This window comes from Quercus lobata, chromosome 1 (assembly GCF_001633185.2).
Source record: "Quercus lobata isolate SW786 chromosome 1, ValleyOak3.0 Primary Assembly, whole genome shotgun sequence".
NCBI lineage: Eukaryota > Viridiplantae > Streptophyta > Magnoliopsida > Fagales > Fagaceae > Quercus > Quercus lobata.
The window spans coordinates 46,146,052-46,218,140 of record NC_044904.1 but is presented as its reverse complement, the minus strand read 5'-3'; the positions used below and the strand labels follow the sequence as shown (position 1 = coordinate 46,218,140).

The 72,089-nt window shown below is 34.6% G+C and overlaps 3 protein-coding genes across 4 annotated transcripts; 2 read left to right on the top strand and 1 right to left on the bottom strand.

Annotated features, from left to right (window-relative positions):
• Positions 1-5,757: 5,757 nt before the first annotated feature.
• On the top strand, positions 5,758-6,679 carry LOC115957984. The gene is made up of 2 exons (XM_031076378.1): positions 5,758-5,861; positions 6,158-6,679. The coding sequence occupies exons 1-2, from the start codon at positions 5,758-5,760 to the stop codon at positions 6,669-6,671; spliced, it is 618 nt and encodes a 205-aa protein (XP_030932238.1). The 3' UTR covers positions 6,672-6,679.
• A 12,243-nt stretch (positions 6,680-18,922) lies between these two features.
• Positions 18,923-27,198, top strand: LOC115991055 (leucoanthocyanidin reductase-like). The gene is made up of 5 exons (XM_031114807.1): positions 18,923-19,366; positions 19,691-19,831; positions 19,971-20,208; positions 26,209-26,412; positions 26,638-27,198. Exons 1-5 carry the CDS (start codon positions 19,166-19,168, stop codon positions 26,883-26,885), a joined length of 1,032 nt encoding a protein of 343 aa, XP_030970667.1. The 5' UTR covers positions 18,923-19,165; the 3' UTR covers positions 26,886-27,198.
• A 2,707-nt stretch (positions 27,199-29,905) lies between these two features.
• LOC115991039 lies at positions 29,906-57,460 on the bottom strand. Of its 2 annotated transcripts, none has more exons than XM_031114795.1 (14): positions 57,017-57,460; positions 55,593-55,683; positions 55,349-55,436; positions 54,982-55,051; positions 54,355-54,424; positions 51,823-51,892; positions 36,805-36,850; positions 36,466-36,715; positions 36,159-36,364; positions 35,938-36,012; positions 35,022-35,082; positions 34,769-34,849; positions 30,769-30,848; positions 29,906-30,398 (listed from the first exon to the last, which is right to left on the bottom strand). In XM_031114795.1, the coding sequence occupies exons 1-14, from the start codon at positions 57,157-57,159 to the stop codon at positions 30,320-30,322; spliced, it is 1,410 nt and encodes a 469-aa protein (XP_030970655.1). In that variant the 5' UTR covers positions 57,160-57,460; the 3' UTR covers positions 29,906-30,319. The 2 variants fall into 2 exon arrangements, with proteins under 2 accessions (XP_030970655.1, XP_030970662.1); XM_031114802.1 differs by lacking the exon at positions 57,017-57,460 and adding an exon at positions 56,111-56,198.
• Between the last annotated feature and the right edge of the window lie 14,629 nt (positions 57,461-72,089).

Genomic DNA, 72,089 nt, shown 5'->3' with positions numbered 1-72,089 from the left:
AACTATATAAAGCTTGAATTGGTAGATTTTCAAGGGGAGGGGGGGTGAATTTTAAGGAAAACACACAAGATTCATTAGAAAATAATGAATCAAAAAGGGCGTTTTTCGCAAAACACCCTCAAGTCAACATTTTTCTAATTGAGACCTTTTCTAGTCTTGATCTTCGAGTTTCAAAGGTTTACTAACTGATTTTGGTTTGCTTGGATAGCCTCGTCAAAACAACAGACTCAGGATGAAGGATTAATGATTGAAGTATTGACAAATCCCAGTATCAAAGAAATCCAAGCTCTGCAGGTAGAGTCCAAAGGCACTTGGATGACTCCAATCCTTTCATACATTCAGGAAGGGAAGTTACCAAAAGATCCTAATGAAGCTAGAAGAACCAAGGTCCGTTTAGCAAGATTCGCCATTCTCAATGGGCAATTATACAAAACAAGGGTATGCACTACCATACCTCAAGTGCTTACCCCTAAGAAGTGAACTATGCACTTAGAGAAATCCACAAAGGAATATGTGGAAACCACTCAGGTCCAAGGTTGTTGGTAAATAAGGTCGTTAAAGCCGGATATTTCTGGCCAACAATGCAAAAAGATGCATACTCGCTGGTCCAGAAATGAGACAAATGCCAATGCTTTGGAAATATTTAGAGAATTCCTACAGAGAATATGACGAGCATTGCCTCGTCATGGCCATTCACAACATCGAGAATAGATATCGTCGGACCACTCCCACAAGGTAAAAAAAAAAAAAAAAAAAAAAAAAAAAAAAAAAAAAAAAAAAAAAAAATTCTTACTTGTTGCAATTGATTACTTTACCAAGTTGGTCGAGGAAAACCCCTTGCCAGGATCACGGAGGCAAAAATCCAAGGCTTCGTCTGGAAAAACATCATTTGTAAGTTCAGAATTCCGAGGATCATCATCATCTTAGATAATGGACGGCAATTCGATAACTCCAAATTTAAAGATTCTGCCACGAGTTGGGAATCAAGAACTACTTCTCCTCCCCTAGATACCCCCAAGCCAATGGACAAACAAAGGTAACAAATCAAACCTTACTAAAGATCATCAAAGTCTGACTTGAGGGGGAAAAGGGGGCATGGCCAGAAGAACTCCCTTGTGTGTTGTGGGCATACCGAATGATAGCAAGAACTCTTACAAGAGAAACCCCATTCAAACTAGCCTTTGGCATAGAAGCAGCCATCCCAATGGAAGTTAGTCTGTCCAGCCTCGAAAGAGAACCTTTCGACGAGAAGACCAATAACGAGAGTCATTGGTTAGACCTTGACTGTCTGGACAAGGTCAGAAAAGATGCCCTATGAAGAATGATGAAGTACAAGCAGAAGATGACGAAGTATCATGACTAAAGGGTCAAGCCTAGAAGGTTCAATCTTAGAGACTTAGTACTGCACAGAGTAACGAAAGCCATATAAGACCCAACACAAGGAAAACTAAACCCAATTTGGCAAGGCTCGTACAAGAATGTCGAGTACTCTAGAAGAGGAGCTTATTACCTCGAACCACTTAATGGTAAATAGTTACCTCACCCATGGAATGTAGAACACCTCAAGAGGCATTATTGTTTGTTAAGGAATGTTTTCAATTTTCCTATACCAAACTATATTGTAAGTAGGAAAGAATAAAGGGATAAGCTCTCTCAAAAGAATAAATGTATTTTCTTGGAAGATCCACAAAAACGTTGTGTTAACTTCACCAAGGACAAGTTTCTAAACAAGAGATTCATCGAAATCCAAATGAGTAAAATCATGTAGATGATAAAAATCCTTAATAAAGGACAAAAGTTGTCACATAACGTTAAATTCAAATGAGTACAATCACAACGACGACCAAATTCTCAAAGCGAGAGTAAGTCATTTGATTAAATTCATAAGGTTAAAAACTGACGAGTACAGTCATAATGACTATCAAATTCTCAAAGTGAGAGTAAGTCATGTGGTCAAATTCAAAAGGTTAAAAACCAACGAATACAGTCATAATGATGATCAAATTCTCAAAGCGAGAGTAAGTCATATGATTAAGTTCACAAGGTTAAAAACCGACGAGTATAGTCATAATGATGATCAAATTCACAAAGCAAGAATAAGTCAAATGATTAAAATTCACAAGGTTAAAAACCAATGGATAAATCATAATGACGGTCAAATTCTCATCACGAGAGTAAAGTCATGTGATTAGATCCACAAGGTTCAAATCAACGAGTAAGATCATATTGACGATGAAAAATCCTCCAAGCAAGAATATGTCATATGATCAAATTCACAAGATTAAAACCAACGAGTAAAATCATGTTGACGACCTAATCCTCAAAGCAAGGGTGAGACACATGATTAAACTCACAAGATTCTCAAAGTCATAAAAAGTAGACAATATCAACAAATCGTCCTAATTATCAGGATTAGCAAGAAGCATGTGAAGATCAAATGCTCCAAATCATTTAAAAAAGAAAGATTGTCTTAAACAAACTCATCTAAACACAGACAAGAACTAGACCAAAAACAAGGGCAAACCAAAATAAACAAAATAAAAATAAAGCTTAAACAATAGGATCAATGGCGGGATCAGCAAGAGGATCAATTGGTGCATCCACAGGGCCTTCTCCTTCATTTCCTCCTTCTGCTCCATCTTGCTCGTTGGCCCTAGCTCTTTCATCAGCCTTCATGTCAATGGCCTTGAAATCTAGGTCAAAGTAGTCAACGGTTGCAGAGTGGTGCTTCATCAAAAGGGATGATACCAAAGGTCTTCGACGCTTGGAAGTTTGCCACAGCCTTTTCACGCTCATCACCAATCTTCAGCACTGCTGACTGGATTTCCTCGTCTTTCTAAATTTTGAGAATTTTTTCTGTCCTTAGCTGTTCAGAAACTTCCTTCATCTTGGCTTTAGCTTCATTCGCCTAGTCCATCACTTCAATTAGGTCCTTCCTCAGTCTATAACTCTCGACCTCAGCTACTTCAACCCTTAAATTAGCCATCACGACCTTCTCCTCCTTCGCGAGATAGTCAATGGTCAGAGGCAATGATTCCCCAAGAACCTGAAGAAAGCAAATATATGTAATTACAAACAAATACATATGTACAAGAAGAAACTATTTAAGAAAAACTCATGTGCACAAGCTTATGGACATGTTGACTAACAAGCTTATGAGAAGGAACAGAGGATAAAGCTTTAAGCTTGTCATCAGAGATGACATTTTGAGCCTGTCCAAGGGCTATAGCAGGATCCATCCAAATGCCCTCACCCTTTTTCTCCTTTCCTTTTTGAGTACGAGGAGGAAAAGGCGACTCTTCAATTAACACCACTGGAGAGGACTATAAAGGGGTATGAACAGGGCTAGATATAACAATTCCTCCACTTACCCCGACCTTTTGCTTCTTCGGAGGAGGTGAGGAAATCTTCGACAAAGGATGATTCTTCTTCTCCTTGGCACGAGCATACCTATCTTGGCTAAAGCAAGTGGCCATGTCTGCAAAACAGAATAGGTAAGTCATAAAGGAATGATGAAGGAAAGACAATGACGAGGTAAAGCTTTGAAGGCCAAAACTTACTCCTCTTAGCCCTAAGAAGAAACTGCCGGACGAAGGCTGAAGGTTTAGGTCCAAGTAATGGTCGTATAAAGATCGTGGATCCACAAGCTCATCAAAATCCTCATTGCTAAAAGAGAAGTCCAAAGCAGCTTGAACTCATTCCTCATATCATCTCTTCAAGCTTGGACGGGCTTTCACTGTAAAAATAAGAGCATTAGGATGAGCAAAATACACATACTTAAAAGATGAAAAGAATCAAAGGAAGGGAAAAATGCACCAAGTGTGGGAACCTTCCATGTACACGGCAATTTGGGCACCTCACCCCAAACTTCATTAGAAGCAGTTTCCCATTCCTTTCCATAGATGAATAAGTACCTAGACTTCCAGTCACGAAAAGAAGAAAGGAAACCACAAACGACCCTAGACTTCCTATCCCAAGGATGAAATTCAAAATACCCATGATGGGTCGAGGGTTTTAAGCAATAAAGATATAGAAAGTCGTTCAAATTGACCATACTCCCCTCGTAGACGGACATCCAAATCGACATAACACTCATGATCTGCAAGGCATTTAGGATGAGCTGACTGGGAGCAATTTTAAAGTAATTAAGTAGCTCGTGAATAAAAGGATGGATGGGAAAACGAAGACCACAAAGAAAATCGACCTCATAAAAACACACATGGTCGTGGGCAAAGGCACAAGCCTTTTCGCCTGGACAAGGGAGGACGTATCTTCATCTCAGTAGGAAATTGGAAATGTTTTCTAAAACTCTTCATGTGTTTCCCCTCCAAGACACACTCCTCAATTAGAGCCTAAAAGGGTTTTAACGAAAACAATGTAAATGGTTTAAACATCACTGTGTCTACCTCCATATCCACAGGGTTGTCGCTAAATGACAACCATGTATCAAGCTCGCTCGACCTCACCTCGGTACCCACAACCCCCTCCTCGGCCATCTCACTTAACAAGTGATGTTGAATTAGAGAATGTCGAATCAAGGGGTAAAGCTTAAGAAAGACACGCCTAAAGGCACACTCTCGAGACACAAATAAACATGGGGCGGCGACCACCAGAAAACTCGAGGAAGACACCAAGCCTAGCGAAGAAAAAAGAAACAAAAGGGGACCCTAACCTAACAGCAGTATGATCAACCATGAATCAAGAATATGTAGGAAGAGAACTCACCAGAGAAACGCAGGAGAGAAGAATGAACTCAGAAGCTTGAAGAAGGTGAAGAAAAATAAAGGGAAAATTAAACAATTTCTTAAGGAAAAACATGAAATTAGCTCGGGAAAACCAAGACTCGGCCTCCGCACGTCCAACCTATCAAAGAACGACACATGGCCACAACCAGATGTACAAAATAAGGCGCATTTAATGCGACATGAATGGCTTCAAAAGAGGCACAGGTGTAAATCGTCAATATTCCTACAATCATCCAAAAGGTCAACGAAGGAATAAAGGGGCAACTGACAAGTGCTAAATTATAGGCTCGTCCATGCAACGGATGAGTATTACATCTACAGGTTCGTCTAGACAAATGACGAGCATACAATCCATAGGGCCGTCCATGAGAGGATGACCACAGCATCAATGGCGCAATCATTAATTGTTTCGTAACCGACGAGCTCCAAGAGAGCCATGAAGAGGCTGCCAGCAGTTACGCTCATAATGAGGCTCCTAACAGCTATGCTAAGGCTATAAATAAGCCATCAAGCACCAAGAGAAAGGTATACAAATTCAAACATTCAAAATTACATTCTGAGTCTCTAAGAGATATTGAGAACTCTACTGACTTAATCATTAGAGAACTATTAGCTAACGCCACTTCGATGTCTTTCTCTCTCATCTTTGAAGGGAATGTTACCTCATCATAAGCTCCAAAGAGGTTATCAATTGACAACTATTTTTGGCTTCATCAGATATCATAATTCTAATGCTTAAGAGTCATGAATGTCCGATTCTTTCCGAAACCAGAAATAAAGGGAATCCATATCCTAATCTTACCTTCTTTTACACACCAAAAAATTAAAAATAAGAGTTCCCACATCTTATACATTGTGAATCGAAGCTACATTCACATAGCCTTATCTTTTCATTACATTTCAAATTGTCAATAAAGCATACTTTGCTTTGTCCAAATTTAATTAGTTGGAATAGACAGTGATATAAAGTCTTTTATTCATCAAAAAAATAATAATACGATTGTATCAGGATATGAATTGTATCCAACAAGTGGTCATAGTCATACATCATAAACTCGTTGCCATAATCACTGCTCAGACAGTCTCTGGTAACTCTTCGCTGTTATCATTCGTGAGGTAGATGGCCATCAATGTTTCCATTTATACAATCAAAATTAAAAGCATTTCGAGTAGTCAAAAGGTTGCAGTGAGAGATTCACTCTCAGTCTCCGAGGAATCATGGTTGGTCTCTCTAAAATCCCCTGTTGTAAGAAACCGGGACATCAGAGATTGGATGAGAGTGACTTGGAATCTTTGCAGCGGATTTTCATTACTCTTTGGGCTATCTGGAATCATAGAAACCGGGTGATTCATGAGGGAGTTACTCCTGATCCAATGAATGTCATTATAACCACTCAAAATCTGTTTTGCAGGTACCATGAGATCTATCAAAAGCATTACTGTACTGAGCATAGGATATCTAGGCAGAAAATTATGGAGCAAGGGTTTCAAGGGCAATGGAGCATCATCCTCAAGATTTCTGGTGTCAAGCATAGAAGAAAGAAAAGAGCTGCATTTGCTTATGAGGCTAGGAACAGGCAGGGTACAGTGGTGTTCTACGGATGCAGCAGCAGTGCCGCTAACTCAGTCTCAGTTGCTTTGCTTGAAGGTCTTAGAGAAGCAGCTGTAACAGCTTTTAGGCTTCAATACAACCAGATTTTGGTTTTGAGCAATTGTAATTTTTTGGTTCAGTTGTTTAACACAGGCCAAGTACCGGATTGGGAAGGAAAAACCTTGTTTGCTGATCTGCAGTCCTTAAAGCAAAGGGGTATTTGTCTTTCCTTCCGTTGGATCCCTGCTTTTGTGCTTGTTAATGTATATAATATGGCTGTTATGGCCTCCAGTGCTCCCATGCACTTTCAATGGCCGCAGCACCTAACGTTGTAGTGCTCTGTTTCCTGGTTGTTTATCAAAAAAAAAAAAAAACAGTAATTAATTTAGATGTAATTGAACGGCATTTCGAGTGAGACAGTATAATTGAAACGGGATATGGCAACTTTTTTTTGTGGGTTTTTAAACCAATTAAGCCCAAATCCAGTGACATTAATGGATGATAAATAATAATAAAATAAATAAATAAAAAGGCATTAGGTTTCCCAGCTAGATCACAAATTGGTTGGGTCAGATAGTTTCCTGTACATGTTAGAAACTTATGTGATCAAAAACAACTTAAGAATGGTAAGAGATTTCTAATATCATTGTTTAATTGTTATGAAAATACGTATTGGTTAAAATGTATTATAAAAATACTTTAAATAACAAAAACTATTGTTCAAACAAATATACCAAACACTCCCTTACTATTCCTACAATCCTTACTTGATCTTTTATAGCTTCAAGCTTCTAGTCAACTTAGTATTTTTGGTACCTTTTTTTAACTTAAAAAAAAAAAAAAAAAAACTTTAACATACTTCCAAATATTTTTATATTTATTTTATAGACACGAGACACTATAGAAGATATTATTACCATTAATTATTACGTAATCCTTATTTATCATTTTTCTTTTGTTAGGATCTTTTGTGAGTTGAAAAACTCCATGACAAGTTTTGGATATATTATTTGAAGTACAATTTTTACATTGTATCCCTATACTGTTGCGAGTTTAAATTTTTAAGGGATTGGTGAGGTCGAGTGCAGAAAATTGAAATTGGAATCTACCGAATGCCAGTCCTACAAAACTCAATGTGTCAGGCGAAAAGAGAGACGAAATCAAAAGTTTGAAATTTTTTAGTTGGATAGCTACTTCGCCACTCACTCGCAGGACCAGCCCTTTCCACTAGACATAGGCAATGATCTAAGACCTTCCAGTGGAAAAAGGTCCTCCACCTATAAAATTTTTAATTCAGCTCCAAATATTAGCTGATAAACAAAATAAAAAAATTCATGACTCTTTGTTGGTTTGACTAACAGTTGGTTTCCCGTCACTACTTGCATATGAATTCTAGAGTATACAACTCATAATCTTCCACACAAGAAATTGAAAAATCACTCTTTCTCTCGCTCTGAACAGCCAACAAAATATTTAAGATCCAAGGGGCAAAAAAAAAAAAAAAAAATCTCAAACCTCAGTTTTCTTGTGCTCATTACTAGAAACTTTGTCTTCCTCTATTTAAAAAATAAAAAAGTAATTTTGTTAAGCTTCTGTCGGTAGTGAAAGTTCAAATATGTGTGTAAACACCTTTGAACGTTTAGACCCCCAAATTACAATTTAACCAATTCAAGCATTATGTCAAATAATTAGTGTGCGGAAACTTAACATAAGCTATAATATGGAATTGGAAAAACTATCTAAGCCAAATTAAAATCACAACCCACACCAGATAATAAAAAGGCAAAGATAAGAAGGGAAGGAAGATGAAAACACAAGGACAACACACGATGTGTTATCGAAGAGGAAACCGAAGCTCTCGGCGTAAAACCTCTCCGCCGCCCTCCAAGCGGTCAATAATCCACTAGAAAATATAGTTGGGATCCATGAACAGTAATAGACCCTCCAAGCCTAATCTACCCGATGTACCTAAACCCTCCAAGCTTCTTACTCCAACGAGGTTGCGCCGAACCTTTTTCTTTTCTAGCTTACCGGATTCCGCTATAATCCATAGCATCCGCCATCCTTGGCATCTTCCAATGCTTCCCAAAACTCCAAAAACACTCAACACTCTAAATGGGTGTGGGTAGTGTTTGGATAGAAATCTCCTCTCAATAGATATGACAATGAGAGATGGAATGAAAAGAGACTACAAAGATTTCTCTCTAAGAATAAGTAGTTCTCTCTAATTGGGTGGGTGTTTTAAAGAAACCTCTCTTAGGATTTTTCTTTCTGAATGGCCACACATATTTTGTGGGAATGAGGGGTATTTATACTGGTGTGAGAATGAAATGTAAAGAGTCAGTTTTTCCAAAACAGGGCTGGCTAGCGACTTGACCTCGCGACTTGACTAAGTCGCGAGTTCAAGTCGCGAGTTAGCTGAATGGCCAGTCTGGATTTTTGTCCTGTAGTGCTCCAGGTGGCATGACTGTTCAGCTTCCCTGCATGCTCTGCGCGTGTGCAACTTTTGGCGGCTTGCCAGCCGCAAGCCTCCCGCGAGTCCTAGCCGCGAGTCTCTGCTTCACTACACTGTCTTGAGCATTTCTTCATACTCTCTCACACACTACCCTTACATGATTCCCACCTAAATACAGGGTTTCTAAGTGCTGTATTACAAGCAAAGTTGTCATGGAATAAAGCCAACACATGGTTGATTAAATTCAACCTTACAATCTTCCCATTTGGCTATTCCGTGACAAAACACTCTAAAACAGACTCTAGACTTAAACGTGAGTTTGGGAACAATGGCAAAACTCACTCACACCTAAATCTAGAAGCTGTGAAGCACTTGAATTATATGAACATAAGACTCCTGAAACACAACAATACACCATGATCATTGTAAGCAGAAAATCATAAAATGCATATGAAACAGGCAATATGTGATCAAGCAAAGATGGAGTTAAGAAACAAACCATGGCTTGATCAACCAAGTAATCACTACAAGGTAGTGACCACAATGCTCATTCACACTTGGAATGAATACAAGGACATACAAGCTAACAAGCACAAGGCAAGATACTTGTATGCTCAACACTCAACCAATGCATAATACACAAAGTATATGCATCTTGGAACAATCCTATAAGGGCACAAGAGTGACAGTACTTAAAAGAGAATGCAATACATTTATATAGAAGTACTGATTTAAACAAAGCATAAAAGGCTGCATAAAACATGGTACAAACCATAAAGCCTACAAACTATGCATAAAACATAATCCTAAAAGCTTACAAAAGCAACATGGGTACAAGACACATCATATTGAATAAAAACTTAAACAATATAAATTAAAAGTGCTTAAAATTTCTCTCCCCTTCAGAACGATGAGAAGCTGTGATGCACTTGGAACATACATACTTGTAACCTGAAACACTTGCACAAAACACATTAGACCCTCAAGGTAAAGCAATTAATACAATGATAAGTATAATGTAACAAGTAAATTGCGATCAAGTAAACAAGATGTGAAACATGTGAGCAACTTGATCATACACCAAAACAGTCATATAGAAATGACTACAATGATCACATAGGAAAGCAAATAATCATCTGAACATGCATTCAATGAAGCATAATAGCATAGGGATATATGCATGTCCAAAGCACAAACATGATGCAATGAGAACAACAAAGCATAACTCAAAACACCATAAAACCAACAAGAAAACAAACAGAACAAAGTTTTCTAGTTAACACAATGTCTTCTCCCCCTTGGTATATGCATCTCTACAATGGAAAATCTCTCCCCCTACAAATGTGCATGAGAAATAGAATTTCTCCCTCTAAGGATGTGCACAAGAGTCATATAAAAATGACAAACCACTCCGGTATACTCTCTAGAGTATACTCTCCCCTTTTTTGTCAGGAATAGACAAAGGGTCAAGGAGAAACGAGGGCAAGAGATGAAGGAACAAACAATGATAATGATGCATGAGGGGTGCAAGAAGAATGAGAAAATGAAGCTCAAACCTAAGACAAAGTAACATGCTATAAAGTATAAGGTAAACATGACATGCTAGGATGAAGAAATAAGGTAAAGACCAATGCATGACAAGGGTAACAAAAGTGTGTGCAAGAGGTGGCTAAGTGCAATGCATGACCAATGCATGAAAAATATACATGTGGGGTAAAGTGTGCAAAATACACAACCAACGAACCAAACATGTTCCTAATGTGGAAACATGAGAAACCCCAAATTTTGATACTCATCAGAGTCCAAACAAACGAGAAAATGTCTAAGAGACATTTTATCAAACACCTAGCATGCACACTATGAACAAAAATGTGAAACAATGCATGAACATCATGAAATCCACCCTTAATATATGTTCTATCTGCCACAAGGGGCCAACATCCAATGCAAATCAGCAAAAGAAACCAAACCCATGAAGAAATTTGACAAAAATTAAGTTTTCCCAACCCCTATGATAAAAATCCCAACCAAGAACAAAAAAACTCTCCAAAACATAATCTAAGGATCAAAATTAATGAAAAGAGTTTATAAACACTTTAGAAATGTTAATGGAATGAAAAATCATTCAAATTGGTTGGGTGTTGATGTAAAAACATTGAAAGAGGGGTTTTAGAGAGGATGGTAGAGGTTTAAAACAAGTTTCCCACAAAAAGCCCTTTAGAAAGCTGTTTCTGGGCGTTTCACGACTAGACGAGTCGCAAGGTTCAGTCGCGAAAATTTTCGCGAGTCGCGAGTGAGTCACGAGCAAGCAGCGAGTAAGTCGCCAAAAGCTTCTAGATGAACTCGCGACTGGGGTTTCGCGACTGCCGAGTCGCCAGCTAAGCCGCAAAAAACTCTAACACCTGTTTTTCAATACAAAACATTGTTAAACATTGAAAAACAAAGTAAACACTAAACATGAACACAAAGAGTGATAAAAATCACTTCCAAAAACATATAAAATGATCAAAAATCTTTTTGGATTGAACCATATATGATTGATCACACACACATCACATTTAGACAAGTACAATCTAACAAATGAATAAGACATTTATTGAACATTAGGCATGTGTGTTGTGTGTGTGTATCAAATGTGAAATAGTCCTTAGTCTAGAGTGAAGTTTCAATGATCAATTCAATTAAGTCATACACAACTAGTACTAAGTCAAGTGGTCTATCTCAATTATAGAAATGAACATATATGACCTCCCACAAGAAAATAATTACATAAGATTGAAGCTTTTCATTTGGCTTCTTACAATTCATATCATTTGATCATTTTGAATCAATACAACTCATTTTGAGCAATACATCTCATTTTTAAGATTGATGCCAGAAATTTGTGATATTTCAATTTGATGAACAAGCCTTTGGCTTTTTGGGCATCATACATTTTCATATAAGTCGCTTTCCCTTTTTCCTAGTCGAATACTAGTATGTGCGACGACTTTTGCAGCTCATTATCTCTTTTCATTTTGAGATTTACATTTATTGAGCTCTTTAAGTAATAAAAATAAAAGAGTTGGAAGAGATATAAGCACAAGTCTACGCATGTATCAAAACCAACATGACTATTGACTAATCATTCATGACAAGCTTGAAGATCGATTTACAACAATCACACAAAGATGTCAAGATTTTTCCCACAAAGATATAAGTGCAAAAATAACAAGCTAAGCTCGTAAATGCACAAAGCCATTTGTACAAAGGTACAACGCCAAACTCACATGTAATATGTGCTCAAACATATACGATCAAACTTTTTGAATTTTTCACTTTTTATGTGGTTTTGGATTTTATACTCACACAAAACTGAAATATAAAAGAAAGATCAAAAACAAAACAATGCATACAAAAAAAAAATGCAAGATGCACAAAATGCATGAAGATATGACATTTAATGCATGAAGGGTCCTACAAAGATCGAAAGAATTAGATCAATGACCAAAAAGAGCACAAGCTCAACCATAGGAACCCTTCCTCATCCAAACGGAATGATTGTTTGGAATGAGTGTCTCAAGAGAAGCGAGACGAGGGTTGGAAGAATGAGAACCGGAGATGCACATAGTCAAGGAGTTAAGAGCATTAAACATTTTCTTTAATAACATGTTATTTTCACTCAAAACCAGTTTACTCTTTTTAGCACAACTTCCAAAAAGCTCAAGTTTCTTTTTTCTTTTGATTCTCTTAAGAGCTTGAAACTTAGAGCAATGAGGTCTTAGATGACCAAAGGCACCACAATGGTGACAAACAATGTATTTAGGTCCATTAGGCTTTTTGGGAAGGAATCTAACAACTAATGTTTGTTCTCTTTTTAACTTGGGGCATTAGGGTCTTATGTGATCGATCACACCGCAATGGTGGCAAGTAGGAACAAACTTAGATCCACTCAATTCCCTAGACTGGGACCTAAACAGAGGCTTAGGCTTAAGAGCCTTTCCCTCCACTTTTTGATTTCTTTTGTGTGGAGGAATGTACACCGATTTGTCCTTTGAGGTAGAACACACAATAAGCACAAAATCTGGTACCACAACATGATTGCAACATATATTTTCTTCCATTTTAGCAACAGGTTCAGCAATCAAACACTTGGCATGCATCTTAAGAGATTCATTTTCAGATTTAAGATCATCAACAAGTTTGTTAGACAAAACAAGTTTAGCATCCAAGTCTTTATTTAAACATTCAAACTCTTTCAGCTTTTCAAGAGAAATTTCAGCAAGATTCTTATATTTCTCAACCAATTTGTTGGATTCATTGAGTTTAGCAATCAAATCATCCTTTTCACAAACTAACTTGCTCAAATTCTTTTGAAACTTCTTAGCTCCTTTCTTCAAGAGTTTGTTAACAACACCTATAGATTCAAGTAACATGTCATCACAATTATGAGGATTAACACTCATAGAGGCATTTTCACAAACACATGGCATGTTACAATCAACAATATCCATAGAAGCATACAAAGCATTATCCATGGCAAAACACACAAGGGGTCAAGGATCACACTTAGGTATTTAAACCACAACAAGTGTACCCGCTCTGATACCAATTAAAAGTTCAAATATGTGTGTAAACACCTTTAAACGTTTAGACCCCCAAATTACAACTTAACCAATTCAAGCATTATGTCAAACAACTAGTGTGCGGAAACTTAACATAAGCTATAATATGGAATTGGAAAAACTATCTAAGCCAAATTAAAATCACAACCGACACCAGATAATAAAAAGGCAAAGATAAGAAGGGAAGGAAGATGCAAACACAAGGACAACACACGATGTGTTATCGAAGAGGAAACCGAAGCCCTCGACGGAAAACCTCTCCGCCGCCCTCTAAGCGGTCAATAATCCATTAGAAAATGTAGTTGGGATACATGAACAACAATAGACCCTCCAAGCCTAATCTACCCGATGTACCTAAGCCCTCCAAGCTTCTTGTTCCATCGAGGTTGCGCCGAACCTTTTTCTTTTCTAACTTACCGGATTCTGCTATAATCCATAGCATCCGCCATCCTTGGCATCTTCCAATACTTCCCAAAACTCCAAAAACACTCAACACTCTAAATGGGTGTGGGTAGTGTTTGGATAGAAATCTCCTCTCAATAGATATGACAATAAGAGAGGGAATGAGAAGAGACTACAAAGATTTCTCTCTAAGAATAAGTAGCTCTCTCTAATTGGGTGGGTGTTTTAAAGAAACCTCTCTTAGGGTTTTTCTTTCTGAATGGACACACATATTTTGTTGGAATGAGGGGTATTTATACTGGTGTGAGAATGAAATACAAAGAGTCAGTTTTTCCAAAACAGGGCTGGCTGGCGACTTGACCTCGCGACTTGACTAAGTCGCGAGTTCAAGTCGCGAGCTAATTGAATGGCCAGTCTGGATTTTTGTCCTGTAGTGCTCCAGGTGGTATGACTGTTCAGCTTCCCTGCATGCTCTGCGCGTGTGCAACTTTTGGCGGCTTGCCAGCCGCGAGCCTCCCGCGAGTCCTAGCCGCGAGTCTCTGCTTCACTGCACTGTTTTGAGCATTTCTTCACACTCTCTCACACACTACCCTTACATGATTTTCACCTAAGTACAGGATTTCTAAGTGCTGTATTACAAGCAAAGTTGTCACGGAATAAAGCCAACACATGGTTGATTAAATTCAACCTTACAGGTAGCTTCATCTATGTATCCTGTCTTTTTTCTTTATACCAATAGAAAAGGTCAGAAACAGATTACAAAAGAACTGGGTGAACCCAGCTGTGGCGGCCAGGGGTTTTTTGATACCAATAGATGGGTGAACCCAGCTATCCTTATACGCAGCACATTAATGTCTGCTGCGCATTTCGTACCTTCTTTTTTTTTAATTAATAAAATATAATTTTGATTTTTTGGGGGGAAATTTGTTGCTCTATATATATTTGGCTTTTAAATCAAGCCACATGCGCGAATACGTGATTGGAGATTGTTTAGAGTATAATTCTTTTATTGGCTGTGGGAGCCAGGGTGAACTCAAGGAATAGTAAGCCTAGACCCAAAGAGGCCCATATCAATGCTAGTAAAAGGGGTCGGGGCCCAAACCAAGTAATCTGAGGAAGGTAAAAATTTGACGTTTGAGCTAAAGAGAAGGGAAAGCCTGGAAGCTTAGGCAGATGACTGAAGACAGTCAGGCCATGCCTAGGATACTATTTGGCAGAAGGAACAGTGATTTTCCCAAATGAAAGTAGGAGGAAGTTTCCTAACAAAGCCACTGTCTCATCTGCATTAAATGCATCACACCAACCAGTCATGCTACATTTATGACTATATTACCCTTCTGAATAGTGTCTCAACAACCTGTTACCCATTTAACTCAACCTCAAAAGAAGGGAAAGGGGAAGGGGAAGATGTGACAAATATCTCACCAAGAGAATCATCCACCCTATAAATGGACGACTAAGATAGGAATAATGAATAAACACCGAAAAGATCCCACATGTTAAGGGGACCTGAAAATAAAATAATAATAAATAAAATAATAAACCTAAGAAATAGAGATTATTATAAACACTTGAGCATTAGTATTGCTATCATATCAATTTAATAGTATTCCTCAGCCTGCCTGAGGAGAGTTAATAAACAATAAAACATTGTTGATATCTTTTATCTTAATCTTTAAGTCTTTCCTTTTTTTAGTCTCTTTCCATTACCTAACTGTTAGCTTTAAAGTTCATCTCTACAAATTAATTGTTCATCTATATTTTATTTAATTTGTTTTAATTATTCTAATCGATTAATATAAATATTAAGAAAAATATATTATTTCAATTAATATTTGAATAAAAAAATGCCTCATTTTATTTGTCACCTTAGGCCTAAAAATTTATGGGGTTAGCCCAACTCATTTGCTTCTTTCTCGATTGTATGAAACTGACAGAACTTGACAGAATTTTGCTATGAACTTCTTTGTTGTTCTAGCCTCTAGGCTTGTTATATATTTCTCACTTCCCATGAAATTCAGACTTAATTCCCACACTGAAGAGCAAGAGAGATCCCTACCTTCTTATTCTCTCTACCTTCTCCCTCTCCAATTGTCAATTACTATGAAAAGAGATTAAGTCCACCATATACAAAGTAACCATCAGAGTTCTTGAGTGTTTGTTGGTGCTGAGAATAATTAGAAAACAATCTCAAATCTCCAAGAGGCCTTTGAGTGATCAAGAAGACTTGATCATATGATTAGCAGCTCAACTTGTGGATTCGGTGATAATCAAAGAGAAAGGATTTGAGGAATTGGTTGCAAGCAGGAGTTGGAGACTCAAGTACATAGTCATTACTTATCTTGGAGGGTCTTGCAAAATGATATGTACTGCAACTATTTTAAATTAGTGGACCATTTGTTGCTATAAGCCCCCAAGAGGTTTTGAAGTCCGATTCTCGGATTTTTTTCTATATAAACACATCGGTGTTCATGTAGGTGCTTGGTCGTTGATTGAGATTGTGCTTTTGTTTATTTATCCATATGTCAATTGATTGATTAAATTAACAATTGAGCTTAATTCTTGTCTTCCTATATGTAATGTTGACGTTAAATTAAAATAAGGTACTATCCATTAGATAGGCAGTGTGAGATGCCTAACACCTCCCCTACCCGTAACTGAAATTCCGAGTCCAAGAATCTTTGGTTCGAGATTTTGGTTTATCTTATTTTAGGTAAAATGAATTAGGCAAATAGGAGACTAATCACACCTAGAACAAAAGCCAATGGTTGGTGGCAACTCACACACACACACACACACCTCACCCTAGAAACACATATGCACATAAACACGTCGCCAAAGAACCCAATGTGGAAATGCTTATGGGAACAAGCAACTTGAAAAAAAAGAGTCCCAAGTTGATCAATTATGTTAATGATGCAAAAGTCCAATTTAATTTATGATGGGCACAACCATATCACAAAAAATCTACATGTTATGGAACATAAATTTGATATAGCAATATGATTATGATGGGGAAAATCTTAACAAAAAAAACCCCAAGTGGTTTAAACCTTACCACCAACTTGAAGAATCTATTATAGTAGAATGGAATTTTACAATACAAAATATCCCAAATCCTAGTATTGCTACCTATAGTAGAACTTACTTGTGTGAACATACGCAATTCCAACACAGTTGGACTCTTCTACCTTATGGATCTTTTTTTACATGAGATCATCCTTGTTAAACTAGTTTGATCTTTTTGTTAGGTTACGATTTATAGGATTTACAATTAGTGAGAGGGGCGTTCCATGCCACTACTACAAAAGATGATTCTCGCTAGAGAGGTACATGGTGCAGTTTAGTGCAGCTTTGGGCCATATTTATCACTGCATTGCTAGGCACGGTTTGCCCAAAACCCTCATCACACCTCACCTTAAATTGATTAGTCACTATGCAGTTTTATGTTGTTTAGTCAATGTCAGGTTGGGCGTTTTATTCTTATTTTGGGTTGGTTTGAGCCAAACCGGATATCTTTTTTTTTTCTCTTTGTTTTAAGCTGATTAAGAGTAGCCCAACAAGTTTTTAGTTGTGAAAATGTCTACAGTTGTGAAAATTTTAGTAATTTTTAATATAAATTTTAGTTATATATTTAATATAAATTAAATAAATAAAATATAATAAATATATAGTATGAGGAGCAGTTCGGTTCGGTTTTTAAAAAACAGAATCGCATTTGCCCTAATTCTCGCCTAAGTAGAGTCAACCTTTTGTTTCTAAAACTACATAGTATGACATATGTGGGGATAAAAGAACTGAGTAGAACTATTGGGCCGTGGGTCATGCCTGAGGATGCCAAGGAACCCGAGGATAATCAGACAATAGGATAAGCATGTGGGTTAATGGGCCAAGGACGAGGACAAATAGCGACGAAAAGGTGGTGCCTCCCGAGGATCCGAACCTCCTCAGTATGCGTTGTGGAGGGGTGGAGTCTAGCCGCCTAGAGAATACTATGCAAGAGGTAACCATGTTTTTAAGGATAAGGTTTAGAGAAAGGAGTCAATAGTAAACTAAGAAATATCTGAAAAGAAGGCTGCTACCACCACATTAAATATTCTACACCTAATCCCCTGGCCGCATTTATGTGGAAATGGCGCCAGAATAGGGATATTTAGTCTTACAACTACATTCAAAGCTTCTAGGAGGGTTCTGATTAGACAAGCATACAAGAGATCATCTACATGATTAACAAGTGGAAGGTTAGGATAAAGGTAGAGGGGAAGACTATATAAGGGGAGGGCCTCCATGAAAGAGGGGGCATCTGGTTTGCAGAAAAGAAAGAAAGAACTCTTTGTACTTAGAAAAAGTTGGAATAAAGATAAGAACTTATCTTCCTCGGATTTGACCGAGGAGTGTTTTTCTTTTCAAATTATACTTCTTAATCATTCTAACACTAAACCAATCTACTGTGGCCCACACTTGATTCATTAAGTCTTCATCTATAAACTCCACTCTCTAACAAATTTATTGTTATGGGCTTGTTGGGCCATCACTCACTTCTTTTGGGCTGAGAGTCAATTTAGGCCTTCCAACATAAATTTCTCGATTAAATCAACCATTTTTTTTTATATAAAAAACTTATAACTTTTTTAAGAAGAAGATAAATTCATTATATCATGAGAAATAACGGACTCAATCAACGATGAATTTTTCTCTATTTAAGTTACATAATTATCCACCATTTTAAATATATGATAGACTCCTCTAAGAAATATTGGTATGCGTGTAGCTGAGGTGCTCTACCAACTAATTTAGAACCTCCTGTTCTTGTTATACATATATTTAATTATGTTGATACTTTGTTGGAATTAATGATCCCTAATCAACAATAGAATATATATATATATAATTTTTTTTTTTTTTTTAAGAAAGGATTTGTATTATCCCTAACGAATCAACCGAATTAAAGAGATGAACTCGCACGAGGCTCTTAGCTATCAGTCAAAGGCATCAAAAATTGGTTTTAGCTAAACTTCAACTAGTGGATTTTTACCACAGCACAAACAAGAAGGCTATGGTGAATATTGTCCTGTTTTTGTGGAAGAGTAGCTGAAAACATAGTACCCTTAGCATCCCGATAATATTTATTATCAGCTTTCTCTCATATGTTTTTATCTAAGGTGCTCAGCCCCACTAAACTTCCGATTATATATAGGTAGACTTGAATACATGCACTTCATTGTACATAGCAGCCGTGCCAACCTTGGCTCTCCCAAACCTGTGTCTCTGTAGAAACCTCGGCCTTTGTAAAACAAAACTAAGGATCAAAACTAGAACTTGGCCTTTGTGTAAAAGAAACCAAAGGACAAACTCATCACTGCCAAGCATGACTGTCACACCTTCTGTTTCCTCAGCCAAGGGCCGTGTCCTTATAGTCGGAGCAACAGGTTTAATCGGTCAGTTTGTCACGGAATCCAGCCTAGACGCCGGCCGATCCACCTATGTTCTTGTACGGCCTAGTGCCTGCGGCCCTTCTAAGGCCAAAATCATCAAGGCTTTTCAAGACAAAGGCGCCATCATCTTACATGTAAGCTCTCTGTTTCTTATGTAATATACATAAAACCGTGCAGCTAAGAGTTTTGTAACGGTTGAATTAATTCCCCCCCAAGTACAAAAACCTTGCCCCATTTGTTGTCACCTGTAAGAACAAAACCCGAAGTATAGTGCCCAGAATTTTGTTAACCCTTAACAGAGTCGTCAATGTTGACCACATGAAACACACACACACACACACACACACATATATATATATATATATATATATATTAGTTGGTTTTTATTTATTATTTATTATTATTGTTAGTATTGTATTGGTTGAACGTACTAATTGGTATTTTTGTCATGTTCTCAGGGACAGGTTAATGATAAGGAATTCATGGAGAAAATAATGAGAGAGCATGAGATTGATATAGTAATATCAGCTGTGGGAGGTGAAAACATACTAGACCAGCTCACCTTAATCGAAGCCATTAAAACTATTGGTACCATAAAGGTAAAGCTACCAAAACCTGCAGAAAAAGAATTTAAAACAGTACTGTTTGTATTTGATATAATTATAATGCTACATAGAAATATATATTGTCATATTTGTTTGTGTTCCTAATTGGGAATATATTCTAAATATGTGGCAGAGATTCCTACCATCCGAGTTTGGGCATGACGTGGACAGGGCTGACCCGGTGGAACCGGGTCTCAGCATGTATGAAGCAAAGCGCAGGGTTCGGCGTTTGGTTGAGGAGTCCGGTGTACCTTATACTTACATTTGTTGTAATTCCATTGCTTCTTGGCCATACCACGACAACACACACCCTTCCGAGGTTCTCCCGCCGTTGGATCAGTTCCAAATCTACGGTGATGGTAGTGTCAAAGGTACGAGAGAAATTCATCTAACCTTGTCTGTCACGTATGTTTTTTTCTTTCACTGGCGACGTAATTGTCCAAAACTCTTAAAAACACCAAACTAATTTTGCGGGTGCCACACAACTGGTAGTTAAAAGAGAATCGCTCTATTGTTAAAAATTTATTGGTCAAGCAGCTTTTAGAGAGCTTGAATAACGTTTTTTTTTAAGAAAAAGAGAGCTTGAATAACGTGCGTGTGGTCTCTAACCCATATACATTAGATAATTAAAATTAAATTTTAATTTAATAATAAATAAATAAAAACCCAGAAGTCTTCTCATGAATGTTGACAAAGAGATTAATCCAAAATTTCATTGATTGTAGGAGATTTGAAAATCATTAACCCCTAGAAATTAAGAGGTAGGGACAAGGGGTATTTATAGTATGCTTTTCATATATAGAAAATTAAAACGCACAAGCATATGAATTTCACGCCAAAGCCCTCATAGTTGAATTGACACCTTCTCATGTACAAAGTATTTGGGGGTCTAATAAGGAAATGATTCGAGTTGTGAGATTAGCAGTATATTATAGTTATCTCTCCATAAAAATAAATAAATAAAAAGCATGTGAATTTCACACTTTTACTAACTTATGAGAGCAATGCTTATGAATCAAATGCAATAGATTTTTTTTTTTTTTAATTTCACGTATATATCTTTACAATAATATTGTTATTCTTTAAATTAAAAGTTTAACTTTTTTACATTATCTTCATCCTTTTTAAAAAGCAGCTTTTGGAGAGCTTGAATAATGTGTGTGGTCTCTAACCCATAGATTAGATACTTAAAATTAAATTAAATTAAGAGATTTTAACCAAAAAATTAAATCCAAACAAACAACCTAAAAAGTCTTCCTATGAGTGTTGACTAAGAGATTTTAACCCAAAAGCTTCATCGATTATAGGAGATTTGAAAAGAACTAATCCCTTGAAATTAAGAAGTGAAACTATCTTATAGTATTTTTTTTTTATAGAAAATTAAAACAGACGTCTCATAAGCACGTGAATTTCACACTTTCACTAGCTTATGAGAGATATACTCATGAAATGGTTGTAAGTGATGCATATTTTCACATAATTTTTTCTTTCTGAATCCGCTTGGGTTGCTATTTCAAGCGATAATATTTTTATTCTTTAAATTAAAAGTTTAACTTTGTTATATTATCTTCATCCTTTTTAAAATTTTAATAAAAATATTTTATCATTTTAAAAGAGTCAGTGGAAAAGTGAACAATGAAAGTAGAATAAATTCCAAAGATTCCCTAAATAAAAAATGCATGCCACAGAGCCATTTGTCCATCTTTCACTAACACGATCGAAGGAATTAAAACTTAAATAATGGACCGCTTAAAAATTGAACGGTGTACAATGGCTATTGCCTATTGGATTGACAAGTTTAATTCAATGTAGTCGTTGTTAATCTCAGAAAGTTGATGTACCATCGAGTTGTTTGCACTATTCAGTTTTCAATATTTATCTATAAAACCCCGTCGGTTCGGTAAGTGGTCTATGACTCTATGCCACACCTACACTTATGAGATGATATATTATGTATCCGCTGTATGTAATGGGTCTCCTATCACATGTGAACCTTATGAGTGCGTATGACCCACTTCTTAACCCCTTCATATTATTTTGTTTGATTTTTAGTTTTTTATTTTTTTTCTAATTAGTTTATCAATTCTTTATGTATTTTTTATTCTTAATTTTTTATAGATAAAATTATATTTTTATTATCTTTCAGTAAATAAGATTTTTTATTCTCGTTTATGCAAAAACTGATCTAAACGCACATTTATAAAGTGAACACCACATCTAAACGTGCAAGATTGAGTTAAACGCGCATCAATGTTTAATGGGTGAGAATTTGTGGGTTGAAGAATCTTTTTTATCATTTGGACAAATGGGAGAAAAGTTGAATATTTAAAAGTTTTGTCTTTCTTTAACACAAGCTGAGACGAAGAATCTTTTTTTTTTCTTTTTTATCGTCATATTTGAAAGTTTGAAAGTTTTCTTGTTCTTGAACACAAGTTGAGATACCAAATGAGTAATGTTATAGGTACTCATATTTCTATAATATTTGTCCTAACAATTTATTTGGCAAGTTTTTATTAGTTCTTAACGAGATTCATCATTGACATCACTTTTTTATCTACCATTAACAACTTGTTATATAAATAATTATATATAATTTTTCGTGAATTTTTTATATTTATAAAAAATAAATTGTATAGGTAATTTCTAGTTAGAATAAAATTTAAATCTGAAGGGGGTCCGGGACCATCTGTTGAAAAAGACTTTTGGAGTTGCAATTGAGTTGAAAGAAAGAAGGAAAGAAATAGCATAAGGCCATAGATCTTATAGTTGCGTTTCTTTTCTCTTACACACTTATATTGTTCTGTCACCAATCAATATAATTTTAGGATTTTCATCTCTATTTTTCCAAATTTTGAATACATTTCAATCTTAATGATTTTATAATCTCTCTCACTTTTAGTTTTTGTTATATATAAATAGTTTATCCAATTTTATTGTATAGCAACAAACTTTGCAATTTCTGTGTTAATAAAAATTCAATTATGTTGATGGGACATGACTCGGATCCAATACTCTAGTACACTGAATATGATAAGATGATATGAGCTATCACATGTCCAATACTTATCATGTCTCAATGCACTTTAACATTAGACCCAACCATTTTTTTTCTTTGACCCAATCCTTGCTTTGTGTTGATGGAGGAAACCGGAAACTTTGAGACATCTTTGCCAGACTTCCCTCTTTCATTATATTTAAGTCTATTTGCACGACAATACTGTTCTTGTATTTGTTTCATTTTATTTCTTAAGTGTTTTAATTGTTGAGATATTTTTATTGGTTTTGTGGAAACAAACGAAAAAGAAAATACTGCATTATGTTTTCTTCAAATTCATAATTCAACATTTGGTTCATTTGAACCTGTCTAAAATTTTCAGCGGGTGAACTCTATGGTGTAGTAGATTTATTCTTTGAGCTATTTTGATTAAACACAAATTTTAAGAAAATGATATTAAATAATATATATTTACTTTATCATATATTAAATTGATGTGATAATATATATATTAGAAGAGTGATAAAAAAGATATAGTAGAAAATGATTGAAATTTATATTTTGATTTTTATATGTAAACAAATGAACTTTTGGAATTGACAACATGAGTTAATCAATATCGACATATGAAAATCAAAATTATGTTATTTCAGTCTTCCAAATTTACTTCCTTTAACTGACGGGAATTAAATAAAATATGATGAATAAATTTGTGTCCCACTTCCACCATGTTTAGAAATCATGAATTTTTCATTTTTCTAAATAAAATAAATAAGAATCCTAATTAATAAAAAATTTGAATAAAATGAAAGGGATATAAAGGAACGAAAAATTCCTTTTCTAATTTAAAAATTTTATAAAGAAAGAGAAGAAATTAAATTAACATATATTATTTTACCATTATATCAATTATGTTTACTTAAGTTTTATTTTTAAAAAAAAAAAAAACTATAACTAAGTAGAAGAAGAAATAATTTGTAGAATGCATATGAGAAATGAATGGTAATGGAGTAGATAAGTAAATAGTAGGAGTAAAATGAGATTCAAACCATAAATATGAAATATTATAAAATAAAATAAAAAGTGATAAAGTTTAGTTACAAAATCGGTAGTAGTTTTAGGTTACAACCTTACTCAATATCTTTTTATTGGATTTGAAATTTGACAAATCCACGATTTGATTACGCCTTCTTATATCTTCCATACATACAAAATTTCTAAAATTTTTAAGATTAATAGCTATATCATCAATAAATTGTTTAAATTACAAGTTTTTGTAATTCAAAATTATGCATAAAATGTAATCTTATAAATCATATAGTAAATAATATCCGATTAATACAAAATTTGACATGTGTATTAAGAGTATAAAGAACATACAATTCAATGGTTAGATTTTAAAAATATGTAATAATATTTATTTTATTGAATAAAATTGTAACTTTATACTACAATTAATTTTATAGTTAAACTTTATCCAAAAATATATATATATATATATATATATATCATCAACGTTACGTTGTTACTTGAACCACTTTTCTTTTCTTTTTTGAGAGAGTTTCAATCTATGGCGTCTGCTCCTAATAATAGCTCTTTATTATCAGACCAAGACACCAATCAGTTTTTGGTATAGGCAAAAATTGAACCCCAAATCTCTTATACAATCATAAAAAATTTTACTAGTTGAACTAACTAGATCCCACGTTACTTGAACCCTTGACAAAACAAAAAAGAAAGAATTTCCTTGCCTATCTATAATAGTGACCTGGCTTAGCATAGCTGGCATTCGCTCTATCAACAAGTCCATTAATGAGGAACCAATTTTGGGTCCCATTTTCAACTTGTCAATATACTCCTCTTTTCACCAACAGGTTTGTAATCCAATTAGCACCTACTTTTCAATCCCCCTGGGGCCCAAAAAACTAAGCAAAATGTTCTCACCTTTTTGTTTTCTCTGTTGATTTTTTTTTCCTATTTAATTTCCTTATTAATTTTTCTTGTATCAGATATCATGATAGCAAGAGTTTTGTAGTTCATCCAATTAGCACTTTTTTGCGTTTTTACAAAGATACATAAAATTTATTAAAAAAAAAAAAAAAAAAAAAAAAAACAAGACACATTTTTAAAAAAATCATAATAAATCGCTTGAATTCACTTTCTTTCAAGGATGTCAATACCGTACCGGAGGCCGTACCGGTTTGGCTACCGGTACGATATATTTTGGATACCGGTCAATACCGATGTACCGTTTCGGGTTTACCGCTATTTTTTATATTTATAAATATATATATATATATATATATATGTATGTATGTATGTGTTTGTATATATATATATATATATATTATAATAAATATAAAAGTTTACCATAAAACATTTCCTCAATTCAAAACTAATTATTCATGGTTTTAAACTTTAGTATCAATTAAAAGGGAAAAAAATAAAAAAAAATAAAATAGAAAGCTTAAAAGTTACCATTGCATACTAAAAAACAAATAATACTAATAAGTTAATGCAAATAAGTTACCATTCTTTCCTAACAAAAATTCAAAAATTACAAAACTTAAAAAAAAAAAAAAAAAAAAAAATTTGTACCCGCCGGTACGCCCGATACCGGCCGGTATTGCCCGGTACGAGGCCGGTACGGCCGGTATTTTTACCGGTACGAAACATAGGGGTTAACCGTACCGGATCACCGGCCGGTACGGTATATTCCGGCCATACCGGCCGGTACGGTACGGTATCAACAACACTGCTTTCTTCACCTACATCATAGGGATTCAGAATTACAAATGAACCATGTTTATGGTCAACCAACTACCTATACGCATTAATTTTGAAATATATTTTTTCTCTATAATAATCTTCTGACTGAAATGGAGATGACATGGTGAATATTTTGGTAGGTGTTATGTCATAAGCTGATAAATATTGTAACAAAATTAAATGATAGCAACTTTTGTGGGAGATTTCATATCAGTATAAAAGTCGTTGGCTTATACAACTATCTCTCTCTCTCCTTCCTTTATAAAGTATAATAGGGTATGTCACTGACTTACAAATTTTTTGACTATTCTTGTAAGAACTTGTGCCGATTCTTAACCTATTACCTAATCATTTTTTATTCTTTAATCAAATAGGAGTAATAGACAACATAGAGAGGATAGCAAGTTGGCCCTCTTGAAAAACTCTTCTACAGTGAGTTTTGTAATTCAATTGACATCTTCTGGTATTTTCAACAAAAACGTCTAGGGTTTAAGTTCTATTCTCCTATGGTAACTATCTAATTTTAAAAAATAAATGGTGCAAATTTTATTTCTTTATTTGGTAGTGTTATCATTCATTAATTCATGTTGGATGTTGTATTATGCAGCTTACTTTGTTGCTGGCACTGATATTGGAAAATTTACAATGAAAACTGTGGATGACATTCGAACTGTCAACAAAAGTGTGCATTTTCGACCAACTTCCAATCTGTGTAACATCAATGAGCTTGCATCTTTATGGGAGAAAAAGATTGGAAGAACCCTCCCTCGAGTGATCATCACTGAAAATGACCTACTAGCTGCCGCTGCAGGTCCAATTCATCTAATAATTTCATTTTTTATACATGGTCTCAATTATTTGTTTATAACCAATGCAACCTTGCTATTTATAACGTTTTCATTAGGTTCAATTATTTTATAGTTCCATTTTTTTAAATAATTTTTTTTTTTCCTAATCACACAGGGTTATCAATCATTTCAATATTTTATAACCAACACCAACTTTGTCTAATACTTTCATTATTTTATTTATGCAGAGAATTGCATACCTCAAAGTATCGTTGCATCATTTACTCATGATATATTCATAAAGGGTTGTCAAATTAATTTCACAATCGATGGCCCTCAAGATATTGAAGTGAGCACTCTTTACCCAGATGAAACTTTCCAAACCTTGGATGATTGCTTCAATGACTTTCTTGCCAAATTAGGTGACAAACCTGTGAACACTAATAAAATTACTACCACAAATCCCGTAGTTGAATCTATGGCAATCACCGCATGATACGCTTTATCATATCAAAAGGGCACAGTATTATTCCCTTTTTTTTTTTTTTTTTTTTTTGTGAAGAAACTGTTCAATAAATTGGGAGTCCATTTGTTGTTCTATGATTTATCTAGATTTCCTAGTGATTTCTGGAAGGAACATTTGTAATCTTACTTGTTTTGGCGGGAAAAAAAGGTCTTGATATGGGGTGGGGGAGTGGATTAAATTTTAGAGACATGTAACTATGTAAGTCTCATCTATATGATTGTTTATAAGTGTATCTGCCTCAAGTGATGTAAGTGATTATTTCTTTAACTTATGCCTCCAAATTTCAATTTAATTATCCTACTCTACGTAAGATGACCTTATAAAAAGAATTATCATGCTCTGACACTCTGTACACATCTTCCCCCTACCCCTTTTCCCCCCATAGAAAGTAGATGAAAGTATTTTTATATAGTTCGAGAATACAAATTAACATGAGTTATTATTCTTAATTAGAAAGTAGATGAAAGTATTTTTATCAAACTAAATGGGCTATTATTCTTATGGTCCTTATGAACCCAAAATGATCTGTAATTTTTTTTTTTAACAAATTAGGAAAAAAAAAAAAAAAAAAAAAAAAACTTTAACATACTTCTAATCTCATTTTTCATATTTCTTTCAATACAAAAATAATAATAATAACGAAAAAACTCAAAGATTAAAATGTCAAATAACAAATATTATTAAGTTTATAGTTTGCGAATTAATTCTAATAGCCTAATAGAAATCAAATGAGCATAGGAATAACTTGACATCTGAATCCAATCCAACTGGCAATTAGCCATTGACCAACCCAAGCATACCCTGGCTAAGAAGCAATGTGGCCCTTAGAGAGTAATAGTCCTAGTGAGACCTACATAGGAGCATTCAAACCTCAAACCACACTGCCAAAAACACAAACACCATTCAAGGAGCCATTAGAATTCAAATTTCAAAACCATAATGAAAATTCAAATTTCAAAACCATAATGAAAATCAAGGAGAAAATCATTCCCACGAATCGACGAGGAAAAGTTATGAGCAACATACTCCTGAATTCACACTAATTTCGTGGAATATTTTTTATACATCCTTTGACTTAGGCATTCGAGAGTTTTCTGTCAGCAAGATTTTTGACGTTCTTCTTCTTTTCATAGGTGTTTGTGTATTCAAGTCACCCTTGCAATCACTTGCAGCATCAACATGTACACAAATTATACAATGAAACATGAACTAAAGTCAAATCATCTATAAAAATAACTATGAATTTGAATTTTGATTTATTGCTATAAGCTTATTTGCTGAAAAATGGAAAAAGATTGTTGTATTTTAAAAATTGAGGCTTTAAAAAGTTGCACATGAGTAAATATATAAGATAAAAAGCTATAAAGACTATATATATATATATATATATATAAATAAATAAAGGCCTAACCCTAAACCCACAATAAATATATAGACCTTTAAGAATAAATTTAACAAGTTAGGTGAAAGAAAAAATGTATATAATTAAAAAGAAAATATATAATGGCCTCACAAAAATTTACCAAATGTGAGTATAGTAGATACGACACTACGGTTACGTTTGGTATTAACTGAAAAGTGCATCTTTTTTTACTATTTATCTTATTTTTTATTAATTTTTAACTTATTTTTGCTATTATTCATGATCCCATTACATTTTTTTGTACTATTCATGCATCCTACTATACTCTTTCAGTTAATTTTTAACTTTATCTACAGTACTTTTAGTAAAAGTTTTCAATTTCAACTAAATAAGTTGTTCTCAAACGGACTCTAAAAATAGTTATATTTGAAAATTACATGTCACGTGACTTTAATAATGTCATCAGTATTTTGATCTCTTAATATATAAAAAATCTAATATAACTATAGTATTCAAACATAAAATAAAAAGTAGTCAATAAAAAAGTCAAATTCTATATTTTATTTTATTTTATTGAAATGGTTAGAAACCTCTACTCTATTACCTGAAACCCTCCCCTTTCCCTCAACCCCTAGGTACTAAATACCTAAGGAGGTGCCATCAAACCAATTGGGTCATTGGCTTCTAAATTTTATAATAGTGGTTGGTGAACATGTCAAATATGGTCCAAGTTCTACCATGACCAACTCATGTCAAGATCAAGTACGAGTCAAAAACTAGTGGCAATAAAACAAGTACCTCCCATCAAAAAATAAATAAAACAAGTAGCTATGCCTATTACAAACACCTTTTTCTTTTGCTTGCAACGGTTGAGGCTGTTAAATTAATGAGTTTAAGTCCCATTTGTCAGGTCCAGTTTCTAGTTTTTTACTAATTTTATAAAATGTATATTCTGGATTTTTTTTTTTTTTTTTCTTACACTTAATATCTCCTGGCACACAATACTTAGTCATTGCGGTTGTTTCAGTTAGGTCGTTTACCTTGGAAGAAACAGAACGCCAAAAATAAACTACCGACACTGTTTGACAATCTTGTCAGTTGAAGATATTCTCTGTGGTGGACTAAAGTTGACAAGCTCTAGCCCAAAATTGTGTTATTTATTTATTCCCTTTTAATATGAACAAACCTATGATATAGTATGATTAGTATCCATTTCAGTTTTATGGATCTTGTTTTTCCGTCCAAAAAAAAGAAAGCAAAGAAAATAGCGTAGTTTTGTAACAAAATAATATTGTCAAGACTTCCACAACAGCAGTGCATTCATATATTGTGCACTACAAACCTCTGTGTGTGTGTGTGTGAGGCTGTTAAATTAATGAGTTTAAGTCCCATTTGTCAGGTCCAGTTTCTAGTTTTTTACTAATTTTATAAAATGTATATTCTGGATTTTTTTTTTTTTTTTTCTTACACTTAATATCTCCTGGCACACAATACTTAGTCATTGCGGTTGTTTCAGTTAGGTCGTTTACCTTGGAAGAAACAGAACGCCAAAAATAAACTACCGACACTGTTTGACAATCTTGTCAGTTGAAGATATTCTCTGTGGTGGACTAAAGTTGACAAGCTCTAGCCCAAAATTGTGTTATTTATTTATTCCCTTTTAATATGAACAAACCTATGATATAGTATGATTAGTATCCATTTCAGTTTTATGGATCTTGTTTTTCCGTCCAAAAAAAAGAAAGCAAAGAAAATAGCGTAGTTTTGTAACAAAATAATATTGTCAAGACTTCCACAACAGCAGTGCATTCATATATTGTGCACTACAAACCTCTGTGTGTGTGTGTGTGTGTGTGTGTGTGTGTGTGTATATATATATAGTTCTTGACATTATATATTACACTCGCAAGAAATGACAAAAATAATCACATTTGCCAGCTTCTCAGTGCTTGCTTAATTAAAAATCACAAGCAACAAAATTTAAGGGTTTTGGAGGAAGCCCTACTCCTGGCCTTGTTTTTGTCTGAGTTGAAACTTGAAACTACACATCATACACAGGCAATCGCTTTTGTATTGAGACACGGCAGATAGGGCACTTTTTACACTTCTCACAGCAAGTACTGAAATGCAACAAGGAGGGAAAACAAAAATGAAAACAAAAATCATGCTTATTTACTAAGTTCTGAAAGTTGTACATAATAATTTCATTAACTACGAGAGATTAAAGTATATTGAAGATTCTCTACTGTCTACATAACTCTTGGTTTTGTCCCTTCTTCCTTTTGAAAGAATATGCCCGCAAAAGGAGAGGGATTAACATATGCAGCATAAATAATTCAATTAGATTCGTTGTCTGAATAATGTACGTGGATAAAAATGGCCATTGAAACCTAGCTTAACTGGCTCTTCCTCTCACTAGTGTGCATGTGCAGGTTACCGATAAATTATATAAAAATGGATCTTGGCAGTGTAAGGGTGGGCTGAATTTACCTGCAAAGGATGTGATGCCTGCATGGGAGAAGGACTACATCAATCTGTTCTTCAAAGCATACTCTACATAGGATCTTTTCCTGGTAAAATCATCAAATTACTATGTAAGCATGGGTAGTAGATCCAAACATGTTAGAAAGAGAGTACTAGGAAAAGATTTGACAAAAACATGAAAGAGCAAAAGCTTGCGGTTGAATATTTAAATCCATGTTATCGCAATATAGAATAACATCGAACTCCATGAATATCAATTTGATTGCATCGGTAACATGAGTACATCTGTTATAGTGACAGAGACTCATTTCCTTTTATTTTCTGGGGTCACTATGCCCGCAGTTGATGTCCTTGGATATCCACAAAAACCAAGAGGAAACTGTTATAACACTACGTAATCAATGCCTTTAGGAAATGAAATTGAATGAGAGATATGAGCTCCATTTGTAAGAAAATGCAAGTTTAAATATTTTTTTACTAATAGTTGATTCATCAGATCATTGCAATATTGAAAACCATTTCATTTCCTTTTTTGTTATGTTATTATTGTCTAATATAACTAAATGGAAATAACTGATACAGGACATTTCCTATAAGAATAAATGTCAAAAGAGCTACTTATTAGCATTGAACTCTTTCAGGTTCTGGAGATGCTTATTTTATAGCTTGGTTTTACTTCTTCATCCAATCATTATTTCCATTTGCTTATAAGAGATCTCCTCTGACTGCAACTTCAGTGCTGTGTTCTCAACACACAACAATGGTGTTTCCCGCAGTCCTGTCTTTTGAATTTCTTGGGATTTGACTTTTCAAGGCCCTAGAGACTGAGTTGAAACTCCAACAAGAGCAAACCAGTCATTGAGAGGGAGTTAGATAAAGAAAGAATGATTTTTTTTTTTTTTCCAAAAAGGTGATTGGATAGATGTGTGAGGCCCATCTGTGCCAGGCCCCTCCTACTGAGATCTGTCATAATCCCACATAGCTCATGAGACAGCAGACCAGTTGCTTGCATATGGGCCAGCATGTGAGGCAGGTCCATACTGAATCTGGATCCCACCAGCTTGATTTCATTTTCTCACTAAGGCTGTTCAAGGTCATTGCACCACCGACCATGCTGACCCAACCAAACTGTATTGGCCACATTTGACAGTCTTCAGTGGCGTCAGCAGTGGGTTTTGTTTTTTACAAAACCGACCTCTGCAACATGGTTGACAGCGGGGGATTTGCAAAGCCAACAAAACCGCACCACCCATGGCCTGAATATATTATTCCCCTTTGCTCCCCTCCCCCACCCTTCCAATCTACACAGATCAGCCACCCAAGCCTAACACCGCTGCATGTCACCGCAAGTCTGCCACCCAAACTCCCACCACCACAAATCCAGAAATTCACAAAGAAGCCCAAATTGAGAAACCCACACCTAAAACTCATGTAAATTTTTTTTTTTTTTTAATTATTATTTTATTTCCACCAATGTCAACCACTCAACACATTAGAGGAAAACCACCGCCGCCAACTTCAGCTTTCCATTCTCTACAATGCTGCGGCAGTTCTTATTTTGTAGAGACCAGTCTAATTGGTGCAGTGAAAAAATGCCTCCAAAAACCTATAGACTGCACCAATGAAAACCCTTAATTCTCACTCTTACGCCTAGGTTAAAAATAGCCTTGCTAGGTTCTTATTACAATTCTTTGTTTAAACTTAATATTCCAGTACACGATGAGGCACCTACATTTGATGGACATTGATACCCATGGATCTTCAACAATTGGTTATATGAGATGGATCAATTCTTCGAACAAATATGTTCATCAGATGATAGGAAAATAAAGGTTTGCCAAGATGAGACTATAGGTAAAGCCAAAGAAGACTGGTAGAGTATCGAGAACCTCAACGTTAGACGGAGTTAAGTTTAACATAAATGATTTGGTTTAAATGAAATAAAAACTCAAAGAGAAATATCTACCCAAAGAATCAGGGTTACTTTTTATATCGAAGAAACAGTTTGAGACAGGGGAACAGACAATATGACTGTTAGGTGTAGTTTCTTGTTCTGTATCCTAGTCAATCCAAGACCTGTCTGAAGGATTAAGTCAATGGATCATTCCCCTCAAAGGATGACTGATAGAAATGAAATTGCAGCTTCCCACATGGTAGACAATCACATTGGTAACAAGATTTTAGTAATGAAGAAACATCAAGAACCACCAAAAGCTACTGCTGAAAGAAAAGTACAAGTGCCAACAGATGTTGCTACAGCGCTAAACCAATGAGAACACACTGAAAAGTCTAGTGATGAGCTGGAATACTGTAAACATGTGTAGTAGACTTAATACAGTCTGTTGGAGAGGCAGGTATATTGCTTATCACTGAGAAGGAAGATTTCCCACTTCTTGATCATGAGAGAATTTACAAAAGAGGAAAGAATTAGAGGGAGCACATCATGTGAAAAATGAGTTTGACGCATCTGCTACTAATGAAACCACTTCAGGGTGCATAAAGTGGAACACTTGATACGATGGTGCTTTCTTTGGATCAAAACAAGGCTACAAGGCCATATTGTTCGCAAAACTATACCTCACTGATTTTATCATTAACTAATGATACAGTAGTGCATAAGGATTCTTTATTCTTAGTGTTGCCAAAACTGCTTCAAAAGTAGCTCATATCATCAAAGACTACAAAATTTGAGTCTTAAGTTTTCTTCAGCCAAAAGAGAATGGTATCAGGAGTGTGAAGAAAATTTTATTTTAATTTAGTTGCATTTAGTTTTAGAATTCAATTTTTTTACTATTGGTGTTGGTCCACTGAATTATATTTCAGATTTTATTAGCTATCTAGGAATTAGTATTTTATTTAATTTCTTATGTCAAGTACATGTTGATCAAAGCCATGCACAGTTAAAAACATACGCCTCATAGAGCCTAAATGCAAGGCACAAAATGTAAGCATGCTTCTTATTGAAGTAAAATGCACATTGTCCAAATATAATGTATAACAACCTCTAATAAAATTTTCATAACCTGTAAGGACAAGATAATAAACTCAAAATTGTATTATATTTTTCCTATGAGCTCAAATAGATAGCACAACAATCAAACAAAGTTTATGGGTTCAAGTTTTATATAAGTTATTTTAATTTTTAAAATTTTTATATAGTAAATTTCAAAATAATTATCAATGCACAATATGATAATAATCTCGTTATATAAGGTTTAAACATGACATTTTATAAACAACTGTCATAGCCATGTTCAAAATGAAATATATGGTCCAATCTAAATATTTCCAAAGGCAAAGACGAAAAGCACAAGAACCATATATTATCTTGTTAGCGTAATTTGATATGTAAACAAAAATTTGTTGATATATTGCAGCACCTTAAGAATAGAGTTTTTATAATAAATCATGATCCACTTCATTTCCTTCAAGTTGAGTGGTTGATATTAATGATTCATATATTTTTTAGAAAACAAGCTTACTTCAACAAAGCAAAGCACTTAGACCTTGGGGCTTTTTGAGCTTTGGGCACAATTTCATCAACATTGGTCGAGATTATTTTTGTAATGCATTTATTGGGATTTGGCCTAGTAGTCATATACTCCAATGGAGAAAATTTTTTTTGGTAGATGAATAAATTTATGTTAGAATTTTTTCAATGGCTTCATGTTGATTCTAGGCAACCTAGGTGTTGATTTCTAGGTCTTCTGTCGTGTTTTGCTGGTTTGAAGCAACACTAGGTGCCAATTCCTAAGTTTATACATTTTTCTGTTTGTTTTCCCACAAATTACTTCAGAGAATTTTGGAAATGCTTATATTTTGGAAGGGTTTAAAATCTAAACCTTAAATACAATTGACTAGAAAAATGTGAGTATGGTAATTCTTGATAATTAATTCAACAGCTTGAAAAGGAGTGGATGTTATTGTAGTAGTTGTAGATGATTTTCAAAAAGCAGTACTCAGAAAAATTTACACGGAGATATTCAGTCAAGATTCAAAATATTACATTTTGAAGCCTTTCATACTCCTGCTGGCTGAACTTTGTAATCTCTGTTTGCTCACTAAGTGCAGCTTGTAATCTCCAGATCTGAGACGAAAAGAATTGAAAATATAATATGGAAAAGGTCAATTGGAATAAAACATATTTAAAATTCACTGCAATTTTAACCAGACCAAGTAACAGATATGCTGTTATGTGGACAAAATGATGCAAAAAAGAGGTACAATTGAATAATAGGGACAAAAAATAATGCGTTTACCTCCTCAACAAGATCTGATTTAGGCATTTTCTTCACAATATCAGGTGCAAAAGTGTTATACCTGAATGATATGGATTAAGCAGAGATCAAGAACAATAATTATTATTTTTATTAATGAACTACTCCATCAGACTACAAAGATACCATGCAATAGATTTAGAAAAAAAAAGACAATGAGATGTAACAAGAGTTACTAGAAAGCATTACAAAAATACACAAATCCCACAAAAAAAATACATGCCCTGACAGGGTATCGTTTAGTTTGTTGCAAAAATCAATACTTTAATACAAATATATAATCTTTCACGAATGACCAAGCACACAAAATACAAGGGGTTGTGCAGATCCATGGGCGTCATGTGGACAGGATAGTTTTTACTAGAAAAGAACACCACCACAATTTTTCACATAAACAGACACTTGACTAGCTAGTGACAAACATTGATATAATAAAGTGATCATCTGCTCTTGTGGTTGTGTCCATTAATCAATGGAAACAATGGGAAATGAAAATTTTTTTACATTCTTCACAAATTCCAAGATGGAAGAACCACAATGTCTGCCATTTTAGAAAACTTTGTAGCAATTCTTTTAGTGACAGAAGGTAGAGATTTTGTTCCTGAAGAATGAAGATCAAAATTTTAATACAATACCGGCATAGTCAATCGTATTGTTTATTGGAAAGTGGCTAGTCTAAAAGCCGTATTATGCATGGCATTTATGTTAAGAAATAATATCCACCATGTGCAAGCATTATCTACAATGAAATATTAACACAACCAACTTAAATCCTTAGAACCTCAACATAGAAAAACCGAGGCTCTCTAAGTTGCTCTGACAAGTTAGCAGCCAAGCACAAAAAGAAGATTGCATAAATAAAGATAAGGTACTGATCTTTAGAATAAAAAATACTCACCCAGAATCCCCAGCACTATAAAGTCTAGCCTGTTCCTCTCGACTTCCTTCATCAATTGACCACCAACCTAGCAACCTATTAACAGGAATGAACCATAAGTAACAAAATTGCTTGACAGGAGCAGCTTTTACATTTTGTTTGTGCTTCGTATTTGTTAAGCTTAAAAGAATACAATAAAGGCCTTTCAAATATTAAAAATAATAATAACGTTAAACCATTACCTTGATCCACGATGCAAAAACCCAAAAAAATCAAAAGCTTTTGATGCTAGAGCAATATATGTCCCAGAGCCAACTTCACTATGCAGTAGAAGAACAATTTTCTCCACCAATCTATATGCAGCAAATAAGACCCCAGCTCCTTGCAACAAAAAAAGAGGAGCAAAAAGGACTGGAAATGACATATGCCTAGCACCAGATGGTGTTCCCTGGGGAAAAAAATAAAAGAAAAAAAGGTAGTATAAATTAATGAATACAACTCAAAGAACTTCCAAATATATTCACAATTCAAAGTTTTCAACATTCATACCTCTAAGCGCATAAAAAGTAGGATCTGGAAACCAATAAAAGGAACTTTCATTACATGTCCACCAATGTCCTGCAGGTTGCACATCCCCCTTTGGTGCTGGTCTTCATCTGAAGAAACCACTAAGCCTCTATTCCAGTCAACATATCTAAAAGTCATTGAAGATGAACAAGATTCTCTAATCTGAGACTGCCTATGAATAGCTGGATTATACCACTTTGTGCAAACAAGAAAGGCAAAGCACTCTGCTATACTGCAAATGGATGAACAAGAATTATCTCAAGAGGCGGAGACCAAATATACCATCATCAAACATTACTGCCAAAAAAAAAAAAATCATACCCAAAGTTTATAAATAAGTCCCACCAGCCTAGAGCAGCTACGTCACCTGAATGTAGTTGTAAAGAAAGTTAGAAACAATATTTTGTTATGTGAAGACTAAGAATATGAATCTAAATTTTACATGCAAACACAACACAGCCACTGTGCATACCACGCGTTGATTGCATGTTTAGTGCTGTTAGAATTATGGTTAAGTGATTAAATTCACCATTTCCTAACAGCTTAAGCTTTAGAATTGGTAATTATACATGGTATCAAAGTAAGAGATCCTAAGTTCGATCCCTAAGTTTACTCTACTTCCCATTTAAAATGTTAAAAATCTCACATGTCAGGCCACAATTATTAAGAAGAGTCTAGGCCCACACATGAGGGGGGTGTTAGAATTATAGTTAAGTGATTAAATTCACAATTTCCTAACTGCTTAAACTTTTGGGAGAATTGGTAATTATACAAGAGCCACGTGTTTCAAAGTGTCATCATTGATATTCTAATAATTATTAGATCTCCAAATTGGAAACTACTAACATAGACCATGGGAGCTGGAATTCAACATCCATGCCCTAAGATTTTTTGGAATATGAGCAGAAACAGCATGAGACTAGGTTAGCCTGTTAGGAACATAAAATAAATCTTATTCCCATTGATAAATGATAAAGCTATTTAAAGTTCATATTGGTTTTTTGCCTATTCCTCTTTCAACTTTTCATTAATTGAAAGGATATACTTCACTTTCATAGCGATGCATCAAAATGCTGCAGTTTTGCATAATACAAGTCAAAATTAATATATCTGTTGACATGTTGGAGGCTTCAAGGCCGTCCTACAAGAGAACAAGGGGGCCGTTCTGGTGGATTCTCTTGTCCATGTGCAAACCACACTACTTCCACTAAGGACATACCTCCAGCACCAACTTCAGCTCCTACTCATGAGAGGGCACTTAACACCGAGGAGTTGGCACAACTGCGTCAGTTTATGGCTCGATTGGAAACACCTACTAATACATCCTCATCCTCTGCCCATTCAGGTAATTTAACTACAGCCCTTAATGCCTGATGATCCTTGGGTAATTGATTCGGGAACTACAAATCATATGACTGGTAAATCCTCATCTTTTTCCTCCTATAACCTTTGTTCCAACAAGGACAAAATTAGCCAATGGTTATTTATCACCTATCTCTGGTAAAGGTTCAATTTTTGTGACTCCATCTATGGCTTTATCTTCTGTGCTTCATGTTCCTAACTTGGCTGCAAATTTATTATCGATTGCTCGTATAACCCTTAAGTTAAATTGCCGAGCCATTTTTTACTCATCCTACTGTTTTTTCCAGGACCTAACCACGAGGCATTTGATTGGCAATGGTTGCCTTAAGGATGGTCTCTACTATCTGGACACAATCCAAAGCACAAGGATGGCTCAAAAAGGCTTATCATACAGTGCAATCAGATGACTCAGTAGCTCAGATTTGGTTATGGTATCAAAGGCTAGGACATCCCTCTTTTACATTGTTACAAAAAAATTTCCTTCTTTATTTCAGCATAATAATGGTTCCAAATTTCAATGTGAGACATGTGAACTAGCCAAACACCATCGAGTGTCTTTTCCTCTTAGTAGTAATAAAAGTTCTGCACCTTTTTCACTTATTCATACTGGTGTTTAGGGGCCCTCTAGGGTTGTTTCTCTAAATGGGTGTCGTTGGTTTATTTCCTTTATTGATAATTTTTCACAAACTACTTGGGTATATTTGTTAAAAGACAAAAGTGATGTGTTTACAGTCTTTCAAATGTTTCACAAAATGGTTCAAATGCAATTCAACACCTCAATAAAAACGAGTTGTTCAGACAATGGGGTTGAATATATGTTTGGTACTCTTCAAAAATATTTTCATGCACATGGTATTATTCACAAACCACTTGTGCTTATACCCCTCAACAAAATGGGGTTGCTGAACAAAAAAATCGACATCTCTTAGAAGTCACACGGGATCTTCTCCTTACTGCCAATGTTCAAAGTCCTACTGGGGAGCTGCCTTGCTCACTGCAACTTATCCATCAATAGAATGCCATCTCGCAACCTTGACTTCAAGAGGGCACTTGAGGTACTTTTTTCATATGTACCATCCTCTAATTTTATCATCCCTCCTCATGTCTTTGGGTGTATCTGCTTTGTCCATCTTCATGGTCAATCTAGGAGTAAATTAAACCCTCATGCCCTCAAATGTGTCTTTATAGGTCACTCTCCTACTCAAAAGGGATATAAATGTGGTGTGGACACAAGGTACAAGCCTCCAATTATACACATGTATGGGAGGAAGAGCAAAAAGAAGACAGCACAACCTGTGGCCTTATGGATGGAGCCTGCTAGTAATTGAGTTTGAAGATTAAGCAAGCTCGAGCATTTAATAATTAGGGTTTTTTTTAATGCATCTTGTTGTTTGCTATTTAAGCACTTTTTTCTTATTATTGTAAGACAGCTTTGAGAATTATAATAACGTTTGTTTCTTTTACACTGGTGTCGACTCCAATTTTGCTTAGTGCTGACTCCTAAGGTTTATCCTTTGTTTTGTTGTTGTTTAATTGTTCCATTGAAATAGTGTGGTTGTCCTGCGTCAATTTTGGTATCGAAGCAAACTTTCGGTCCATACAACACAACCGTAGGCAAACTCTTGAAGAAGCACAATCATCAGAGAACAAAGCAGCCAAAAATGACATTAACTTTCAAGTTCTTACCTAATGAGATCTTGAACAAGCCCAAGCCAATCCCAATCTGTATATACCCTCTTTATCCACGAGTTTTTATCCAAGAAGCCAGCGACCCTTCCAAGCCTGTGACCATCATTCGTGCCCGCCTTTGATCACAGAACCTAGAAACCACATAACAAAAAAAAAAAAAAGTGACCCACGCAAGGCCCATCAGCCCACCAACCGCCGAGACCCATCATCAACCTCGACCCACCACTACTGAGAATGTCGAACCACTGCCGCTGCCAAGACCCGAGGCAAGCAACCACTGGTCTTCCATGTTTCGTGCCGCCATTGTCTTCCCCACCTTCACGCTACCACCAGCCATCGACTCCCCAGTGCCAATCAAAGACCTTCATCGCAAAGAGTTTTCATTTTGAGTTTCGTTGGTTATTTTGAGTTCCTGTTGTTTCGTTTAAGTCTCCTTAATATTTGAGTAGTGTATCATATTATTTGGCATTAAAAAAAAAAAAAATCAAACCAAGCAGTAGAAGAGCCCAGGCCCATGACAGACTAGCCCAAGACCAAGAACAAGTTATTCAAGTGGGCTTCCGTTACAGGGATCAGGTTTTCTTTCTTTGTTTCTTTGGTAGACTCAATTTTTCATTTTTAAATACATCTCTAGTTTCTTAAAGTGCATACCCCAGCTTAGTTACTTCACTTTTGCTTTGATAGCTAGTTGCTGTGTAGGCCATTTGTTTCTTTCAATACCCATAAAAAAATAAAAAATAAAAAGTTATTTGTTTCCTTTGATTAGCCAAAGACAAAAAAATAAAATAAATAAAAAAATCCTTTGAAGTATTTGATTCTCTTTATTAACTGTTGAGCTTTTTATTTTGTGGAAGTTGCAATTCATTTGGGCTATCTCTCAATATTGTGAACACTATCATTACTTGACGACAATTTATTCCTTCGATTCATTGATCTAGCCTCTACATGCACTCTTGCTTGACCTTGATTTTACATTGAGAATTGATTACTCGAACTTTTTGGGAATCTCAACTGCATTCATAATTATAGGGGTGCATGCATCTACGTAGTGGTCGCATCATGTCAAACCTTGAACATCAATCCACTTCTAAGCCTAAGTCTTCCTTAGAGCAAACCATTGAGAGCCTAGCAAAAACTGTCCATGCTTTACTGGAGAGGGTAGAGCGAGTTGAAGCATCTCAAAAAGAGACTAATAACCATGAAGGAAATAACATGCTTAGACAAAATCAACACGATCACTTCAATAGGGCTCCAAACTTCGAACATGATCACTATAATCACAATGGCCCTAGGGATTATGATGATAGAATGTCCAAGGAAAAGATAGAAGCACCCTCCTTTAATGGTTGCCTAGACCCATAGGTTTTCACTAATTGGTTACGTCAGATGGAGAAATTCTTTGACTATTACCATTGGGCTGAGGATAAGAAAGTGAGGTATGCCAGGATGAAGTTAATTGGAAGAGCCAACCTTTTCTGGGAGGACCTTGAGGATACCCTTAGGCGACCATGTGAACCCCCCCATTACTAATTGGATTGAGATGAAGGATGCACTCTTGAGGAATTATCTTCCTCCAACTTATAAGAGCTCCCTCCTTGAGGAATGGGATCGCTTGAAGCAAGCCACTACTCCTGTGGCTAAATATATAGAGAAATTCAAGGAATTCAAAAGACAAATTTGAATAGTCAAGGAAGAGGTTGTCACGCTCAATAGGTTCAAGAAAGGTTTAAATGCTAACCTACTAGGCGAGATTATCACCCGAGGAACCACTACCTTAGACCAGGCATATGACCTTGCTAGGAATTGTGAATTAGCATCCAAATCTATCTTTTGGCGACGTTCTGAGCTCCGGAATACCCCTACCAACCCTCAACCTTTTGGTAGCAAACCCCATCCAAAGATCAACCCTAATAGCACCCCACCAAGAAAAGATGATAAGGGAAAGGGCATGGCCAACGAGCCTTCAAGATTAGGTTCTCGCCTCCAATGTTTCAAATGCAATGGGGTTGGACATATTGCAACTAAATGTCCCTCTAGAACCCTTGTCATTCAAGAAGATGATGAAAAGGTCAAAGATGTTGAGGAGCTTGTGTATGACCCAAATGTCGAAGAAATCCAAGATGTTGAAGCAGAATGGGAAGATGATCCTAGCTACCTCACATGCGTTAGAGCCATATCTCCCCCAGTTGATGATTTCAAGGACATCTTTGGTGTCCCCAGAGTGAATGTGGTAAGGTGTGCATTGGCACAACAAAGAGACACTGATGATTGGCGAAGAAGTGCTATCTTCCAAACTTACACCAAGTGTGGGGAAAAAACTTGCAAAGTTATTATAGATAGTAGGAGTTATATTAAGGCGGTGTCCTCTAACGTTGTTTCCCGCCTAGGCTTGAAATTGATCACACATCCTAACCCATATAAAGTGTCTTGGGTAGACACCTCCTCCATAGTCATAAAAAAAAGATGTGTCGTCGTCACCCTTCATGGGCGATCCAACTCTTGCTCATTTGTGTTTGAAGGTAAGAAAATTGTGCTCAATCCTTTGAAACCCAAGCCAATCGACATGAGCAAGAAGAAAGAAATACGAAAGGCGAAAGGTTTGAACATCATAAGCACAAAGGCATTTGAAATGGTGGCGGCTCAAGAATCAGTTGTGTTTGCCTTAGTTGCCAAGGAACTCAATGGGGAGGCCCGTGAAGCCAACCTGAAGAAGTGAAGTCAGTGCTCCAAGAATTTAGAAATGTTTTCCCTAAGGAACTCCCCAATCATTTACCACCCATGCATAACATACAACACACTACAGATTTTGTGCCTGGAGCAACCCTCCCAAACTTGCCTCACTATAGGATGAACCCTACTGCACATGTCGAATTGCAAAGGCAAGTAGAAGAACTACTTCAAAAGGGATTTGTTCATGAAAGTATGAGTCCATGTGCAGTCCCTACACTCTTGACTCCAAAGAAAGATGGAACTTGGAGGATGTGTTGATAGTCGTGCCATCAACAAGATCACTGTGAAATATCGTTTCCCTATCCCTCGATTGGATGATATGTTGGATATGATGGCTGGAGCAACAATCTTCTCAAAGATAGACTTGAAAAGTGGATATCATCAAATTAGGGTTCGTCCTGGCGAGGAATGGAAAACTGCTTTCAAGACGAAAGACGGTTGATATGAGTGGATGGTTATGCCTTTTGGATTGTCCAATGCTCCTAGTACCTTTATGAGCGTGATGACACAAGTGCTCAAGCCTTTTATGGGCAAATTCTTGGTTGTGTACTTTGATAACATCCTCATTTATAGCAAATCTAGGGAGCAACACTTAGACCACCCAACCTTAAAAGGACTACTTGCAGGTCATTTTGGCCGAGACAAAACAATTGGGTAAGTGGAACGTCAATTCTATTGGCCTGGTCTTAAGAGGGGCATTGCCTAAATAATTGGTCAGTGTTGTACATGTCAACTAGCCAAACATCGCAAGCAAAACACTAGCTTGTATACACCTCTACCTGTGCCAAATCGCCCGTAGCAGGATGTGAGTATAGACTTTGTGTTAGGATTATCCCGCACCTTTAGGAAGCATGATTCTATTCTAGTAGTTGTTGATTGCTTCTCTAAGATGGCTCATTTTCTACCATGTTCTAAGACCTCTGATGCTTCTAAGATTGCAAAGCTCTACTTTGATGAGATTGTCAAACTTTATGATCTTCCCAAAACCATAGTGTCTTATAGGGATGTTCGCTTCATAAGTTATTTTTGAAAGACTTTGTGGCATTTAGTAGGCGCCAAATTGAAATTTTCCACTGCATTTCATCCTCAAACTGATAGTCAAACTGAGGTGATTAATTGCAGTCTAGGCAACCTCCTTCGGTGTCTAGTGGATGAAGCCAATCAAAATTGGGATTCAATTCTTCCTACGGCACAACTTACATACAATAACTCTGTCAATAGGTCTATAGGCACTAGTCCTTTTGAGGTTGTGCATGGTTATGCACCTAGGAAGCCCCTAGATCTTTTGCCCATGTCCCCACATGTTAGAGTTTTTGAGTATGCTGAGGGCATTTGGATATATTCATGATTTGCATAATGAGATTCGCAAAAAAATTCAAGTAAGTAATTCTCAATATAAAATTCATGTTAACACTCGTCGACGTCATGCAGAGTTTAAGGTAGGAGATTATGTCATGATTTAGATTCGACCTAAGCGACTATGTTGCACAGACACGGACATGGGGATACGGCAATTTTTGAAAAATAAGGACAAGACATGGCGGTTAAATAATTAATTATATTTTATATGTAGCCATATTTTTTAATATTTTTAGACATAAAATACGTTTATGTCTAGAATTTAAATTATGTAAGAATTACAAATAAGTAAACTAACACCCAAAGTAGTACAATAATATACACAATATTTAACTTTAATAAATAAATAAAACTATAGCAGGACATACAAAAACAAAAATCACTAAATTCATAATAAATATTATAATTTATAAGTCAAAACAAAAGGCTGAGTAAAGAAACACATTAACTGTGAGAGTGGGATTAAAAAAAAAAAAAAGACAAAACGTTAAAACTTATTGGCCCGATCTAGCTCCGGCGAGGGACAGAGGGCAACGGCAAAGGTCAGAGGGAGGGTGGGTTGAGAACTTGAGAGGTGGGTTTCTCAAAATCAATGTTATGAATACCGTTTCGGACCCTGTTTCGGTTTGTCTATTGGAACGAAATGTTTCGGTACCGACCTATTTCGGCATATCATTGCATACTATTTCGGGCTTACCACTATTTTATATACATATATATATATATATATATTATTGATAAAAAAATCCATATAATAAATATTGAAGGTTTTAAAGTTATAAGTATATAATTTTTTTTTTTCACCAATCACAATCTATCACATCACAATTGTAACAAAAAGTTGTAAAAAAATTTATAGTCCTATGCTTTTTCTAATTTTAGTGACTATGGAATCAAAAGGTTGAAAGTTTCTTTTTTATTATGAGTCACGTGAGGTTCACAAAAACAAAACAAAGCCAAAAAAAAAATGTTAATTAAATTCAAACGGACAAAACAAAAGAACCTGGAAGGAATGAGTATTACGTGGGGCTCACAAACACCACAAAACAAAGAAAATATCTAAAGCCTAAAGACTCTAAAGTCTAAACTCTAAACACAAGTGGAGGACAGCCAAGACACACAAATAAAGAAGAAGAGGTAGTCTGGTAGCAAACCGAAACCAAAAGAAGAAGAAGAAGAAGAGACCGAAATTAAGAAGAAGAAGAAGAGGAGGAAGAAAAGCACGAAACCCAGAAGGAGGAGGTAGGATTTTGATTTTTTTTTTTTTTTCAGTCAAAATCTTGTATCGGACGAAATTTTCATTTCAGCCAAAATTGGCCGGAATAGCCGGAATGACCCAAAATATGCTGAAATTTTCTTTTTTTTCTTCACTGCTGGCGTGTCGGACACGTCGGAGCCGCGTCGGAGCCATGTCGGTGCCGCGTCGACGTGTGTCGAAAAAAAAAAAAAAAAAAAATGAGGACACTCGCCGGATACCGGAATTCGGCGAGTCATACCCGTTCCGGTGTCCGACACATGTCTGATACGACGCCAAAAATGGCGTGTCCGTACAACCTAGCTAAGCGATTTCCCTCTAGGACTATTAAGAAATTGTAGGCTCGTAGTGCTGGACCATTCAAGGTATTGAAACGGATTGACCTAAATGCATATGTCATTAACCTTCCCAATGATTATGATATGAACTCCTCCTTCAATATAGAGGATCTATTTGCTTATAGGCCCCACAGTTATTCTTGATACCCCTTTTGATGAGCCTTTGCTTGATCCTATTGATGCCCCTATCCCTACTCCTTTACCCTTAAATCTGCCCTATGCACATAAAGAATCTATTGATGCTATTTTAGATTAACAGATTGTTTCTACCAGGGATGGAGGAGTTCACCATTTCCTAATTCATTGGCGGGGGCAACCAGATTTTGATTGCACATGGATTACTCGAGATGAGCTACATCGACTGGATACTGATTTGCTTGAGTACTATCAGAGCTCTTCAGATTTCCACTCGACGAGGTCGAGTTCTTCTCACCCGAGGGGGAGTTGGTGCTGACACAAGGTACAAACCTCCAATTATACGCATGTATGGGAGAAAGAGCAAAAGGCAGACGACCCAACCTGTGGCCTTATGGATGGAGCCTACTAGTAATTGGGCTTGAAGATTAAGCAAGCCCGAGCATTTAATAATTAGGGTTTTTTTTATGCATCTTGTTATTTGCTATTTAAGCACTTTTTTCTGATTATTGTAAGACAACTTTGAGAATTATAATAAACGTGTGTTTCTTTTACACAGGTGCCGACTCCAATTTTGCTTGGTGCTGACTCCTAGGGTTTATCCTTTGTTTTGTTGTTGTTTAATTGTTCCATTGAAATAGTGTGGTTGTCTTGCATCAAAATGTTATCATCCTCCTCAAAAACACTTGGTGTCAATGGTTATAACCTTCTTTGAGACACAATTTTACTTCTCCTCACCTCAAACTCCTCCTCAAGGGCAGTATAATGGTGATGAGGAGTTTTCTATGCCCTTACTTGTTCCTAGTACCTCCGCTGATATTGACTTGAAAACCGATTCCATTGATGCTGAAGTGCAAGAGGCTAATAATGAGTTGTCATCCATTGATGATAAGCCAAATGAGACACCTGTGAAAGAACTAAGGGTCTATTCAAGGCGCTAGAAAAGTGGACTACTCCTAAAGCTCTCGAGCAATCATCTAAACTTGACTCAGGTAATTCTACTCCTATTCTCTCTATACCCACCATAAATGATATTGATCTTCCTATTGCACAACTCAAAGGAGTTAGATCATGCACTCATCATCCCATATCAAATTTCCTTTCTTATTAACATATCTCACTTGTATTTCATTCTTTCCTATCCAAGTCATCTTCTATGTCTATTCCCCAAACCTTCCAGGAAGCATTAAGAGACCCAAAATGGAAAGAAGTTATGCAAGAAGAGATGAGAGCTCTTAAGAAAAATGATAAATGGGATTTTAGTTGACTTGCCGAATGGAAAAAGGGCAGTTGGATGCGAGTGGGTGTTTATAATTAAGCATAAAGTAGATGAGTCAGTGGAAAGATACAAAGCTAGATTGGTTGCAAATGGTTTCACACAAACTATGGGATTGATAATGAGGAGACATTCACACCAATAGCAAAGATGAACTCTATACGAGTTCTTATCTCATTGGCAGCAAATCAAGATTGGCCTCTACACCAATTTGATGTAAAGAATGCTTTCCTCCATGGAGATCTTGAAGAAGAAGTATACAAGGAACTCCCCCCTGGCCTTAAGCTACCAGCTTCTAATGGGAAAGTGTGCAAACTAAAGAAATTCTTGTATGGACTGAAACAATCTCCTAGAGCATGGTTTGAAAGGTTTTCGTGAGCTATGCAGAAATTTGGCTACGATCAAAGTCAGGCTGATCATACATTATTTATTAAGCATTCCCTACAGGGAAAAGTGACAGCTCTTATTGTCTATGTGGATGATATGGTGCTAACTGGAAATGATGAGGAAGAGATTTAAAGACTAAATCAATCCTTGGCACGAGAATTTGATATAACGGACTTGGGAAATCTAAAGTACTTTCTAGGCATTGAGGTGGCAAGATCAAGGCATGGAATATTTCTTTCCCAATGGAAATACATACTTGATCTTCTCAAAGAAACAGGAATGTTAGGGTAATCCAATAGAGCAGAATGTTAGGATAGCTATTGATAATCCAATAGAGCAAAATGCCTAGTTGGGAGAAGACCACAACAGCCCCCTAGGGGAAAAAAGGAGATACCAGCGACTAGTTGGCAAACTAATCTACTTATCACACACTAGACTAGATATCGCTCATGCAGTAAGTGTGGTAAGTCAGTTTATGCATTCGCCACAAGAAACGCACATGAAAGCTGTTCATATAATTCTCTGGTACTTGAAATCCTCACAGGGTAAAGGAGTACTATTTGCTCGTCATGATCACTTGAAGATAGAAGCCTATACAGATGCTGATTGGGCAGGTTCAATCATAGACCTACGCTCCACCTCTAGATATTGTCTATTTGTTGGAGGTAACTTGGTTGCTTGGCGGAGTAAGAAACAATCAGTGGTTGCAAGATCCAGTGCAGAGGCTGAGTTTAGAGCAATGGCCCATGGAATATGTGAGATATTATGGATGAAGATATTATTGAGGGAGCTTGGATATGACAGTAAGGATCCCATCAAGCTGTTTTGTGACAATAAAGCAGCAATTAATATTGCTCATAACCCATTTCTACACGATCGGACGAAACATATTGAAATTGATAGACACTTTATCAAGGAGAAACTGCATAAAGACATCATTTGTACTCCATATGTAAGAACTGGAGATCAACTCGCAGACATCTTGACCAAGGGGGTAGCAACTAATCACTTCCACAAAATTCTAGACAAGCTGGGCATGAGAGATATCTACGCCTTAGCTTGATAAGACTATTTGGAATGCAATTCTGGAGAAAATGGAGAGGAGATTGGCGGGTTGGAAACGCTTATACTTATCCAAGGGAGGTAGAGTCACCCTAATCAAAAGCACCCTTTCTAATTTGCCCACTTATTTTCTATCTCTATTTCCTATTCCTGCTAGTGTGGCTAACCGAATTGAGAGGCTCCAGCGGAATTTTTTATGGGGCAGTTTTGGAGATGATCCTAAAATTCATTTGGTTAAATGGGCTACTGTTTGTTCTCCTATTTCTTCGGGTGGCTTAGGGATAAGGAAGATAAGACTCTTCAATGAAGCTTTGCTTGGGAAGTGGCTTTGGAGATTTGGGATTGAGGAAGATGCCCTTTGGAGGCAAGTGATAGAGATAAAATATGGATGTATGTGGGGGGGGCTGGTGTACCAGAGTTGTGTTTGGCCCTTATAGTGTTGGTTTATGGAAAAATATCCATCAGGGATGGCCTTCCTTCTCTCGCCATATTCTATATGATATTGGTGATGGGTCTAGAGTGAAGTTTTGGCAGGACCGGTGGTGTGGAGAGACTTCTCTTGCTGTTAGATATCGGGACTTGTTCAGATTTTGCAGGAATAAGGATGCCAGTGTGGCTGAGCTTTTGATGTCCACCAATGGTGTTTGCTTTTGGGATGTGAGATTCGTTAGGGGTGTCCATGCTCGGGATCTAGAGGCTATGTCTGATTTCTTGGAAACCATTTATGGTTCTTCTATAAGGGGGCTAGGTGAGGATAAAATGTGTTGAATTCCTAGCAAAGTTAAAGGTTTCTTGGTTAGTGATTATTATAGAATTTTGGCTGGCTCCGCCTTCTTTGGATTTCCTTGGAAAAGTATTTGGAAGCAAAAGATTCCCTCTAGAGTTGCTTTCTTTGTTTGGACTGCTGCCTTAGGGAAATGCTTGACGATTGACAATTTACGTAAAAGGAAGGTATGGATTTTGGATTGGTGCTACATGTGTAAGAGAAATGGTGAATCGATTGACCATCTATTCCTTCATTGTCCTTTTGCTTCGGATCTTTGGTCTATGGTTTTGGGTCTTTTTGGAGTTTCTTGGGTTATGCCTCACTCTGTTTTGGGGCTGCTGCGATGTTGGCAAGGCAGCTTTGGTCGTCATCGAAATGGTTTTATTTGGTCTATCATTCCTCATTGCCTATTGTGGTGCCTTTGGAGGGAGCGGAATAGTAGATGTTTTGAAGATTCTAAGAGATCTATTCCGGATCTCAAGCTTCTCTTTTTTAGAACTTTAAGGGATTGGTTGTTTGCTTTGCAAAATAAATCTTTCCCTTCTTTTATTGTTTTCCTAGACTCTTGCAATTTTTGTATTTGATTTCCTTTCCCTTGTTCACTTCCGGTGCACTTGGGTGTTCCTTTTTTTCAATATATCTTATTCCTTATCAAAAAAAAGCTTGAGGGGGAGTGTTGACAGATTCTATGTATGGTATGTGTGGAAAGCTATATATGGTATAATCTTGGGCATGAAGGTGAAGGAAATATTCAGAGAAGGAAACTGAGTAAGTTGTAGGGTTTCTCTATTTCTGCTATTGTATTCCTATTATAAGTTGTAGGGTTTCTCTATTTAATCAGAGTTGTACATAGTGGAATAAGCAAGCAATAATACAATTATTTTATTCCTCTCTTCTCTTATTACTAGTTTCTTTTGTTTCTTCAATATTGTCACAACTTATGATTGGTGACATTTGAATGCTTGATTTTACAATAAATCTATATATATTTATTCTACAGGATCAATTCAGATCATTTCAACACTTCAATATTTCTCTCCATCTACACATATAGAACAAGGGCATTAAACCAATTTTGATGTCATACATTTTCTATGCATTATGTTGGATAAAAAATTATTTATATCTTATATGATTTACTGATTTGTATTGGTCAACAGTGTAAAACACCTCATATTTATGTCCAAGATTGACACCCATGTTAATTTTTTAAATGCTTTTCATGATTGCTATTATCTTCTAGTCCTCAAGATAACCTTTTTTCTTGATTATCCAAGTAGCCCATGCCACAACTTTTTTGGCACATTACTTATTGAATGTATTTTTTTTTTTTTTTTTTGATAAGTAATAAGATATATTGATAAAAAATGAACACCCTAGTGCACAGGGAGTGAACAAGGGAAAAGAAATCAAATACAAAAATTGCAAGAGTTTAGGAAATCAATAAAAGAAAGGAATGATTTATTTTGCAAAGCAAACAACCAATCCCTTAAAGTTCTAAAAAAGAGAAGCTTGAGTTCTGGAATAGATCTCTCAGAATCTTCAAAACATCTACTATTCCTCTCCCTCCAAAGACACCACAATAAGCAATGAGGAATGATAGACCAAATATAACCATTTCGATGACAACCAAATATAACCATTTAACTCAATCAGATTTCCATTAAAATGGGAGTGGAAAGTCTCTTGGAATAACCAAATAATGTGGGCAATAACTTTCTTTAGAGCTGATTTCTTGAATCTGTTTACTTAATCTCAAAATGGCATTTGGAAATAATTGAGTAAATCACACCAACCTCCGTCAAGGTTTGGTGTGACTACAAGTGCTATATGCCTATACCCAATTTTCAATAAACAACAATACCTTTCTTAGTTTCAGAAATAATTAACACTCTAGCCCCTTGACCCCCTATGTCAATCAACAAGTATTAACAATGGTCACACAATATTCCCTTTCAAAGGAATATGCCCAAAAAAAGAATATTTTTTTAGCCAAACCGGCACTTCCACCTCTCTTACCACCACCTGCCCATCCCCCTTTCTTTTCTATTTCAACCCTCATCTTCTCCACCTCCCACGGTTGTTGGTTTTGCAAGGTGCCAGCAAGTCAAACAAAAATCACAAACCCACCAAACATCCTATACCCAAAAAAACCAAAGCCCAAGCCACAACCACACAACCCCAACACTGAAAAATCTGGTAACCCTACATCAATAACTTCATGCCAACACTCCACAGTGGTGCTCGAGTTGAGTTGTGAAACCCTTAATTTGAGACCTCTCTTTTGGTCTTGGGATTGTATTGATACAGAATCAAAGATGATTGATTGATTAGGTGAGTTCTAAGTCTGATATTTCACAGTTTTGCTATGCTTAAATGTTAAAGTATTGTTTTGTGAATGATTTGACTTTTTTTTTAGGGTTTTTTTGGTTTGAATTAAATTATTTTCTAGGTGAGTTATTATTTTTATACTTCACAGTTTCACCTTTGGGATGTGTTCCTCTCTCACAGCAACAGATTGAGCACCCATTTAAGATTTCTCTCTCTCTCTCTCTCTCTCTAGGACTATTACTTTGAGTCGACTTCTAGCTTTGTTCAACCAGGAAGGGGTCGGAAGGGCGGAGTATTAATTATTTTCAAAATTAGGAAGGATGTGTCATTTGCCGAAAATCGTGTATATAACAAATGTAATTACACCAAACATTGGGGTGGTTTATGTAATTTACTCTGATTATTAACCATTGAAAAGAAGAAAGAAGACAAACATGGAAAAAAACACCACAATAAAATTTGCAAAGAAGATGGTTTCTTTAGAACTTTAAAACAGGGTCAGTTTGTCATAACACCAAACCGAATGCCTATATAGGTAAACTACAATACAAAAGAACAAAAAGATTCAAGTAGAGAGATTAGTAGCATAATCAAGATTCAGAAAATATACAATTTATAATCATTGTAATTAAGAAATTGACAAACTTACCACATATCTTTAGAAGAGTGAATGTTGTTGCGGCAATAAAGAAGACCATAGAAATTGCAACCCAGAAGTGCTAGAAACCAAAGATTGATAATATAGTATCAAAACTACTAGGAATAAGAACACAAAATTTCCAAAATTATAACTTTCACATTATCAAAATAAGCAAAACAATTCTCATCATTATTGTCACTTGCAGTTGCATGATAATACCTTGTCCAAATATCACACAATATTGAAAGTTATTAGGAAAAGATGGCTTTAAAATTTAAATAATTGTGTTTTCCCTCTTTTGTAATATAAATTTTTTTCTTATCACAAAACATCTCTTTTTCCCATTTGTCCAGATCATAACAATTAAGAAATTGTTGCAGTTGACAGATACTTCAAGTAGTCCCAACAAGAAATCCAGAAAACATATACTTGTATGTTTTACATGTGTATCAAGGGCATTGTTTGGCGCATGGGGAAAAACAATGGAAAAGTGACATAGGACATATTGGGGAAATCTGTCTACAAGAAATTATTTAGTCATACAAGAAAGGTTTAGGGCTCTAATTTAACTACAGTTTGATAAGATAGGGAAGGATTTTTTTTCAAAATAACATTAAAACTCAAACAATTTCATTAGTTAGCACATTTTCAAAACTGTTTAGCAAACTAACATCTCAAGTACGAGGGACTCGATTTTGTTGTGCTAAACCGAGTGTAATAAACTCGTTTTCCATGGAACTCGAGTCTTTAAGACTCAATTTCCAACAAACCCAAAGAGGAAAACATCATCAAACCAAAGACTTAACAAGAAAAACAACGAAACATCATCAAACCCAAAGACCCAGATAAGAAAATGAAGGAATTCGGCAAACCTTCGCTTTGAGCTTCGCTGCCACTGCCTCTGGAACCTTTGCCGTCGCTGCCTACGGTTTGGGTTAGCGAGATCTGGGTTTGTGGACACCTTCTTTGTGGTTTCTGTTTGGGTTTGATCTCTCCAGTTTGTTCCTTCTTTATGGCTTGTTGTTTCTTCGTGTTTCTGTTTGGGTTTCTTCTTCGTATTTTCTGGTTTGGGTTTCTTCTTCGTCTTCTGGTTTGTTCTTCTTCTTTGTGTTTTTGTCTGGGTTTCTTGGAAGTCGAGTCTTTAAAGCTCGAGTTCCATGGTACTCGAGTTCTTTATACTCGATTTAGCACAACAAAATCGAGTCCCATACACTCGAGATGTTATTTTGCTAAATAGTTTTTAAAACATGCTAACTAATGAAATTGTTTGAGTTTTAGTGTTATTTTGAAGAAAAAAAATCCAGATAGGGAAAGAGGGCAAGAATTTGAAGCAAACATTTCTAGAAAATTTTGGATAGTGATTTAGGAATCAAAGGGTGTTCATAGGCTGTATGAATAGTATTTGTGAACAATACCCAAGAAAGAGATAAAGAAACAAGAGTATAAAGGAGATAAGGATGAGAAAGATCACACTATGGCACTCATGCCTTTCACAACCAAATACTCAACTCTATCTATTACTTGACATTGAGCACAAATATTTAAGGAATTTTTCTTGTACCAGTATTATTAGGATTCCTAATTTAACTAGTAAACAAACCTCTAATTGAATTGGACCAAAAGAGACACATTAAAGCTTATAAAATAAATAAAACTTATCTATTAATAAAATAAAACTCAAAGTAAGACCTAGGACCAACAGTTACAAAAGTACATAAATACCCTTGAATCTAGAAAAACAAAAAAACAAAAAACAAAAAAAAATATTAATAACTTTATTAACCACCCCCTTCTTGAGCTTTGCCTTAATCTTATGCTTCCAAAGAGGGTATTTTTTTTCTCTACCCATGCAATGGTTGCACCATCAATAGTATAAAGACAATCCAATTTGGATTCCAATACTATGCATCAGACAGGACAGAATGTATGACGTGGATTATAATCCTGCTATAACAGGATTATCTAATCCCCGAGTGGAGGGGTTGAAGGTGGAATAAGTATCCCATAATGTGGAATAAAACTACCAACCTTCAGAGAGAGAGAAGGAGATGCAAGTTAGACTTATGAGGCACCAGCAGGGAAGGTATGCACACCTCTAACTAGATCTATGTCATCTTATCACTCCATCCCTTGCAATTTTATTTTGAAACTTGCAAAAATTGAAGCACAAGCACATCCATTGCAAATGCCTACAAGGATCTATTAATTAATAAAGTACATAAGAGAGACGTGTGCAAGATTGTTTTTAATTTATGAGGGCTATCATGGTCCTCTAGCAAACTTGTTCTATCATTTTAACCGTGCAATTACAAGATTGAAAGGCAAAGGGCTAAGTCAATAGTTTGCAAGCATGGTTAGACAGCTACTATATATGTTATCTATGGCTTAACCAAAATGCAGAATTTATAATGGGATAATCAGAAATGATGGAATTCTGCAGGCCTAAGCATTGTCACCTACATAAGTGATCATCCAGGCAAATTACAGTAAAAAATATCATCAAAAAAATTCTTTAATTGAGAAAATAATTACAGAACGTACAGGAAGGGTCTCCCATATGGCTTCATCACTCATGCTTTCTTCATCTCCAGGCATTAAAGCCCTACACATCCTATATTAAAAGACAAACCAATTACTCAGGGTTATTTTGCTTATCAACAATTTACGAAATGAATTAAAAATTGAATAAACATATTAACATAACCTTTTAAATTTAAATTAAGCAATAAAATTCTTACACTAGAGTTTAAGACCAATGGACTCTAGCTCAAATGGGACTTCCTCCCCTTGTAAGAGCAAAGGGAAGGGTAAGGTCATGGTTTGAAGACGTACTGTGTGAAAGTGTAATCACCAAAAAAAAAAAAAAAAAAAAGGACCAGGATTAAGGCTTGATAACAGAAAGGGAAGACATGGAAAATGTACTTTGGTGAGTAGTTGGACCATAAGGAAGGGCAAGAGTTGACGAAATGCATGAATTCCTCAATGGAAGTGTTGGGTAATCACTCCTTCCCGTAAATATATCATTTACCCTGTGGCAGTAGCTATGGTTGTGTCTGCGGAGTTAATCAGGATTATGTTCCAGAATTTCTTGTAGAGTGAATTGCACCATTATTACAGAAAATGAATGTTGAGGCATCAGCTTAACATCTTTAAAAAAATGCTCATTACCTGATATTATCAATCAGAATTGCTATTTCAAATGTCAACAGGGGCAGAAAGACAATCTTCAAGTTTACAACTGCAACATATTCAAGTTTGCCAAGAACATTAATTGATAAGGTCTGAACAATTGAGAAATGATGATAACAAGAACCCTAAACTGTTTACGTTCATGTAGACATTTAGGGAAGTGCATCAACATGTTAATTAATTAACATTTAAAAGCCGAACAGATGAGAGTCATAATCAATTCAAGCATTTAATTTTTTTTTTCTATCTATCAAAGTTAAGTCACATATTTAATTACCATTAGAACATAAAATTGCTAGCCCCAACAGCATTTGTAGATGATTATGTCATGACGGATCTTGCTTACCATAACTGCTGCTCTCAAGATGCATACAAAGCAGAAGTTCAAAAGCAACAAGCAATGGTGTTGCCATGATGGCATGACAAGGTGCCCACTGTCCATGAGAAAGAAGGGTTTAATTTTCTGTCACTATAATTAATTATACTACCAAATTTCAGATTTGCACAAGATTATTATAGTAAATTGATCTCAATAAAGATGATATATCCACCCAAAAAAAAAAAAAACAGTTGTAGATAGTATCTCATACACGGCGATCATGAGGCAGCGAAGGAGCAGGCAAGGAAAACCTGCCTCGTGCTACAACAGCATGAAAGAGCCACAGAGGGGCAAATACAGTCCTGCAGAATAAGAACAAAAGCAAAAACCACTTAATAACATATAAACAATTAATAATAATACTATTTCTTATTGCCAGCCCACATGCAGGATATTGCAAGAACATCCACCAAACCTAACCAAGAATTTTTTTTTTTTTTTTTTTTTAAAGGCTGTTAATGCTTAAACATAGACCCTCAATATGATTATAAGTAATGATACATTTAGTAATTTGCAGCTGTCATGCATGGAATGAGACCAAATTTTCCCCTCTAGACAGCAGGAAATGGACAGATAGTACACTTATTTGAATTGTTTGACATGAACATACACGTGCTCAACACAAATTTATATTTAATAGCACATTGCTCAGTTTGTAATTACCTATTGAAATTGCTAGATAATTTAGCCAAAGAATAGCAAGGGAATACTATCAGAAAAATCCCTTACTATGAATATGAATAATCTCTCCTTGGCTAGTATTCAAAGCAACTTGCAGGGATTCACACCTGCATTTGAAACTCAAAATTCCAGTTTTAAATTATGTCTATCATGGTTTTGCACTACTCCTGTCAAAACTTGGTTAAGCAGCACTTCCAGATCAACGTGCACTAATTGGTGAGATCTTTGAACTTGGAAGAATCAGAGCTCTATATGAGTCCACATCATGGTTCTCAGATGTGAAGTAAATCATTCTTCCATATGTGTGTGAATTGTACAGAAAAAGTTTTTTTTTTTTTTTTTTTTACAAAAACAAATAATAATAAAATAAGTAGCAAGAAAATGATAACATTCTCATTATACCCTTTTTAAGTCTTATTTTTCTTTCTTTACTTTTCCACCCTTCTGTAAGTTTTATCATAATAATTTCCTTAACTGCAAGTACATTAAACTTCACTGACTGCCAATTTTGATCGCATTTCCCACAATATTTAAGCAAATAATGATTCCAGTTATATCGAAATACTGCCTAGATAGAAGAATTTGAATTAAAACCACATGGATAAGAAAATCCAACCATACAAAACTAAATAAAACAAATTTCAGAGAAATCAGAAATCAGAATCTATAAAGTCAGTGCATGCAACTAATACAAAAACAAACAAACAGACTTACATTTTTACACACAACCACAAGTGTTTCAATCAATTTCACAACATTTATAAGCAATTCCCTCCTCGAAACATCATATATACAGAGATTGAACCAACCCATGAAGGCCAAAAAAAAACAATCTTTGAGAACCCAAATGGATTCTAATAAAAATTTTCTTATCCCACTTTGTCAGCACCCAGATTGAAAGCAATACCAATAGTAACATAGAAAAAGCAAAGAAGAAGGGAAAAAAATACGAACCACCAAGAATAAGGCAGGGCACGCTGAAGCTTAAGAGAGAGCAAGAGAGTGAAAGAGAAGAGCAAAGCATGTGCCACTAACGCTTGAACAGACTTCCCTACTCTCCTCCAGCTCATCACCCTTCTTCTTCTCGAGATCAACATTAATTTTAATTTTAATCTTAATCTAATAATTAATTATTTCCCAGAAACTCAAAGCTCAAGTAGTTTTACAAATTTCTCAACCAAAAATTAAAAAGTTTTTACTAGTTTGAAGAGAAAGAAAAGAAAGACCCACTACCACTACTACCAACTTTTGAAGTACAACACTCTATTAACAACGTCTTCCTGGTTGACTTCGTTCTCACGCTAAAGAAACCTCTTTGCTTGCTTTTGTGTAAATTCCAATTCTTTTGTACTTGGACGAAAATGACCATGGTGTTTGGATGTGATGACTATAACTTTTGGGTCATTTTTTGGGAATTTCCCTAAACTTTTTTTATAGAGCTGTTGAATGTTGATACAGTGCCCTTAACTTTATGCTCATGGCAGTATTGCTAAACTGTTGCGTATTTGATTTGATGAGATGAGATGAGATATTTAGGGTGTGTTTGGATTGAACTTATTGTTACTGAAACTGAAAACTGAAAACACTGTAGTAAAATAATTTTTAAATGTGTAAATAGTACCGTGAGACCTATTTTTAATATTTTTTAATGAATAAAATGGTTGTGGGTCCCATAAACAATACTGCTACAGTGCCGCTACAGTGCCCCTACAGTGTTGTTTGTCCCCCTTTTCTGCAAAATGCGTGAAATGTAAAAAAAAAAAAAAAAAAAAAAGAGTGAAAACGCAGACGCAGCAAAGTTAAGTGCTATCCAAACGAGCACTTAGGGTGTGTTTGGATTAAACTTATTGTTGCTGAAACTGAAAACTGAAAACACTGTAGCAAAATAATTTAAATGTGTAAATAGTACCGTGGGACCCATTTTTAATATTTTTTAATGAATAAAGTGATTGTGGGTCCCATAAACAGTACTGCTACAGTACTACTACAATGCCGCTACAGTGTTGTTTGTCCCCCTTTTCTGCAAAACGCGTGAAATGTATAAAAAAAAAAAAAGTGAAAATGCAGACGCAGCAAAGTTAAGTGCTATCCAAACGAGCACTTAGGGTGTGTTTGGATAGAACTTATTTTGCTGAAACTGAAAATACTGTAGCAAAATAATTTTTAAATGTGTGAATAGTGCTATGGGACCCATTTTTAATGAAAAAATTGATAAAAAATGAAATTTGTAGGTCCATGAACAGTACACGAGCCCACTGATTGACAGAAATGTCAAAAAAACACGGCCAAACAGTACTGAACAGTACTCCTCTATTGTACTTGTCCCCTGAAACGAGTGTAGAAAAAAAAAAAAAAAAAAAAAAAAAAAAAAAAGCAAAACGCAAAGCAAAACTCAGACGTTGGAACCAAAGTGTGTGTTTGGGTTCCGCATTGCGTTTCTAAAGCTGCGTTTCTGTTTTTTTTTTTTTTTTTTTTCACGCGTTTTGTTTTAGAGTAATGTGTTATTGAACAGTAACCGCAAATGTTGACTTTTTACATGAACAGTGTATATATGCACTGTTTACGGACCCACAAATTACACTTTTCAACAACTTTTTCATTAAAAATTGGTCCCACGGTACTATTCACATATTTAAAAATTATTTTACTACAGTGTTTTCAATTTTCAGTTTCAGCAAAATAAGTTCTATCAAAACAGACCCTTATAATTTTATTTTATATTATCCGTTTTGGGGTTTGGTGGATAAATCATTAGTTGTAAGGATTACTCTCAACTCATACTTCCGGGAGTAATTATACCAGAGCAAGACTTAGGTACAATATTTATTAGGTACTGTTTTTTAAGTTTTTTTTTTAAATTCTATTATGTGAATTTTTTTTCATGGAAATGAAGTATTATTTTTAGTTAAGTAACTACATGACTAAATTTTTAAAGGGAAACCTAAAAAAAGCACTTAAGGTATTGTACCTAAGTTTTGTCCATTATACAATACTCTTATAGTATCATAAATACATACTTCTTCCTCTCACATAATTGTGGATTCCACTAATTAAATTTATAGTAGAATCCACAATTTATATGAAAAAAGAAAGTATGCATTTACAGTACCCCTGAGTATACAATAATTTTCCTACTTCTGTAGGTACATATAGCTAAAACAAAACTTCACATTATTATTTGAAAGTAACGTTGCATAAGAGTTACACAAAATAATAAATCCCATCCACCACTTATCGTTGTCTTATTTGGATGATTGTGTTTGATAGAATAGTAATTTGAAAACATATAAGAATTTAGTTTAGAATAAATTTTTTTTTTTTTTTTTTAAGAATGTAACTATCTAGACCTCTTTAAAAATAAATGTTATATTTAAGTCAACTAACTAAAAATTAAATGATATCTTAATTTAATGATAAAGAACAATTATCAAAAGCAAATGTCATGGGTTAAAATTCTCTAAAATTTTAATATATATATATATATATTAAAAAAAAAAAAAAAAAAAAAACTAATGAGCTTTCTAATTGATTCTCTCTCTTAGCTTCCATTTTGAAAAAAGAAAATAATAATTTAGCTGTGATATAATATAGTAGTCTCATATATGTAAACTTTTTTTTTTCTATTGACAAACTTCTCATATATGTAAACTAATACTATAACATTTACGACAAAATTTAAATTAAGTTGTTTGGGTCAAGTTATACTAATGTTAAAGTGGAATATATTAAAGTTGTTTTGGGTTATATTAATGATAAAGTAGAGTATTATGATCCAAGTAAAACTTTAATCAAGGATTAAGGATTGCAAATAATTGTAAGTGTTGTAAGTAGAATATTCTCTACTTCTTGTAAGTGTTGGTTTGTAATTACTTATATTTGGATTATTGGGCTTAAAAAATAATATGGGGTTAAATTATAGTTTTTTTTTTAATTATTTTTATATATGAGAAGGGTAACAGTCCAATTATTAGGGACGGAAGGCCCGGGCACGCCTAGTCCCAAGATATTTTTTTTAATATATATATATACAGAGAGAGAGAGAGAGAGAGAGAGAGAGAGAGAGGTTTTTTTTTTTACAATTTTATATTTGGTTCCTTCCTCTACAATTTTACCACATAAGGCTCCAAATTTACCCAATCAACCCTAAAATACACCTTCATAAATCTATGTATCATTGTGCAAAAATACATTTGTATTATACTAAATATATAAATTTACATAATTCTGTAACTCAAATGTATTTTTGCAAATTTACACAATTACTATAGCACATGTATTTTTGTACAATAATACAAAGACTAACGTGGGTGTATTTTGGGGTTGATTGGAAAATTTTACAAAATTATTGTAGCTATGCAAATGAATGTTTTAGAAATTATTTAAATTGAGGACAGTGGTTTTTGGTTGAGGAAGAGAGAGATGATTTGAGATAATAATAATAATAATAATAATAAATGATAAGGAACTAATATTCTGATGAAGTGTAGTGTAAAATAAATAATTTAATGTAAGGTATTTTAAAAAGTAAGTATATAAAATAAAATAAAATAAAAATGTTATTATGCTAAAATAAACAGAAATATATGCATGGGCTCAAACAGATGCTCTAATGTAGTAAGAAACAATGATATTTTGTGTCTTTATCTTTATTAATAGATAATTGTATTATTATGTACTAGTGTATAACCACATGCATATGTACGGATACAATTAAAAACAATCACAATTACACGATTCAAACTATACATTTTCTTGAGAAGATGTCTAAATTATACATGGTATTAGCTTACACCTTTTTTAAACCATACATTTCTAAAATATGTAATGGTTTCTCAATAATTCACTAGCCAAAAAAATTAAAAAATTAGTGGGATGCAAAATTGGACTCCAATTGAAATCCAATTTAGAATCTAATTGGATTTGAGCTCTTCGATTTTTACAGTCAATAATTCACTTGGCATAAAAATTAAAAATTAGATGGAACATATCACGCAAAATTGAGAATCCAATTGAAATTTAATTGGTTTTCTCTAAGCTTTGGCTTTTAATATATACTAGCTTGTAACTCCTTGTATATACATGGATATACTTAATATATATATATATATATATATATATTAAGATTTATAGTATAATTCCTACATATGTAATTTAAATACTATTGATAGTCATTCTTATATTTTGTTAACTCTTTAAAAATTATTGTAAGAATATTATTAGATACAAAATGTAAATTGTCCATATATATATATATATATATATATAAATATATTAATTTTTGATATTGTGAAGCACTTCTTTTTTACGGTTCATTAATTCTAGACTCTTTGGTTTTTGTACTCAATAACTCACTTGGATAAATATTTATGATGTAGTCCCACATTTAACTCTAAAATTAATAAATAAAACTCTCTAAAAATAAATAATTTAGAACACATGGCGCAAAATTAGACTTCAATTGTAGAATCTAATTAGATTTTCTCTAAGTTTTTTCTATTAATATAAATATAGATATAGATTATGAAACAATGATTTTGTGTATTTGTTTTTGTTGATAGTTTGTTAATACTAAGTAGATGCTTATTTGAAATTTCATAATTTCTTTTTTCTTATACTCCGGCCCCTTCTAACTCGAAATCCTAGTCCATTCCTAATGGTTATAGTAAAAAAAAAAAAAAAAGTCTAAACCACTTGTACAATAAATAAAAACTCTCACCGATTAACAAGTTATCATCATAATGGATAAAATACTCATGTATTGAATTTAAGATCTACTTTATTGCTTTTTTTTTTAATAAGAATATCTACTTTATTTCTAATCATACGTTTGGTTTCTTACTATGACTTTTGAGTGGAATTATGGTGTGTTTTTATGTAAAAACCCATTTTCCCCTCTTGTGTGTGTGTGTTTATTTCTCCAAAAAAAAAAAAAAAAAAGGGGTAATTGTTTCACATTACTTAAGAGAGTATGTTATGTATAGTATAACTTATCACATTCTCCCTTAAAAGTTATCGTGGCTTTTGAGTAGAGTTGTAGTGTGCCTTTGTGTTAAAACCACTTTTCCTCTCCCTTTTGTGTGTGTGTGTGTGTGTGTTTGTTTCATAAAAATAAAAAAATAAAAAAATAAAAGTGTAATTGTCCTATATTGTTTAAGAGAGTGTGTTATGTGTAGTATAACTTGCCCTACCCTCCCTTAAAAGTTACCATAGCTTTTGAGTGGAGTTGTAGTGTGCCTTTATTTTAAAACCACTTTTCCTCTCCCTTTTGTGTGTGTGTGTGTGTGTTTGTTTCATAAAAAAAAATAATAATAAAAAAAAAAGTGTAATTGTCATATATTGTTTAAGAGAGTGTGTTATGTGTAGTATAATTTGCCCTACCCTTCCTTAAAAGTTACTATGGTTTTTGAGTAGAATTGTGGCGTGCCTTTTTGTTAAAACCCCTTTCCCTCTCCCTTTTGTGTGTGTGTGTGTTTGTTTCTCAAAAAAAAAAGGGTAATTGTCCCACATTACTTAAGAGAGTGTGTTGTGTGTAGTATAACTTGTCACACCCTCCCTTAAAAATTACCATGACTTTTGAGTGGAGTTGTGGTATGCCTTTGTGTTAGAACCCCTTTCCCTCTTCCTTATGTGTGTATATGTTTGTTTCTAAAAAAAAAATGAGTAATTGTCTCACATTGTTTAAAAGAGTGTGTTGTGTGTAGTATAACTTGCTCCACCTTCCTTTAAAAGTTATCATGGCTTTTGAGTGGAGTTGTGATGTACTTTTGTGTTAGAACATCTTTCCCTCTCTCTTGTGTGTGCGTTTGTTTCTCAAAAAATAATAATAATAATAATTATACGTTAAATGACTAAAAACAACCTTGTGGGGTTAACTATTATTCAATTAGTCACCAGTTAGATTCATCTTTGTTTGTTCGAAGGGATTGTTAAATTAATGATTGTGGAGTACCATCTAATTATTCCAACCGCCAATTAGTTCCCCAAAATTTTAAATCCACTTGCTTCCTAGCTAGAGTCCAAGAAAAAAAATATTAATTAATAGATTAAAGAAGGAATAAGCTGCTAAAGGACATTGATTAATTGGCTAGAATTTCCGACATTAAAAATTGCATGGTGATTGGTAACCAGTTGGACAATGAGAGATTTTGACATGCCACCCGAAATCATTGTTATGTTTATGAATACATCTAGTTTATGAATGATTTCTCTATAATTACAGCCATTGATTTTTCAGTCGGGGGAAAGCTTTACAGCAATATTTTCTTGTAAAGTGTTCTTCCTACTTTTTTTTCCCCTTCTTTTTATGAGTGAGTTTAGGTCCGATGTCCATTTGAGGATTTAGTAAGCCTTTACTTTAAAAACCTACCTCTTGGCTCTTAACATTATCAATCCTCCATGTCTTTATTGTTAACAAACATTGTTGACCTTTCAGCCAAAAAATTAGAAAAAATAGATTTTTTTTTTATGCTATAATCTTGAGGAACAAAATACTCTATCTAATTCTTTGTCTAATATTTATTGTGCCAATAAATAATAAACAAAGAAGGAGCAGTTATCGATATCGTATTTTGTCTGGCCCTGATTCACTCATCAAAACAAAGACCAAAAAATAAAAATAAAATATTAAAGGTGCAAAATCATGAACTGTAAAACCAAAAAGGGAAAAAAAAAATAAATACAACATGCTTGAATGGTAAACCAAGAAGTCACAACATTTGAAAAATCCAGTTTACAGAAAAACTGACCAAAACCCTAACTGGGTACAATCAAAAAATTGACTTTTATATATGACCGTTGGATCATGTTGAATTTTGGACCGTCTCGTAGGGCATATTTTTTTTCGAACGATAGTTTATGGGTCAAAATCGGAGTTAAAACGGATGTGATATCACAATAATATCGAAACCCTAATAAAATCTTCACTATATTTTTCAGGAAAACTAGCAGTTTTTTACCCAACTTCGCGCAATAAACTGTACTGATTGGGCAAAAACTGGAATGAACGAGATGGACTGTCTGGAAGAAAAAGGTCTTAGCTATTTTTCACCAAAAGGACTCAACGATATCTGCTTCGAGTTGGAAGATATGAATTTTTCAAGAAACAACGTCTAGAATTTTTTAGCTTTGCGTCACCTTCCTTCCGAGCATGATATCTCAACAACCGTAGCTCCAAATTGAACAAGGCCAGCACCATTGAAAACTAGACATCCCAAGCTTTCCATACATATAAAATTCGAAGAAAACAAAGTTCGGAAAGGCCTCCAAACAACCGCACAAATATCGGGCCAGAAATTAGAAAAAGACTGATGATGTGGCTGATAAGAAAGGAGGCTGATATACCAATGCTAGCTGTCTCTTTGAAGGGGCGTGTAACACCTTAATTGCTTCTAGAGTGAAATTGATGAATTATTTAATTTATTTTGAAGGTGATATTATTTTATATTATGATATCTACAAAGAAAATAAATAAAAGAAGATGTAACATGGAGAGTTATTTTGTGGATTATTCATATTTAACTTTTAGTCTCCTTATTGGTTAAGGAAAATGATAAGAGATTAAAACCTATTTGGATTAGGAGTTTAAGTGTTATTGGAATCCTTTAGAGTTCTAGGCTATCTAAACAACCTTAATTTGAGTTTAATTGGGAATTAAAGTCTTGGAAGCTTATTTAAGTTTTAGTGGGTCTTAAACTCTAGCCCAAGTAGGAAAGGTAGTTATTGTGTCAAGCTGAATTTTTTTAAGAGTACTATTTGGAGTGGGATTGGTCTTTCTAGACTAAATTGGAGTTTTATTTTATAGTTATATATACTGGGTCTTTTTAAGTTAGCCACCTAAAAGGTAGAGAGAGACTAGAAGATTCCAAAAAAAAAAAGAGAGAGAGAGAAAAGAAGAAGTCAATGCTTAGCGTGTAAAGGTTTAGGAGCAAGGAATTAGGGTTTCTCTACATTGAAAAGAATAGAACAACATGGTACTACCAGAGCAACCAGCAAGTTCATATTGTACTAAGGTAAACATCTAACTATAAGTGCTTTATTGGAATCATTAAACGCATCTTTGACTTAGGATTCATCATCTCATAGTCACATGGAAGTCTTAGAAATTATATTGATATATTCAAGGGAAAATAGATTATAATGGAAGTATCTATATGAACATACAATAGTTTATTGATTTTGAAATAGATCCTAATATATATATATATATATATATGTATGTATGTATGTATGTATGTCTGCGGAGTAGTATCACCATTCTTTATAAGTTACGCCTATATAAGTTACGCCTATATAGACATCCATAGGTTGTGTTCAATAGTATATATGTATAGCAGATTGTAGTAGGGATTACACTACAATTATATAAAATATAGTATAGACATGATATATATTAGAAAGCTATGTTAGATTTAATATAGTGAAATCTTCACAGTGGCTAAGGAAAAGTTTTATAAAAGGATTTTTTGGGTTATTCGAAACTTGCCCTTTTGGGTTATTTGATCCTTAATTAGGTCTAGTTGACATTGTTCCGAACAATTGAAGTGAAACTTGGTTTAGCAACTAGAGGTAAGTGGATTTCAAAACATGACGTCTCTCAAGACGTGTATATTTATATATATTCTTTGGTAAAAATATAATCATATATATACATATTTGCAAAAGTGAAGTTTCAAAAACTTATACCATTGTCAATGCTTTATACATACCTGAATTTTATTATTTCTTGTATGTTACTTTGAAACTGTATATGTTAAAAATGACTCAAAACTATATTTTGTGAAAGTATTCATTATATGATATATGATTGGTATTGACAATATTGTAATAAAGTAAGAATATTTTCAAATGATCAGCTAGACAATTTGCAACCTTTGCCAACACAGGGTTAAGTGTTGGCCTTCGACCGAAGTAATGTTATCATTTGCTCTTTGGAGCCAGTGATATCGTTTGCTCTTTGGAGCCAGTGTTGCCTCTTTGAGGTTAGTGTTATTGTTCCCTATGGGAATCACACACCAAGTGTTTAGCAGTTTATATCTTTTTTTTGACTAGTGTTTTCCATATCGAACTACTCTTTTATTGTTATTGACCTTTATAAGTGGAGAAATTGTTCGTTTCTATATTATATTGTTTCTACTTATTTAGTGTATTTTGACCAACTAAAGTGGTTAATATTTTATTTACTGATATTACAATGTTATAGTTAAATGTTTTCCTTCTTACAGTTTTATAGAATATATTATATTACTGTTAAAACTATTTGTAAATGTATTGTAAAGATTATATTTTGTCAATGATACTATTATTTTGTTTTAAAAGACATCCTCATATTATGTAGTCTCTTATTGAGCTTCTAGCTCACCCTTCTTTCTCCACTCTTTCAGATTAGAGCAGTGGAATATCTTTTGGTGGTAAAATCATTGGAGCCATAGATTGAAATTTCTTTTGAAGTTATGTTAGTTGATGGATTGTTTTATTATATTTTCTTAGGATAGTGAGTTTAGTATTCTTGAAACTATTTGGGATTGTATTTGGAGACTTTATTGTTAAAGTTTTAATTTGATAGAGTTTATAAGAAAGACTAAATGGTTTGATTCTTATTTGTAGATATTTAATTATGCTATGTTCTATTATAGCAAATGTTGATTATTTATAAGATAGCTTGTGCATCTAAAATCCATGGTATGAGTTTGGGGTGTTATAGTTATGGTATCAAAGCATAGGTTTATGAATCTATAGACTTATAGGTTTAATCTTGAGATTATTTTGGAACAAGAGTGTGATCATGAGGAATTTTAGCATTAGAATTATTTGACCTTTCATAGTGTTTTTCGAGAGCGTGTAGGAATGATAGTTGTACTATCTGTTTGTTTGGTTTTGACCTTCAGGGATATTTAAAATCTATACTTATGATACCTTGTTGTATTGATTAGAGAGATGGCTCCACCAAGGAGGAACATAGGGAATGGTCAACCGAATGCTAGGGGAACCACTAATCTTCAGGCTATTATTGAAGCCATTGATGGCTTAACCAATATAGTGCAACATCAAGTAGGAGCCACCAATCTGACTAGTGCTCCAGAGAAGTTTAGAAAGCTTGACCCTTCTACTTTCAAAGGTACAAAGGATCCAATAGAGGCTGACAATTGGCTTAAGGAGCTGGAAAGGCTCTTTAGGGCAATGAAGGTTAGTGATGAGCAATGAGTTATCGTTGCTGTTTTTGTATTGAAAGGTGATGCATTGAAATGGTGGGAGTCCACAGAAAGGACACATGAGAGAGAAGTTATAACTTGTCAGCATTATTTTGAACTCTTTTGTAAGAGGTATTTTTCCAATAGTCTGAAGGTCCAAAAGGTAGCTGAGTTCATTAGCATAGCATAAGGTACTCAATCAGTTTATGAGTATGAGCGGAAATTTACTAAATTATCCCGTTTTGCTTAACACATGGTTGACACAGAAACAAGGAAGGCTAGGCATTTTGAAAGGGATTTAAGGGAGGAAATTCAAGGGCCAATTTCCATGTTCAAATTGGAAACATATGTAGAGGTGGTAGATTGAGCTCTCATAGCAAAGAGAAATTGCAATCGTCTCTCAAAGGCCAATGATCGGGAGAGGGAGCCAAATCAGAGTAATCTTCTTAAGGGAAAGTTTAGTGAAAGTTCATTCAAGAAGTAAAGGGTGCCTAATTCAAACAAGAAGGCACATAAGACTTGTCCAAGATGTGGAAAGGCTCATAGTGGAACATGTTATTTGGAGTCAAGAGTGTGTTTTAAATGTGGAAAGACTGGACATTTTATCAAAGATTGCCCAGTTTTGAAGAGTAAGCTAATGGCTGAGCCTAATGATGTGAATCAAAGGCCAAAAATCCAAGGATGAGTGTTTGCCATTACTGAGCAAGATGCTGAGGAATCTAAGTTAGGTACCATCTCCTTATTTTCTCTTATTAAGTGAAACAATGGTTGCTGAGTCTATGTAACTATTGTGTGATTATGATAGTAGACAAGGAATTAATGGCCGACTTGATTCTCTTAAAGATTTATGATTTTGGGATAATATAATATGGATTGGTCAGGAGCATATCATGTTCCTTTAAGTTCTACGACCTAGTGTATTTCCTTGGGGCACTTTTGTTAAATGAAAATTATATGATAAGTTTAAGAAGTGTGACATTTGGTCGGATTAAGTGATATTTTTTTTTAGGCATTGTAAGGTCGAAGGTGAAGGTCACCTATTTGTTGGGATGAAGTAGGTGATAAAAAAAATAAACAAATAAAAAAAGGTGTGCAAGGACAGTTGGAGGCATTGTCTATAGTCTGTAGTTAGTGTTCAAGTTTGATCTCTCAGGTAATCACTCCCTAGTTTTGACATGGTAGAGCTATAGTTTTACTAGAACCATTGTCATATAAATATTGACCTGTGATTGCATCGAAGATTTATAAAAATTCCGTATAAGTATTTCGTTATTAGACTTTGGAGTTTGTAGGATTCTGATTTGAAGGACTATACAAGACTTTGTATACTTTGAAGTATTAAATTACTAGTTCAGGCCTAAAGAGAACTTTTTCCTTCTAAGTCAAATTTTGGATCATAAAGAGCAAGTGCTACGTAATAAGACTATACCTTTGGTCAAGGTATTATGGAGGACTTATTCCACTGAAGAAGCTTCATGGGAGCATAAAAATGAAATGCAATCCAAGTATCCCCAGCTATTTCTAAATAGAGGATAGTTTTGCAAATTTTAAGAGACAAGAAGTTGCATGCTAAATTAAGGAAGTGTGAGTGCTAGTTGAATCAAGTGATGTTCTTAGGACATGTGATCTCTATAGATGAAATTATAGTGGGCCCTAGTAAGATCAAAGCAGTAGTAAATTGAGGTATATTTTCAATTTTCAAGGACGAAAATTTTGTAAGAGGGGGAGATTGTAACACCTGCCTCACTTAAATTTAATTTAATTGCTTCTAGAGTGAAATTGATAAATTATTTAATTTATTTTGAAGGTGATATTATTTTATATTATGATATCTACAAAGAAAATAAATAAAAGAAGGTGTAACGTGGAGAGTTATTTTGTGGATTATTCATATTTAACTTTTAGTCTCCTTATCAGCTAAGGAAAATTATAAGAGATTAAAACCTATTTGGTTTAGGAGTTTAAGTGTTATTGGAATCCTTTAAAGTTCTAGCCTATCTAAACAACCTTAATTTGAGTTTAATTGGGAATTAAAGTCTTGGAAGCTTATTTAAGTTTTAGTGGGTCTTAAACTCTAGCCCAAGTAGGAAAGGTATTTAACATGTAAAGCTGAATTTATTTAAGAGTACTATTTGGAGTGGGATTGGTTTTCCTAGACTGAATTAGAGTGTTATTTTAAAGGTATATATACTGGGTCTTTTTAAGTCAACCATGTGAAAGGTAGAGAGAGATTGCAAGATTCCAAAAAAAAAAAAGAGAAGAAGTCAGTGCTTAGTTCGTAAAGGTTTAGGAACAAAGAATTAGGGTTTCTCTACATTGAAAAGAATAGAATAACGTGGTACTACTAGAGCAGCCAGCAAGTTCATATTGTACTGAGGTAAACATCTAACTGTACGTGCTTTATTGGAATCATTAAACACATATTTGACTTAGGATTCATCATCTCATAGTCACATGGAAGTCTTAGAAATTATATTGATATATTCAAGGGAAAATAGGCTATCATGGAAGTATCTATATGAACGTACATTAGTTTATTAATTTTGAAAGAGATCCTAATATATATATATATATATATATATATATGTGGAGTAATATCACCATTCTTTATAAGTTAAGCCTATATAGACATCCATAGGTGGTGTTCAATGGTATATATATAGGCATAGCAGATTGTAGTATTAGGGATTACATTACAATTATATAAAATATAGTATAGATATGATATATATTAGAAAGCTATGTTAGATTTAATATTGCGAAATCTTCACAGTGGCTAAGGAAAAGTTTTATAAGAGGACTTTTTGGGTTATTCGAAACCTGCCCTTATTGAGTTTTTTGATCCTTAATTAGGTTCTAGTTGACATTGTTTCATACAATTGAAGTGAAGCTTGGTTTAGCAACTAGGGGTAAGTGGACTTCAGAACATGACGTCTCTCAAGACGTGTATATTTATATATATTCTTTGGTAAAAGTATAATCTATATATCTAATACTATATATAAAAGTAGAAGTTTTTTCTTGCAATTAAGGCTGTGTTGCCACATAAGGAAAAAAAACCCATCTAACTTTTGGCCACGTTTACAATTAAAACGTGAAAGGATATACTTACAAAATAAAAACGCATAAAAACTCAAAGCTAGATCTCACACAAACGTCAAACATATTCATTCATCACTAACTGCCATCTCCTCTATTCATGCTCTGCCCCTGTCTGTTCTCTGTAACAATATCTCCTCAGTTCACTCGTTTTTGCTTTTCCCTGCTAAATTGTCTAGGATTGTTCTTTGACCCCTTTCAAAAAATAGATGGGTCAGTTCTACCATCGTTTTTCCTACGATTTGGCATGGAATGCAAAAAAAGTATGCACAAGGGGAGATAGGGAGAAATCTCAAGCCAACACCACCATCAAACTCTAACCACCAAAAAACTGGCTTCCCTCAACCGGCGATACTATTACAAGGTGAGTTTTTATTTATTTATTTTTCCTTTCTTTGTTTTCTGATTTTTTATAAATTTTTAAAAGAAAAAACTAAAATTGTGATAAGTATGATTTATGTTTGGTATTTGCTTTGTTTTGATCTAGGCTGTCACGCCCCGAACCCAAATAAGAGCTAGGCACGTGACAACAGCACACACACTTATAAAGTTTACACTCTACAAGTATGTAAGGCCCTCTTAAACAATTAAATAATTATCCTCAAGAAAATTTCATTAATAAATTTAAAAAATATCCTCAATAAAGAAATTCTCAAAAGATCTCCAAATAATAATCTTCCAGCATCAAATAAAAATAAACTAAATCCTTTAAGTTTGAAGGATTACACAAATGGTAATCTTAAAACATAAAAGTTCAAATCTTATTCCATTGATTTCCTAAACTTCACTCATGCACACATCCCAGCGGAAACCCAAACATATGCTACTCTTCCTGATCAAAATCTGAAAGGAGAAAGGGGGGGGGGGGGGGTTGAGTTGACAACTCAATAAGTAACCGAAATCCGAATAAGTTCTATCCAACAATAGATCTATGAAGTAATAAGATGTAATATGAATCTTCAAAAGTTATACTATGCTATAGGTTTTCGAAAATAGCTAAAGAAGTTTCATGATCTTAAAATAATACTTTGCAAATAGATTACATACTTTAATCTTACAATTATATCATAGATGGTTTAGGAAGTAGTCAGTTTTCCATATATCAAAAGTTATAACTTGCAATAGGTTCCAAAAATACATAAGCAGTTTTAATGATTCAAAATAGTTAAATATTCAAACGTAATTCATATTATTAACAATCTTATGACTATGGTCACGCTATATCCTCGTGATTGGGCATCAAAGTACCAATGAACAACCCCCATTGGTTTGGGTATCAGAATACCAATGAACAACCCCCATTGGTTTGGGTATCAGAATACCAATGAATGACCCCCATTGGCTGGGTATCAGAGTACCAATGAATAACCTCCATTGGTTTGGGTATCAGAATCAATTCATAGTCAATTTGTCCATAATCATATATATATGAAATCATAGTTTCTAACAAAAATATATCTTATTCAAGTACATATATATACATATATAATCATATTTTCAGTATTCAAATATATTTGTGATATTTCTATATTCTGTACTTTAAATCAATATAGTTAAAAGAACAATTAAATCATATATTCAATGTTCATATTTATTTGTGGAATTTCTCTATTCTTTACTTGAAATCATTAATACAATAGAAATAAATAGTAACAACTGTAAACAATTTTTAGTAGTTAAATTACCCAGAGATAAAACTAATTAGAATAAGGTTACTTACCTCAGCTAGCTCACCACAAAGA

Coding starts and splice junctions, on each gene's coding strand:
- LOC115991039 (XM_031114795.1), bottom strand. CDS start 57,159: ATGTTGATCTCGAGAAGAAGAAGGGTGATGAGCTGGAGGAGAGTAGGG. Junction 35,083..35,937: donor TATAGTGCTGGGGATTCTGG/GTGAGTATTTTT, acceptor CATATCATTCAG/GTATAACACTTTTGCACCTG. Junction 30,399..30,768: donor AGGCATCACATCCTTTGCAG/GTAAATTCAGCC, acceptor GTTGCATTTCAG/TACTTGCTGTGAGAAGTGTA.
- LOC115957984 (XM_031076378.1), top strand. CDS start 5,758: ATGAATTGTATCCAACAAGTGGTCATAGTCATACATCATAAACTCGTT. Junction 5,862..6,157: donor TCGCTGTTATCATTCGTGAG/GTAGATGGCCAT, acceptor TCTGTTTTGCAG/GTACCATGAGATCTATCAAA.
- LOC115991055 (XM_031114807.1), top strand. CDS start 19,166: ATGACTGTCACACCTTCTGTTTCCTCAGCCAAGGGCCGTGTCCTTATA. Junction 20,209..26,208: donor CGGTGATGGTAGTGTCAAAG/GTACGAGAGAAA, acceptor TGTATTATGCAG/CTTACTTTGTTGCTGGCACT. Junction 26,413..26,637: donor CCTACTAGCTGCCGCTGCAG/GTCCAATTCATC, acceptor TTATTTATGCAG/AGAATTGCATACCTCAAAGT.